The 59,398-nt window shown below is 48.7% G+C and overlaps 1 protein-coding gene across 1 annotated transcript; it reads left to right on the forward strand.

Moving 5' to 3' along the window:
* Window positions 1-26,184: 26,184 nt before the first annotated feature.
* On the forward strand, window positions 26,185-58,036 carry GAREM2 (GRB2 associated regulator of MAPK1 subtype 2). The gene is made up of 7 exons (XM_067470301.1): window positions 26,185-26,333; window positions 31,365-31,505; window positions 41,706-41,836; window positions 48,238-48,627; window positions 52,448-53,269; window positions 55,098-55,264; window positions 55,954-58,036. The coding sequence occupies exons 1-7, from the start codon at window positions 26,219-26,221 to the stop codon at window positions 56,771-56,773; spliced, it is 2,586 nt and encodes an 861-aa protein (XP_067326402.1). The 5' UTR covers window positions 26,185-26,218; the 3' UTR covers window positions 56,774-58,036.
* Window positions 58,037-59,398: the final 1,362 nt, after the last annotated feature.

The raw sequence follows: 59,398 nt of genomic DNA on the forward strand, positions 1-59,398 counted from the left end.
TCTTCTCCATTTCCAAGCTGAGGAGCCTGCATTGATTTACACACAGATGCACAGCAAATAATAGTAATAATAATAACATTTTATTTATATTCCGGCCTTCTCCCCGAAGGGACACAAAGCAGATTACAATATACAAACAAACACAGGCAAACATTCAATGCCTTATTACAAATGAAAATACAGTGAAACACAAAATTCGCAGTCAAAGGCAAAAGCTTCTCCTTTCATTTCCGGCTTTGGAGCCTGTGCTCTTCTCCATTTCCAAGCTGAGGAGCCTGCATTGATTTACACACAGATGCACAGCAAATAATAATAATAACACTATTTATATTCTGCCCTTCTCCCCGAGGGGTCTCAGAGCAGATTACTATATAAAATACAGTAAAATACATATACGCAGTCAAAGGCAAAGGCTTCTCCTTTCATTTCTGGCTCTGGGGTGGTGCTCATCTCTGTTTCTAAGTTGAGAAGCCTGCATTGATTGTAAGACTGTAGGTTTTGTATAGCAATATTAAATAACCACTCACAAGTTGGTTCTGCTTTGAAATGGATATATTGCTTGTATCTCTGCAGCAAAGAAAGACACTACGGACTTTTCCCCACCACCACTTCCTGCCCATCTCCCCCCTCTTCTCAGTTTCCTTATCGAGTTTCCAATACAAGAAAATTGAGGCAGCCAGGATGATTCAGTCAGGATGTCACGGAGGGAATTTGTGATGTCTTCGTGCCGTCACAAATTGACTCCTGACATTGATTTGCATAAGATGCACAGCAAATAATAGAATTATTATTAATAATAATAATAATATTAATTAATAGTAACACTCTATTTATATTCTGCCCTTCCTCCCAAGGGGACTCATAGTGGATTAAAACATATAAACAAACACAGGCAAACGTTCAGTGCCTTGTTATAAATGAGAATGCAGTGAAACATATATATGCAGACAAAGGCAAAGGCTTCTCCTTTCATTTCCGGCTCCTGGAGGCAGTGCTCATCCCTGGCTCTGGGAGAGGTGCTCTTCTCCATTTCCAAGCTGAGGAGCCTGCACTCATTTACACAGAGATGCACAGCAAATAATAGTAATAATAGTATAGTAATGCTCTTATTTATATTCCACCCTTCTCCCCGAGAGGACTCAGAGCAAATTACAACATATAAACAAACACAGGCAAACATTCAATGCCTTATTACAAATGAGAATACAGGGAAACACAGATACACAGGCAAAGGCTTCTCCTTTCATTTCCGGCTCTGGAGGCAGTGCTCCTCTCTGGCTCTGGGGGAGGTGCTCTTCTCCACTTCTACGCTGAGGAGTCTGCATTGATTTACACACAGATGCATAGCAAATAATAGTAATAAGAGTACCACTTTATTTATAATCCGCCCTTCTCCCCGAGGGGACTCGGAGCAGATTACAATGTATAATCTCAGGCAAACATCCAGTGCCTTATTACAAATGAGAATACAGTGAAACACAATTAGACCAAGGCTTCTCCTTTCATTACCTGCTCTGGAGGTGGTGCTCATCTCCAGCTCTGGGGGAGGCGTTGTTCTCCATTTTCAAGACAAGGAGCCTGTGTTGTTACAGACACCTCATGGTCATGTGGCCGACAAGATTGCTTGAAGTGTCTCTGCTTTTTCCTGACAAAGAGGTACCTATGTATCTACTCACATTTACATGTTTTCGAACTGCTAGGTTGGCAAGAGCTAGGGATAACATCGGGAGCTCACCCTCCTGCAGATTCAAACTGCTAACCTTCAAGTCAGCAGTTCAGCAGCACATGGGTATAACTCATTGCACCACCCTGGCCCCTTATAGCAAAAGGCCAACCAAAATGGATGTTCCCTTATCCTTTTAGCTACACAGGTAGAAACCAAGTTGGGAAGTGTTCTAATTGCTCCTGGAATCCCTCAGGAGGATGAGGAATTCTGCGAGCTGTCCTCTATAGAAGTAACTTTTCCAAGTTCTGGACAAGAAGAGTTGTCCCATCATCCTGCAATCGGCTTGTGTGTTCGATAGTTCCCCCCTTGTCACCAGGGCCAACCGATGCCATCTGTCTGCTTGCTGTTGGATGAAAGGGAACAAAGGCTCCCCTCATTTTCCCTTCTTCCATTCCTTCTAGTGCATGGACACTGTAGAAATAAGGTCCTTTGGCACAGTAGGGCCCTGGGATTTTTAGTTGGGCAAGGTCTTAATAATAGTAACACTATTTATATTCCGGCCTTCTCCCCGAGGGGACTCAGCAGATTACAATGTATAAACAAACACAGGCAAACATTCAATGCCTTATTACAAATGAGAATACAGTGACACACAAAATACACAGGCAAAGGCTTCTCCTTTCATTTCCGGCTCGAGGCAGTGCTTATCTCTGGCTTTGGGGGAGGCGCTCTTCCCCATTTCCAAGCCAAGGGGGCTGCGTCACCCATAGCCACCCGGTCATGTGACAGGCATGACTGCGTGGAGCATCTTTTTGCCTTTTCCTGCCGAAGCAGTACCTATTGATCTACTCACATTTGCATGTTTTCAAAGTGCTAAGTTGGCAGGAACTGAGGCTGACAACGGGAGTTCACCCTGTCCTGCAGATTTGGATTGCCAACCTTCAGGTAAGCAGTTTAGCAGCATAAAGATTTAACCCATTGTGCCATCAGCCCCTTAAACAGTGCTGGGCCTCACCAAACTGCAACTCCCAGGGTTCCACAGCAAGGAGCCATGGCCATTAACATGACATCAAGCAGCATCCGTTTTCTCCATTGCAAGGACTCTTGCAGGGAAGCCTTGGTGAAGTGTTGTATTGGGATGGTGCAAGGCCAAGGTTCCAACCCCTCCTCAGCCATGGAAACTCTGCTGTTGGGGTGGGGTCTCTGCTTTGGAAGAAGGCAGGAGGGAGAAAATGTTCATGGGAGGGTGGTCTCCATGACACACGGGCTGGTTGGGACCTAGGACTCTGGGAGACCAGGATTCGAGTCCCTGCTGTTCTCTGTTTCCACACATATACACAGACAAAGGCAAAGGCTTCTCCTTTCATTTCCGGCTTCTTGAGGCAGTGCTCATCCCTGGGCATCTCTGGGGGAGGCGCTCTTCTCCATTTCCAAGCTGAGGAGCCTGCGTTGATTTACACACAGATGCACAGCAAATAATAGTAATAATAGTAACACTCTATTTATCTTTCTCCCCGAGGGGACTCAGAGCGGATTACAATATATAGACAAAGACAGGCAAATATTCAGTGTCTTGTTACAAATGAGAATACAGTGAAACACATCTACGCAGACAAAGGCAAAGGCTTCTTTCATTTCCAGCTTCTGGAGGCAATGCTCATCCCTGGCTCTGGGAGAGGTGCTCTTCTCCATTTTCAAGCCGAGGAGCCTGCATTGATTTACACATAGATACACAGCAAAAATAGTAATAATAGTAACACTCTATTTGTATTCCACCCTTCTCCCCAAGAGGACTCAGGGCAGATTACAACATATAAACAAACACTGGTAAATATTCAATGCCTTATTACAAATGAGAATACATCATCCAAGATCTAATCCTAGAAGAATAAGCTGACCTGGCCTGCATTACAGAGACCTGGCTGGACGAGGGGGGAGGGGTGAATCTCTCCCAACTCTGTCCGCCAGGTTATTCTGTGCAGCACCAACCAAGACCTGGAGGGCGGGGAGGCGGAGTCGCGGTGGTCTATAAGGATTTTATCCCCTTGATCAGGTGCCCCATCCCACAGTCATCTTCCTTTGAGTGTATTGACATTAGGATTGGTGACCGGGACAGGATAGGGATTCTGTTAGTGTACCGACCACCCCGCTGCACAGCAGTCTCTTACCTGAGCTAGCAGGGGTGGTCTCGGACATGGCTTTGAACTCCCAATGGCTTTTAGTCCTGGGAGATTTCAATGTCCATGCCGAGGCTCCCCCAACAGGTGTGGCTCAGAACTTTATGGCCGCCATCGCAACCATGGGCCTGTCCCAATTAGTATCTGGTCCCACCCATAGTGCCGGGCACACATTGGACTTGGTTTTTTGTCAGGGATGGGATGAAGGTGACAGGGTGGAGGAGCTGACCATCGCTCCATTAACATGGACTGATCACCACCTGATCATGTTTAGACTAACTGTGCCTCTTACCCTCCGCAAGGGTGGTGGACCCATTAGAATGGTCCGCCCCAAGAGACTTATGGATCCAAATGGTTTCTTGATGGCTCTTGGAGAGTTTCCCACCTCCTTGGCTAGTGATTCTGTCGACGCTCTGGTCTCTCGCTGGGACAGTGAGATGACTAGGACAATTGATATAATTGCTCCGGAGGGCCCCCTCTCGAGCAACAGAGCTAAACCGGCTCCTTGGTTCACCAGAGCGTTGACAGAATCACTAGCCAAGGAGGTGGTTCACTGAGGAGCTGGCGGCGATGAAGCGAGAGAAGAGGAGGCTAGAGTGTGTATGGTGTCAGGAGCCTACCAAATTAACCCAAACATGTCTGAATACCTTTCTAAGGTGCTACGGCATGGCAACACATCTACGCAGACAAAGGCAAAGGCTTCTCCTTTCATTTCCGGCTTCTGGAGGCAGTGCTCATCCCTGGCTCTGGCGGGGGCGGGCGCTCATTTCCAAACTGAGGAGCCTCACCAAAGGCCCAGGAGAGGGGCAACTTGACCAGCACCCTTTTGCCTCTATGGAGAACTCAGTTGAGGTCCTGCATTGGGTGGAAGTCTTTGGCAACACATCCCTGTGTTGCAAGAGGAGTCTCTGGACCAAAGTTGGCACCTGGAGGCATCTTCATGACCTTACACGAAGGTGGCTTGGACACTCGGTTGCAGGTCTGAATCCTCCCTTCTTTCTGATTGTGGGAAACTCTAGGGGCTGAAGCAGAGGGGTTCATTCATTTATTTATTTATTTCCCGCATTTCTACCCCGCCTTTCTCAACCCCCGAGGGGGGACTCAGGGCAGCTTACAAAAGGCACAATTCGATGCCAACATAAACATAACAATGGATAAAACAAGTAAACAGCAATTATAACAATTAAGACAGTCAGTCCATACATTAAAATCAATAAAAACAATCTAATGCTCCGCGTTCGCCATCTCAGAGTCCGTAAATTCATTCCACATTGTCAAGTACTCTCGATTCTGGTCATCATTTTCCTTATCTAACCGCCAGATTGCACGAAAGCCTGGTCCCATAACCATGTTTTTAATTTCCTTCTGACAGAGAGGAGGGATGTCGATGACCTAATTTCCCTGGGGAGTGAATTCCACAGATGAGGGGCCACCACCGAGAAGGCCCTGCTCCTCGTCCCCACCAATCTCGCTTGTGCTAGAGGTGGGGTTGAGAGCAGGGCCTCCTCAGAAGATCTCAAACTCAGAGGTAGGACGTAGAGGGAGATGTTGTCCCTCCCCATGCTTAGTCCTACCACCCTCCTGATAGGAACCACTGACCCTATTGACCTCAGTCATAGAATCATAGAATCCAAGAGTTGGAAGAGACCTCATGGGCCATCCAGTCCAACCCCCTGCCAAGAAGCAGGAATATTGCATTCAAATCACCCCTGACAAATGGCCATCCAGCCTCTGTTGAAAAGCTTCCAAAGAAGGAGCCTCCACCACACTCTGGGGCAGAGAGTTCCACTGCTGAACGGTTCTCACAGTCAGGAAGTTCTTCCTAATGTTCAGATGGAATCTCCTCTCTTGTAGTTTGAAGCCATTGTTCCATTGCGTCCTAGTCTCCAAGGAAGCAGAAAACAAGCTTGCTCCCTCCTCCTCCCTGTGGCTTCCTCTCACATATTGATACATGGCTATCATATCTCCTCTCAGCCTTCTCTTCTTCAGGCTAAACATGCCCAGTTCCCTAAGCCACTCCTCATAGGGCTTGTTTTCCAGACCCTTGATCATTTTAGTCGCCCTCCTCTGGACACATTCCGGCTTGTCAATATCTCTCTTGAATTGTGGTGCCCAGAATTGGACACAATATTCCAGGTGTGGTCTAACCAAAGCAGAATAGAGGGGTAGCATTACTTCCTTAGACACTATGCTCCTCTTGATGCCTGAGGCCAAAATCCCATTGGCTTTTTTTGCCGCCACATCACATTGTTGGCTCATGTTTAACTTGTTGTCCACGAGGACTCCAAGATCTTTTTCACACGTACTGCTCTTGAGCCAGGCATTGTCCCCCATTCTGTATCTTTGCTTTTCATTTTTTCTGCCAAAGTGGAGTATCTTGCATTTGTCACTGTTGAACTTCATTTTGTTAGTTTTGGCCCATCTCTCTAATCTGTCAAGATCGTTTTGAATTCTGCTCCTGTCCTCTGGACTATTGGCTCTCCCTCCCAATTTGGTGTCATCTGCAAACTTGATGATCATGCCTTCTAGCCCTTCATCTAAGTCATTAATAAAGATGTTGAACAGTCCCCTGTTCTTTCGCTTCGACTGGACCTTCCCTTTGGTTCACAGCCAGGGATTGGGAACGTGTCTCCTCTGGATGCTGGGATTGCAGCTCCTATCATTCCAAGCCAACATCACTGCTGATGGGAAGCAGCCCGGCAACATCTGGGGGTTGCCCTGTCCCTTCCTGTGCTTCAGAATATCCTTTTGGGGTAACTTTGGAGCCCGCTGCCTCCACCCAAAGCAGTACCTGGTCACTGCTAGAGCTCAGCCTCCGAAATAAGTGCCGGACAATGAGGGTCAATGTCCAGCATGTGAATGGGCCTCCTGTCCGCTGAGCACCAGTTCCGCCAGTGCAATGGGCCATTGTTCTCCGAGCAGCAGCCCTAATGTGGCTTCAGGCAGAGGCTCTGGGAGAGGCTGTCTTTGGAAACGGGACATTTAGGAACCCACCCATGGAAAATCTCTTTTCTGGGTGCAGATGGCCACTTTTTAAAAGTGATTTTTATTCAAGGAGAAAGACATAATTGCACAAGTTTTGGGGTGCATTTTCTAAGTTCAAAGAACTTAGAAAATGCACCCCAAAAGTTGTGACAAAGAAAATACCTGGCTGTGGCTCACAAATGGAACTCTGAAAAAGGAGACGAAGGAGGGCCTGATCCTGGCAGTCCAAGAACAAGCCATTCGAACCAAGGCCATCCAAGCCAGAATTGAAAAGTCGACCACAGATCCCAAGTGTAGACTCTGCAAGGAAGCAGGCGATGGATCACATCCTGAGCTGCTGCAAGAAGATTACGCGGACAGACTACAAGCAGAGGCACAACACCAATATAATAAAATGCAATAATAATAATAATAATAATAATAATAATAATAATAGAAAAGTCGATGACAAATCCCAAGTGTAGATTCTGCAAGGAAGCAGATGAAACAATAGATCCCATCCTCAGCTGCTGCAAGAAGATCGCGCAGACAGACTATAAGCAGAGGCACAACACCAATATAATAAAATGCGATAATAATAATAATAATAATAATAATAGAAAAGTCGGTGAAAAATCCAAAGTGTAGACTCTGCAAGGAAGCAGATGAAAGAATAGATCCCATCCTCAGCTGCTGCAAGAAGATCGCGCAGGCAGACTCCAAGCAGAGGCACAACACCAATATAATAAAATGCAATAATAATAATAATAATAATAGAAAAGTCGATGACAAATCCGAAGTGTAGACTCTGCAAGGAAGCAGATGAAACAATAGATCCCATCCTCAGCTGCTGCCAGAAGGCAGACAGACTCCAAGCAGAGGCACAACATCCTTGCCCAGATGATTCATTGGAACTTGTGCCATAAGCATCATCTGCCTGCGACAAAGAATTGGTGGGATCACAAGCCTGAAAAGGTTACAGAAAATGAACACGTCAAACTCCTCTGGGACTTCCGAATTCAGACAGACAGAGTTTTGGAGCACAAGACTCCTCACCTCACCATTGTGCTAAAAAACAAAGTGTAGATCGTCGATGTCACAATCCCAGGTGACAGCAGGATTGAAGAGAAACAACTGGAAAAGCTGGCACGATATGAGGATTTAAAGATTGAACTGCAAAGACTCTGCAACAAGCCAGTCAAGGGGGTCCCAGTGGTGATCGGCACACTGGGTGCAATGCCTAAAGACCTTGACCTGCACTTAAACACAATTAGCGCAGACTGAGCCACCACCAGTCAGCTTCAAAAGGCCACTCTACTCGGATCTGCATGCATTATTCGCCGATACATCACACAGTCCTAGACACTTGGGACTGTTGCATCCAATGCAACAGTCAGCAGAATGATCTTGTCTGTTGTGGACTCATCTTGTTGTGTTTATAATAATAATAATAATAATAATAATAATAATAATAATAATAATGGGTTGTTGCAGGTTTTTCCAGGCTATATGGCCATGTTTGGGAGGCAATTTTTCTCCTGACGTTTTGCCTGCATCTATGGCAAGCATCCTCAGAGGTAGTGAGGTCTGTTGGAAGTAGGAAAAAGGGTTTATATATCTGTGGAAAGACCAGGGTGGGACAAAGGACTCTTGTCTGCTGGAGCTAGGTGGGAAAGTTTCAACTGACCACCTTGATTAGCATTTAATGGCTTGGAAGTGCCTCAAATCACTCTCAACATAGAATCATAGAATCAAAGAGTTGGAAGAGACCTCCTGGGCCATCATCCAGTCCAACCCCATTCTGCCAAGAAGCAGGAATATTGCATTCAAATCACCCCTGACAAATGGCCATCCAGCCTCTGCTTAAAAGCTTCCAAAGAAGGAGCCTCCACCACACTCCGGGGCAGAGAGTTCCACTGCTGAACGGCTCTCACAGTCAGGAAGTTCTTCCTCATGTTCAGATGGAATCTCCTCTCTTGTAGTTTGAAGCCATTGTTCCGTTGCGTCCTAGTCTCCAGGGAAGCAGAAAACAAGCTTGCTCCCTCCTCCTCCCTGTGGCTTCCTCTCACATATTTATACATGGCTATCATATCTCCTCTCAGCCTTCTCTTCTTCAGGCTAAACATGCCCAGTTCCCTAAGCCGCTCCTCATAGGGCTTGTTCTCCAGACCCTTGATCATTTTAGCCACCCTCCGCTGGACACATTCCACCTTGTCGATATCTCTCTTGAATTGTGGTGCCCAGAATTGGACACAATATTCCAGATGTGGTCTAACCAAAGCAGAATAGAGGGGTAGCATTACTTCCCTAGATCTAGACACTATGTTCCTATTGATGCAGGCCAAAATCCCATTGGCTCTTTTTGCCGCCACCTCACATTGAGGACTCCAAGATCTTTTTCACACGTACTGCTCTCGAGCCAGGCGTCACCCATTCTGTATCTTTGCATTTCATTTTTTCTGCCAAAGTGGAGTATCTTGCATTTGTCACTGTTGAACTTCATTTTGGCCCATCTCTCTTGTGCCACAAATACCATCTGCCTGCGACAAAGAACGGATAGGATCACAAGCTGGAAAAAAATTATGGAAAATGAACACGTCAAGCTACTCTGGGATTTCTGAATTCAGACCGACAGCGTTTTGGAGCACAAGACTCCTGACCTCGCAATCGTGTAAAAAAACAAAGTATGGATCGTCGATGTCACAATCCCAGGTGACAGCAGGATTGAAGAGAAACAACTGGAAAAGCTGACACGATATGAGAATTTAAAGATGGAATTGCAAAGACTCTGGCACAAGCCAGTCAAGGGGGTCCCAGTGGTGATGGGCACACTGGGTGCAGTGCTTCAAGACCTTGGCTTGCACTCAAACACAATCGGCGCTGACAAAATTACCATCTGCCAGCTGCAATAACTGGGATCTGCACACATTATTTGCCGATACATCACACAGTCATAGACACTTGGGAAGGGTCCGACATGGGACACAATACAAAAGTCAGCTGAGTGACCTTGTTTGCTGTGGACCCATCTTGTTGTGTTTCAAATTATTATTATTATTATTATTATTATTATTATTATTATTATTATTATTATTCAGGGTGACCTTGTCTGCTTTGGACTCATCTTGTTGTGTTTCAAATAATAATAATAATAATAATAATAATAATAATAATAATAATAATGTATTGTCGAAGGCTTTCGTGGCCAGAAGCACTGGGTTTTTTGGGCTATATGGCCATGGTCTAGAGGCATTCTCTCCTGACGTTTCGCCTGCATCTATAGCAAGCATCTTCAGAGGTAGTGAGGTCTGTTGGAACTAGGATAAATGGGTTTATATATCTGTGGAATGACCAGGGTGAGACAAAGAATTCTTGCCTGCTGGAGCTAGCCGCTTTGAGTTTCAACTGACCACCTTGATTAGCATTTGATTGCCTGGCCGTGCCTGGAGCAATCTTGTGTTGAGAGGTGATTAGATGTCCTTGTTTGTTTCCTCTCTGTTGTTGTGTTGTTCTAATTTTAGATTTTTTTTAAAAAAAAGAGGTTTTTTTAATACTGGTAGCCAGATTCACATCTAGCTCCAGCAGACAAGAGTCCTTTGTCCCACTCTGGTCTTTCCACAGATATATATAAACCCTTTTTCCTAGTTCCAACAGACCTCACTACCTCTGAGGATGCTTGCCATAGATGCAGGCGAAACATCAGGAGAGAATGCCTCTAGACCATAGCCATATCGCCCGAAAAAACCTACATCAACCCAATAATAATAATAATAATAATAATAATAATAATAATAATAATAAGGCCACCCCACTTCTCCTGTTCTTCTGTGAGCAAGACCTCAGCCGGACAGCAGAGGGCGCTGCTGCTCCACACTTAAAGGGCTTTCCTCCCAACTCATTTGGAGGAACCCAAGCCAAGGGTGATGCAGGTTGGAAGGAGCCCCAAAGGCCATCCAGTCCACCCCTCTTCTGCCAAACAGGGGAGGCACAAGCCAATCCTTCCCAGTGGATGGCCACCCAGCTTCTGCCCAAAAACATCCAAGGAAGAAAGGCAGCTCTTCCTCATATTATTCAAGTTGAGGTCAAATCTATGCAGGACCCATGGCTTCCCTATTGGTGCAGCCTAGAATGGCATTGGCCTTTTTAGCTGCTGCATCACACGGTTGCTTCATGTTCACCTTGCGGTCCACTAAGACTCCAAGATCCCTTCCCCTTGTTCTGGGGAAAAGGAAAGGGCCTGAGGCTGTGAGGAATGCTGGGAGTTGGAGTCCAAAACACCTGGAGTGAAGGCCAAAGTTTGCCCATCCCTGGGATAGATAGAGAGATAGAACCATAAGATCATAGTTGGAAGAGACCTCTTGGGCCCATCTAGCTCAACCCCCTTTATCCTGCCTTCATGCAGGAAAAGCACCATCAAAACACCCCCAACAGATGGCCATCCAGCCTCTGCTTCAAAGCCTCCAAGGAAGGATTTATTTAATGTGTTATTGATCCCAAGAAGGAAATAGATATAGAGTTGGAGGAGACCTAGACAGAACCATAGAATATTAGTTAGGGGAGACCTCCTGGGTCCATCTAGGCCAGCCTCCTTTATTCTGCCTTCATGCAGGAAAAGCACCAGCAAAGCCCCCCAGACAGATGGACGTTCAGCCCAACCCCTTTTATTATTCCTTTATGTACCATCAAAGCACCCCGGACAGATGGCCATCCAGCCTCTGCTTCAAATCCTCCAAGGAAGGAGATAGATATAGATAGATAGAGTCATCGGGTTCTAGAGTTGGGGGAGACCTAGACAGAACCATAGAATCTTAGTTAGGAGAGATCTCTTGAGGCCATCTAGTCCAACCCCTCCATTCAGCCTTCATGCAGGGAAAGCACCATCAAAGCACCCCCGACAGATAGCCATTCAGACTCTGCTTCAAAGCCTCCAAGGAAGGAGATAGATAGATATAGATAGAGTCATAGGATTCTAGAGTTGGAGGAGACCTAGACAGAACCATAGTGTTCTTAGTTGGAAGGGACCTCTTGAGCTCATCTAGTTCCGGTCGAGGTTGGCTTGATGCGCCTTCCTCTTGGCATGTTTCTCTCTTTTGCCCCCCATTCATGCCTCTTCAAATTCTACAGCACTGGTAACCACAGCTGACCTCCAGCAGGAGCGGTCAAGGGCCAGGGCTTCCCAGTTCTCAGTGTCTATGCCAGAGATTTTAAGGTTGGCTTTGAGCCCATCTTTCAATCTCTTTTCCTGCCCACCAACATTCTGCTTTCTATTCTTGAGTTTGGAATAGAGCAACTGCTTTCGGAGACAGTGGTCAGGCATCCGGACAACGTGGCCGGTCCAGCGGAGTTGATGGCGGAGGATGATCACTTCAGTGCTGGTGGTCTTTACTTCTTCCAGCACGCTGATGTTTGTCCACCTGTCTTCCCAAGAGATCTGCAGGATTTTCTGGAGGCAGCGCTGATGGAATCATTCCAGAAGTTGCATGTGACGTCTGTAGACAGTCCACGTTTCGCAGGCGTATTGCAGGGTTGGGAGGACAATGGCTTTGTAAACAAGTCTCTTGGTATCCCTACAGATGGCCCGGTCAAACACTCTCTGCTTTATTTGGAAGAATGCTGCACTCACAGAGCTCAGGCGATGTTGTATTTCAGTGTCCATGTTGACATCTGTAGACAGTCCGCGTTTCGCAGGCATAGAAGAGGGTTGGGAGGACAATAGCTTTATCAACAAGCCCCTTGGTCTCTCTATAGATGCCCCAGTCCTCAAACACTCTCTGTTTCATTCAGAAAAATACTGCACTCACAGAGCTCAGGCAGTGTTGTATTTCGATGTCGATGTTGATTTTGGTGGAGAGGGGGCTGCCAAGGGAGTGGAAATGGTACATATTTTCTAATGTGACACCATTAAGCTGTATCGCTGGCATTGGAGAGGGATTGGCTGGTGCCTTTTTGCTGGAAAAGTGATATTGAGCTAGAATTTAGGGGCTCTCACCCAGGAGAGAGGAGCCCTTAGACTCTTAGATCCGGTACTCTGGTGAGCGAAGAAGGAGAGAACCAAAGAGTTTTCTCTGATTTTTCCCAAGTAAATCTCACCAAAGTTGAAGAAAAGCTACCAAGTTGTATTTATTTCATCCAGCTTGAACAGATGTCAAACCGCGATAATTCGTCAGGAGAGACATACATGCAATACACTTTGGTACATTTTAATAGAAAAACAGAGCTGTCAAAGTTCAAATTTCCCGCCCCTCGCCCTCAGCCAGCATCTCCCTGATTGGCTGTTGTCATCAGCTGGAGGGGAGGTGCGGCTGGTGAAGCCGCACCTCAGCCAATCAGAGAACCAGCACCGCTTCAGGCTCCCAACCAATGGGAGTGGAGGAGGTGGTCCTTGGGAAGAACAATGAAACGAACGTCCAGATGATTGAATTAGGATGACTTAATGTGTCCAAATGGCCGGTGATAAATCTATGTATAGATTCCTCAAGCTGGTTGAGTTTCTTGAAAGGTTGAGATATGCAGATATGGCTGGCATGATTGCCCAGCCCTGGTACTTCCTTGTCACAGATATGAGTTCATTTGGTTATCGTATGTTTTTCTCAGTCCATGGGGAAATGACAAAAGGGAGGAAAGCTGGGACATCCTGGCTTCCTTTAAAAGCAGGATGTCTCTTTGTTGGGAGATGACCAGTTTACCAGGGGGCTCCCCCCCCCCCAAGCGGTCCTGCTCCGAGACTCGAGGGGGCCAGGTTATTTGTCATGCAATCAGTCTTTGTTTAAAACCTTGAATCAATAAGGATAGGCCTTGGGAAATGGGCTACCCAAGGCTAATGCCATGCTGGAGTCACGAAAAGGTGGCTTCCCATATTTCATATACAGACATACACACAGGGGTCAGGGAGATGCATAAGGAATAATGAAGCATAAGGGGATTTCATATACACCCATCCCACCCACCAGAGTCCAGAAGAATAAGTTCATAAGCACGAAATCATACCATCCCTTAATCATGAGAAGGGAGTCCACAAGAACCTAGTGATTCCAGCCATGAAAGCCTTCGACAATACGGAGTCCATAGGGATTGGGGAAAAGTTCCATAAAGTTTTCAAAAGTCCTTGAAAGTTTGTAAAATCCAGAAAAGGCAAGCGGGAAAAGGTGTCCCAGTGTCCACAGAGTCCTTATGGCCGTCCACCAACGCTGAAGATCGAGATCCATGGAGAGAACTACAGATCCCTCTACACCAGTGTTTCTCAACCTGGGGGTCGGGACCCCTGGGGGGGTCGCGATGGGGTGTCGGAGGGGTTGCCAAAGACCATCAGGATACACAGTATTTTCTGCTGGTCATGGGAGTTCTGTGTGGGAAGTCTGGCCCAATTCTATTGTTGGTGGGGTTCAGAATGCTCTTTGGTAGTAGGTGAACTATAAATCCCAGCAACTACAACTGCCAAATGTCAAGATTCTATTTCCCCCAAATTCCACCAGTGTTTACATTTGGGCATATTGAGAATTCGTGCCAAGTTTGGTCCAGATCCATCATTGTTTGAGTCCACAGTGCTCTCTGGGTGTAGGTGAATTACAACTCCCAAAACTCAAGTTCAATGCCCACCGAATCCTACCAGTATTTTCTCTTGGTCATGGGAGTTCAGTGTGCCAAGTTTGATTCAATTCCATTGTTGGTGGAGTTCAGAATGATCTTTGATTGTAGGTGAACTATAAATCCCAGCACTTACAACTCCCAAATGGCAAGGTCTATTTCCCCCAAACTCCCAACAGTGGTCACATTTGGGCATATTGAATATTCGTGCCAAGTTTAGTCCAGATCTATCAATGTTGGAGTCCACAGTGCTTTCTGGAGATAGGTGAACTACAACTCCCAAACTCAAAGCCAATGCTCACCTAACCCTTTCATTATGTTTTGCTGGTCATGGGCATTCTGTGTGCCGAGTTTGAGTCAATTCCATCTCTGGTGGAGTTCAGAATTTGATTGTAGGTGAACTATAAATCCCAGCAACTACAACTCCCAAGGTCCAGAGAATGAAAATACATCCTGCCTATCAGATAATTACATGACAATTCATAACAGTAGCAAAATTCCAGTTATGAAGTAGCAACGAAAATATCTTTAGGGTTGGGGGTCACCACAACACGAAAAACTGTATTAAGGGGTTGTGGCGTTAGGAAGGTTGAGAAACACTGCTCTACACCAAGAACCAAAGCGGCCCGCCGACATCTTAGGGATCCCATGGGTTGACCGTGACAGTTTCCCAGGATCAGCAGGCTCGTGGACATCCACGATTTTAGTGTGATGACTGACCATTGTAGTTATTGATTGTAATTGCTGTTTTAATGTTTTACTGTAATATGTATTATGATGATTTATTGATTGTATGTGATATTATGGTTGGAAACTGGTCTGAGTCCCTCAAGAGAGGTGAGAAGGCCGGTAGACAAAACTTTTAAATAAATAATTAATTAATAAGTAAAATGGTGGCAACGAGGCAACGTCTTTGGAAAAACAGCTGGACTCCAGGTTGGGGTTTCAGAGGTAAAAAAAGGTTATTCCTGGGGCAGAAGGGGCAACAGAGCGAAACCGAGATAGCCATTAGTCTTAGAATTCTCCCAGGAGAAGAATGACACCATTTTCGAAGCGATCCGTTGACTCGCGGATACGGGGGCCCGAGGGCTTTCCATATCCGCGGTTTAAGGATTTCCGTATCCGCGGTTTGGCCTCCCCGGGATGCGAAAATCGCATTCCAGGAGAGCCAGCAGCCATCTGCAGCCCAGGAGAAGAAAGGTTTATTGAGAGAGAAGTTTTGAGGCAGTAAAGGACACAAAGTAACACAATGGAGAGGGAAAAAGTTACAATTAATTGATACTTTTATTGGGGGGATTAGTTACAATGTTAGGAAGGGGGAAAAGCAAAGAAGTAGAAGTAGGCTTCTGAGTTGCAGCTGCTGCTGTGCCCACGTTCATTCGATTGGTCCAATGGAGAACTGAGGAACTCCCTGCTGCGGGTCAGATCAACTTGAAGGCAGGGATTTCCGTGTTCGGCCTCAATAAGAGCACTGTGGTTTTCTCGACGTTCAATGAGAGGCCGAGCTTCTCGTCTGCTTCTGAGAAGGTGTTTAGAGTTGTCTTCTTCTGAATGCGCACAGACGACGTTGTCATCAGCATATTGGAGTTCTATAACAGATGTTGTAAACTTCAAAAAAAGCACCATGAAAGCCCCCTGGACAGATGGACATCCAGCCTGTGTCTTGCTGATGCCTCCCTTCCACACTTTCATGCCCCCTCCCCCTTCTCCTTCAAGGGGGTCCCTCCCTTGAGCATCCCCAGGTGAGCCCCCTCCCTCCCTCCTTCCTTCCCTCCCTCCCTCCTGAGCCAGGTCCTTATTAGTTTCCTGAAAGTCAGGAGGGAGGGAGCAGATCTAATCTCTAGTGGGAGTTCCAAAGCCGGGGAGCCACCACCGAGAAGGCCCTGTCCCTCGTCCCCACTGCACGTTATTGCGAAGGTGGTGGGACCGAGAGGAGGGCCCCTCCGAAAGATCTTAATAAGCGGGGCAAAGGAGAACTGAGGAACTCCCTGCTGCAGGTCAGATCAACTTGAAGGCAGGGAGTTCTGAGTTCGGCCTCAATAAGAGCACTTTGTTTTTCTCGATGTTCAATGAGAGGCTGAGCTTGTCGTATGCTTCTACGAAGGTGTTTAGAGTTGTCTTCTTCTGAATGCGCACAGACGACGTTGTCATCAGCATATTGGAGTTCTATAACAAATGTTGTAAACTTCAAAAAAAAGATCATCTGGACAGATGGACATCCAGCCTGTGTCTTGCTTATGCCTCCCTTTCACACTTTCATGCCTCCTCCTCCCCCTTCTCCTTCAAGGGGGTCCCTCCCTTGAGCATCCCCAAGTGAGCCCCCTCCTCCCTACCAGTATTAAAAAATCTCTAGTGGGAGGGAGTTCCAAAGCCGGGGAGCCACCACCGAGAAGGCCCTGTCCCTCGTCCCCATCGAACGTGATTGCGAAGGTGGTGGGACCGAGAGCAGGGCCCCTCCGAAAGATCTTAATAAGCGGGGCAATGGAGAACTGAGGAACTCCCTGCTGCGGGTCAGATCAACTTGAAGGCAGTGAGTTCCGTGTTCGGCCGCAATAAGAGCACTTCGCTTTTCTCGACGTTCAGTGAGAGGCTGAGCTTCTCGTCTGCTTCTGAGAAGGTGTTTAGAGTTGTCTTCTTCTGAATGCGCACAGACGACGTTGTCATCAGCATATTGGAGTTCTATAACAAATGTTGTAAACTTCAAAAAAAGCACCATGAAAGCCCCCTGGACAGATGGACATCCAGCCTGTGTCTTCCTTATGCCCCTCTTTCACACTTTCATGCCCCCTCCCCCCTTCTCCTTCAAGGGGGTCCCACCCTTGAGCATCCCCAGGTGAGCCCCCTCCTCCCTACCAGTATTAAAAAACTCTAAAATTACAACAGCAAAACAGCAGAGAGGAAACAACCAGGCACATCTTAACACCTATCAACAAAAGATTTTCCCAAGCTCAGCCAGGCCTTCAAATGCTAATGAAGGTGGTCAGTTGAAACATTCACACCTAGCTCCAGCAGAGAAGAGCTCTTTGTCCCACCCTGGTCATCATTCCACAGATATATAAACACTTTTTCCTAGTTCCAACAGACCTCACTACCTCTGAGGATGCTTGCCATAGATGCAGGCGAAACGTCAGGAGAGAATGCCTCTAGAACATGGCCCTATAGCCCGAAGAAAACCACAAGAACCTAAATAAATGGAGAACTGAGGAACTCCCTGCTGCAGGTCAGATCAACTTGAAGGCAGGGAGTTCCTCCTCAATAAGAGCACTTTGGTTTTCTCAATGTTCAATGAGAGGCCGAGCTTCTCGTCTGCTTCTGCGGAGGTGTTGAGAGTTGTCTTCTTCTGAATGCGCACAGACGACGTTGTCGTCAGCATATTGGAGTTCTATAACAAATGTTGTAAACTTCAAAAAAAAAGCTCATCTGGACAGATGGACATCCAGCCTGTGTCTTACTCATACCTCCCTTTCACACTTTCATGCCCCCTCCCCCTTCTCCTTCAAGGGGGTCCCTCCCTTGAGCATTCCCAGGTGAGCCCCCTCCTCCCTACCAGTATTAAAAAACTCTAAAATTACAACAGCAAAACAGCAGAGAGGAAACAACCAGGCACATCTTAACACCTATCAACAAAAGATTCCCCCAGGCTCAGCCAGGCCTTCAAATGCTAATAAAGGTGGTCAGTTGAAACATTCACACCTGGCTCCAGCAGGGAAGAGCTCTTTGCCCCACCCCAGCCATTCCACAGATATATAAACCCATTTTCCTAGTTCCAACAGACCTCACTACCTCTGAGGATGCTTGCCATAGATGCAGGCGAAACGTCAGGAGAGAATGCCTCTAGAACATGGCTCTATAGCCCGAAAAAACCCACAAGAACCTATTATGTTTTTATTAACTTGTGTGTGATATCATGGTTGGAAACTGGTCTGAGTCCCTCAAGAGAGGTGAGAAGGCCGGGATACAAAACTTATAAATAAATAAATGGAGAACTGAGGAACTCCCTGCTGCAGGTCAGATCAACTTGAAGGCAGGGAGTTCCGTGTTCGGCCTCAATAAGAGCACTTTGGTTTTCTCGACGTTCAATGAGAGGCCGAGCTTCTCGTCTGCTTCCGCGAAGGTGTTTAGAGTTGTCTTCTTCTGAATGCGCACAGACGACGTTGTCATCAGCATATTGGAGTTCTATAACAAATGCTGTAAACTTCAAAAAAAAGCTCATCTGGACAGATGGACATCCAGCCTGTGTCTTACTCATACCTCTCTTTCACACTTAAATGCCCCCTCCTCCCCCTTCTCCTTCAAGGGGGTCCCTCCCTTGAGCATCCCCAGGTGAGCCCCCTCCCTCCCTCCCTCCCTCCCTCCTGAGCCAGGTCTTTATTAGTTTCCTGAAAGTCAGGAGGGAGGGAGTTCCAAAGCCAGGGAGCCACCACCTAGAAGGCCCTCTCCCTCGTCCCCACCGAACGTGATTGCGAAGGTAGTGGGACCGAGAGCAGGGCCCCTCCGAAAGATCTTAATAAGCGGGGCAATGGAGAACTGAGGAACTCCCTGCTGTGGGTCAGATCAACTTGAGGGCAGGGAGTTCCGTGTTCGGCCTCAATAAGAGCACTTTGCTTTTCTCGACGTTCAATGAGAGGCCGAGCTTGTCGTCTGCTTCTGCGAAGGTGTTGAGAGTTGTCTTCTTCTGAATGCGCACAGACGACGTTGTCATCAGCATATTGGAGTTCTATAACAAATGTTGTAAACTTCAAAAAAAGGCACCATCAAAGCTCCCTGGACAGATGGACATCCAGCCTGTGTCTTGCTTATGCCTCCCTTTTCACACTTTCATGCCCCCTCCCCTTCTCCTTCAAGGGGGTCCCTCCCTTGAGCATTCCCCGGTGAGCCCCCTCCTCCCTACCAGTATTAAAAAACTCTAAAATTACAACAGCAAAACAGCAGAGAGTAAACAACCAGACACATCTTAACACCTCTCAACAAAAGATTTTCCCAGGCTCAGCCAGGCCTTCAAATGCTAATGAAGGTGGTCAGTTGAAACATTCCCACCTAGCTCCAGCAGAGAAGAGCTCTTTGCCCCACCCCAGCCATTCCACAGATATATAAACCCATTGTCCTAATTCAACAGACCTCACTACCTCTGAGGATGCTTGCCATAGATGCAGGCGAAACGTCAGGACAAAATGCCTCTAGAACATGGCCCTATAGCCCGAAAAAACCCACAAGAACCTATTATGTTTTTATTAACTTGTGTGTGATATCATGGTTGGAAACTGGTCTGAGTCCCTCAAGAGAGGTGAGAAGGCCGGGATACAAAACTTATAAATAAATAAATGGAGAACTGAGGAACTCCCTGCTGCAGGTCAGATCAACTTGAGGGCAGGGAGTTCCGTGTTCGGCCTCAATAAGAGCACTTTGCTTTTCTCCACGTTCAATGAGAGGCCGAGCTTCTCGTCTGCTTCTGCGAAAGTGTTTAGAGTTGTCTTCTTCTGAATGCGCACAGACGACGTTGTCATCAGCATATTGGAGTTCTATAAGAAATGTTGTAAACTTCAAAAAAAAGCTCATCTGGACAGATGGACATCCAGCCTGTGTCTTGCTTATGCCTCCCTTCCACACTTTCATGCCCCCTCCCCCTTCTCCTTCAAGGGGGTCCCTCCCTTGAGCATCCCCAGGTGAGCCCCCTCCCTCCCTCCCTCCCTCCCTCCCTCCTGAGCCAGGTCTTTATTAGTTTCCTGAAAGTCAGGAGGGAGGGAGTTCCAAAGCCAGGGAGCCACCACCGAGAAGGCACTGTCCCTCGTCCCCACCGAACGTGATTGTGAAGGTGATGGGACCGAGAGCAGCCCCCCCCCCAGATGATCTTAATAAGCGGGGCAATGGAGAACTGAGGAACTCCCTGCTGCAGGTCAGATCAACTTGAAGGCAGAGAGTTCCTCCTCAATAAGAGCACTTTGGTTTTCTCAATGTTCAATGAGAGGCCGAGCTTCTCGTCTGCTTCTGAGAAGGTGTTTAGAGTTGTCTTCTTCTGAATGTGCACAGACGACGTTGTCATCAGCATATTGGAGTTCTATAACAAATGTTGTAAACTTCAAAAAAAAGCTCATCTGGACAGATGGACATCCAGCCTGTGTCTTGCTTATGCCCCTCTTTCACACTTTCATGCCCCTCCTCCCCCTTCTCCTTCAAGGGGGTCCCTCCCTTGAGCATCCCCAAGTGAGCCCCCTCCTCCCTACCAGTATTAAAAAACTCTAAAATTACAACAGCAAAACAGCAGAGAGGAAACAACCAGGCACATCTTAACACCTATCAACAAAAGATTTTCCTAGGCTCAGCCAGGCCTTCAAATGCTAATGAAGGTGGTCAGTTGAAACATTCACACCTAGCTCCAGCAGAGAAGAGCTCTTTGCCCCACCCTGGTCATCATTCTACAGATATATAAACACTTTTTCCTAGTTCCAACAGACCTCACTACCTCTGAGGATGCTTGCCATAGATGCAGGCGAAACGTCAGGAGAGAATGCCTCTAGAACATGGCCATATAGCCCGAAAAAACCCACAAGAACCTAAATAAATGGAGAACTGAGGAACTCCCTGCTGCGGGTCAGATCAACTTGAAGGCAGGGAGTTCCGTGTTCGGCCTCAATAAGAGCACTTTGGTTTTCTCGACGTTCAATGAGAGGCCGAGCTTCTCGTCTGCTTCTGCGAAGGTGTATAGAGTTGTCTTCTTCTGAATGCGCACAGACGACGTTGTCATCGGCATATTGGAGATCTATAACAAATGCTGTAAACTTCAAAAAAAAGCTCATCTGGACAGATGGACATCCAGCCTGTGTCTTGCTTATGCCTCCCTTCCACACTTTCATGCCTCCTCCCCCTTCTCCTTCAAGGGGGTCCCTCCCTTGAGCATCCCCAGGTGAGCCCCCTCCTCCCTACCAGTATTAAAAAACTCTAAAATTACAACAGCAAAACAGCAGAGAGGAAACAACCAGGCACATCTTAACACCTTTCAACAGGGGATTTTCCCAGGCTCAGCCAGGCCTTCAAATGCTAATGAAGGTGGTCAGTTGAAACATTCCCACCCAGCTCCAGCAGAGAAGAGCTCTTTGTCCCACCCTGGTCATTCCACAGATATACAAACCCATTGTCCTAGTTCCAACAGACCTCACTACCTGTGAGGATGCTTGGCATAGATGCAGGCGAAACGTCAGGAGAGAATGCCTCTAGACCATGGCCATATAGCCCGAAAAAACCCACAAGAACCTATTATGTTTTTATTAACTTGTGTGTGATATCATGGTTAGAAACCGGTCTGAGTCCCTCAAGAGAGGTGAGAAGGCTGGTATATAAAACTTTTAAATAAATAAATGGAGAACTGAGGAACTCCCTGCTGCGGTTCAGATCAACTTGAAGGCAGGGAGTTCCGTGTTCGGCCTCAATAAGAGCACCTTGGTTTTCTCGACGTTCAATGAGAGGCCGAGCTTGTCGTCTGCTTCTGCGAAGGTGTTTAGAGTTGTCTTCTTCTGAATGCGCACAGACGACGTTGTCATCAGCATATTGGAGTTCTATAACAAATGTTGTAAACTTCAAAAAAAAGCTCATCTGGACAGATGGACATCCAGCCTGTGTCTTGCTCATGCCCCTCTTTCACACTTTCATGCCCCCTCCCCCTTCTCCTTCAAGGGGGTCCCTCCCTTGAGCATCCCCAGGTGAGCCCCCTCCCTCCTTCCCTCCCTCCCTCCTGAGCCAGGTCTTTATTAGTTTCCTGAAAGTCAGGAGGGAGGGAGCAGATCTAATCTCTAGTGGGAGGGAGTTCCAAAGCTGGGGAGCCACCACCTAGAAGGCCCTGTCATCGTCCCCACTGAACGTGATTGCGAAGGTAGTGGGACCGAGAGCAGGGCCCCCCCCAGAAGATCTTAATAAGCGGGGCAATGGAGAACTGAGGAACTCCCTGCTGCGGGTCAGATCAGCTTGAGGGCAGGGAGTTCCATGTTCGGCCTCAGTAAGAGCACTTTGCTTTTCTCGATGTTCAATGAGAGGCCGAGCTTCTCGTCTGCTTCTGCGAAGGTGTTTAGAGTTGTCTTCTTCTGAATGCGCACAGACGACGTTGTCATCAGCATATTGGAGTTCTATAACAAATGTTGTAAACTTCAAAAAAAAAGCTCATCTGGACAGATGGACATCCAGCCTGTGTCTTGCTTATGCCCCTCTTTCACACTTTCATGCCCCCTCCCCTTCTCCTTCAAGGGGGTCCCTCCCTCGAGCATCCCCAGGTGAGCCCCCTCCTCCCTACCAGTATTAGAAAAACTCTAAAATTACAACAGCAAAACCGCAGAGAGGAAACAACCAGGCACATCTTAAAACCTCTCAACAAAAGATTTTCCCAGGCTCAGGCAGGCCTTCAAATGCTAATGAAGGTGGTCAGTTGAAACATTCACACCTAGCTCCAGCAGGGAAGAGCTCTTTGCCCCACCCCAGCCATTCCACAGATATATAAACTCAATTTTCCTAGTTCCAACAGACCTCACTACCTCTGAGGATGCTTGCCATAGATGCAGGCGAAACGTCAGGAGAAAATGCCTCTAGAACATGGCCATATAGCCCGAAAAAACCCACAAGAACCTAAATAAATGGAGAACTGAGGAACTCCCTGCTGCAGGTCAGATCAACTTGAAGGCAGGGAGTTCCGTGTTCGGCCTCAATAAGAGCACTTTGCTTTTCTCGACGTTCAATGAGAGGCCGAGCTTCTCGTCTGCTTCTGCGAAGGTGTTGAGAGTTGTCTTCTTCTGAATGCGCACAGACGACGTTGTCATCAGCATATTGGAGTTCTATAACAAATGTTGTAAACTTCAAAAAAAAGCTCATCTGGACAGATGGACATCCAGCCTGTGTCTTGCTTATGCCCCTCTTTCACACTTTCATGCCCCCTCCCCCTTCTCCTTCAAGGGGGTCCCTCCCTTGAGCATTCCCAGGTGAGCCCACTCCTCCCTACCAGTATTAAAAAAACTCTAAAATTACAACAGCAAAACAGCAGAGAGGAAACAACCAGGCACAGATTAACACCTATCAACAAAAGATTTTCCCAGGCTCAGCCAGGCCTTCAAATGCTAATGAAGGTGGTCAGTTGAAACATTCCCACCTAGCTCCAGCAGAGAGGAGCTCTTTGCCCACCCCAGTCATTCCACAGATATATAAACCCATTGTCCTAATTCCAACAGACCTCACTACCTCTGAGGATGCTTGCCATAGATGCAGGCGAAACGTCAGGAGAAAATGCCTCTAGAACATGGCCCTATAGCCCGAAAAAACCCACAAGAACCTAAATAAATGGAGAACTGAGGAACTCCCTGCTGCAGGTCAGATCAACTTGAAGGCAGGGAGTTCTGTGTTTGGCCTCAATGAGAGCACTTTGGTTTTCTCAATGTTCAATGAGAGGCTGAGCTTGTCGTCTGCTTCTGCGGAGATGTTTAGAGTTGCCTTCTTCTGAATGCGCACAGACGACATTGTCGTCAGCATATTGGAGTTCTATAACAAATGTTGTAAACTTAAAAAAAAGGCACCATCAAAGCTCCCTGGACAGATGGACATCCAGCCTGTGTCTTGCTTATGCCTCCCTTTCACACTTTCATGCCCCCTCCTCCCCCTTCTCCTTCAAGGGGGTCCCTCCCTTGAGCATCCCCAGGTGAGCCCCCTCCCTCCTTCCTTCCCTCCCTCCCTCCTGAGCCAGGTCTTTATTAGTTTCCTGAAAGTCAGGAGGGAGGGAGCAGATCTAATTTCTAGTGGGAGGGAGTTCCAAAGCCGGGGAGCCACCACCGAGAAGGCCCTGTCCCTCGTCCCCACCAACCGTGATTGCGAAGGTGGTGGGACCGAGAGCAGGGCCCCTCCGAAAGATATTAATAAGCGGGGCAATGGAGAACTGAGGAACTCCCTGCTGCGGGTCAGATCAACTTGAAGGCAGGGAGTTCCGTGTTCGGCCTCAATAACAGCACTGTGGTTTTCTCGACGTTCAATGAGAGGCCGAGCTTCTCATCTGCTTCTGCGAAGGTGTTTAGAGTTGTCTTCTTCTGAATGCGCACAGACAACGTTGTCATCAGTATATTGGAGTTCTATAACAAATGCTGTAAACTTCAAAAAAAAGCTCATCTGGACAGATGGACATCCAGCCTGTGTCTTGCTTATGACCCTCTTTCACACTTTCATGCCCCCTCCTCCCCCTTCTCCTTCAAGGGGGTCCCTCCCTTGAGCATCCCTAGGTGAGCCCCCTCCTCCCTACCAGTATTAAAAAAACTCTAAAATTACAACAGCAAAACAGCAGAGAGGAAACAACCAGGCACATCTTAACACCTCTCAACAAAAGATTTTCCCAGGCTCAGCCAGGCCTTCAAATGCTAATGAAGGTGGTCAGTTGAAACATTCACACCTAGCTCCAGCAGACAAGAGTCCTTTGTCTCACCCTGGTCATTCCAGATATATAAACTCTTTTTCCTAGTTCCAACAGACCTCACTACCTCTGAGGATGCTTGCCATAGATGCAGGCGAAACGTCAGGAGAAAATGCCTCTAGAACATGGCCATATAGCCCGAAGAAAACCACAAGAACCTAAATAAATGGAGAACTGAGGAACTCCCTGCTGCAGGTCAGATCAACTTGAGGGCAGGGAGTTCCGTGTTCAGCCTCAATAAGAGCACTGTGATTTTTATCAATGTTCAATGAGAGGCTGAGCTTGTCCTATGCTTCTGCGAAGGTGTTTAGATTTCTCTTCTTCTGAATGCGCACAGACGACGCTGTCATCAGCATATTGGAGTTCTATAACATTGGTTTACACCATTAAAAAAGGCATCATCCAAGCCCCAGAGCATTGTGGTTTTCTCGATGTTCATTGAGAGCCCGAGCTTCTCGTTTGCTTCTGCGAAGGTGTTTAGAGATGTCTTCTTCTGAATGCGCACAGACGACGCTGTCATCAGCATATTGGAGTTCTATAACATTGGTTTACACCATTAAAAAAGGCATCATCCAAGCCCCAGAGCATTGTGGTTTTCTCGATGTTCATTGAGAGCCCGAGCTTCTCGTTTGCTTCTGCGAAGGTGTTTAGAGATGTCTTCTTCTGAATGCGCACAGACGACGCTGTCATCAGCATATTGGAGTTCTATAACATTGGTTTACACCATTAAAAAAGGCATCATCCAAGCCCCAGAGCATTGTGGTTTTCTCGATGTTCATTGAGAGCCCGAGCTTCTTGTCTGCTTCTGCAAAGGTGTTTAGAGTTGTCTTCTTCTGAATGCGCACAGACGACGCTGTCATCAGCATATTGGAGTTCTATAACATTGGTTTACACCATTAAAAAAGGCATCATCCAAGCCCCAGAGCACTGTGGTTTTCTCAATGTTCAATGAGAGCCCGAGCTTCTCGTTTGCTTCTGCGAAGGTGTTTAGAGATGTCTTCTTCTGAATGCGCACAGACGACGTTGTCGTCAGCATATTGGAGTTCTATAACAAATGCTGTAAACTTCAAAAAAAGGCTCATCTGGACAGATGGACATCCAGCCTGTGTCTTGCTTATGCCTCTCTTTCACACTTTCATGCCCCCTCCCCTTCTCCTTCAAGGGGGTCCCTCCCTTGAGCATCCCCAGGTGAGCCCCCTCCCTCTTTCCATCCTCCCCTCCCTCCCTCCCTCCTTTCCACAAGCCCCGCCCCTGGTGGCGTGGGGATTCCCTCCTGGGCGGAAGTGCACGCGTGGGGCGCGGGGGGGGGGTGCTCCTCCCCCTCCTCCCTCCTCCCCCCTCCCCTCCCTCCTCCCCTCCCTCCCTCCTTCTTCCCCTTCTTTGGGGGTCTTCCCTTGGAGGATGGAGCGGGTCTGGTGGGCTCTCTCCCGCCTCCCGTGGAGCCCCGGCCCCCCCTTGCCTTTGGACCGCATCGTGGCCGGACTCCCCCTCCCCACTTTGGTCCGACCCGCCCCCGGTGAGACTCATCATTTTCTTGGGGGGGGGTCTCTTTGGGGGTCTCTCTCTCTCTCTTTGGGACACTTCTCTCAAGTGGGTGGGTGTGGGTGTGTGTCTCGCCCCCCCCTTTGAGCCTCCCTCCCTTCCATCCCTCTTTGTATCTCTTTAAATTGGGGAGGGGGCTTCGTGCGGCTTTTAGAGCCAAACTTGGGGGGGGGGTCTTTCCTTCTTGTTGTTTAAAGCCTTTTTTGGGGAGGGGGAGTTTTTATTATTGGGGAGGTTTGGATGAGTCGGGGTCCCTCCTGAGCTCCATGCCCCCCCTCCACTCTTTCTTTGCCCCCCCCCTCCTCTTGGCTCAATGCCCAGCATGGGGCGCCCCCCCCCACCACCACTTTTGGGAAAGAAGGGATGCTCAGGCTCGCTTGGCATCCTAATTTGGGGGCAAGGGAAGTCGGGGGGGGGGGGTGCTGCCAACCAGTTATCATCTTCATCATCATCATCATCATCATCATCATCATCATCATCATCATCATCATCCTCCTCTCTGGAGACCCCTGCCCTTCCCTCTCGGAATCATAGAATAATCATAATAGAGTTGGAGGAGACCTCTTGAGCCCATCTAGTCCAACCCCCTTCTGCCTTCATGCAGGAAAAACACAATCAAAGCAGCCCCGACAGCTGGCCAAACATCATCTCCTCCTCCTCCTCCTCCTCCTCCTCCTCTTCCTCCCCTTTCCTCCTCCTCTTCTTATCTGGAGACTCCTATCCTTCCAACCAAACATCATCATCATCATCATCATCATCATCATCATCATCATCATATTCTCTAGAGACCCCTTTCCTTCCAACCAAACATCATCATCATCATCTCTGGAGACCCTAACCCTTCCAACCAAACATCTCTTCCTCCTCCTCCTCCTCCTCCTCCTCCTCCTCCTCCTCCTCCTCCTCCTCTTCTTATCAGGAGACTCCTATCCTTCCAACCAAACATCATCATCATCATCATCATCATCATCATCATCCTCTCTGGAGACTCCTGTCCTTCCAACCAAACATCATCCCCCCTCCTCCTTCTCTACAGAGCCCTTTCCTTCCAATGAAACATCATCATCATCATTTCTGGAGACCCTAACCCTTCCAACCAAACATCTCCTCCTCCTCCTCCTCCTCTTCTTATCAGGAGACTCCTATCCTTCCAACCAAACATCATCATCATTATCATCATCCTCTCTGGAGACTCCTGTCCTTCCAACCAAACATCATCCCCCCTCCTCCTTCTCTAGGGACCCCTTTCCTTCCAACCAAACATCATCATCATCTCTGGAGACCCTAACCCTTCCAACCAAACATCTCCTCCACCTCCTCCTCCTCCTCTGGAGACTTTCCTTCCAACCAAACCATCATCATCATCAGCAACATCATCTCTGGAGTCTCCTGTCCTTCCAACCAAACATCATCCCCCCCCTCCTCCTCCTCCTCTTCCTCCTCCTCTGGAGACCCCTGTCCTTCCAGTCAAACATCATCATCATCATCATCATCATCATCATCATCACTACTATCATCTCTGGAGACTCCTTATAACCAAACATCATCCTCTTCCTCCTCCTCCTCCTTCTCTGGAGACTCCTGTCCTTCCAACCAAACATCTTCTCCTCCTCCTTCTCTGGAGACCCCTGTCCTTCCAGTCAAACATCATCATCATCATCATCATCATCATCATCATCATCATCATCACTACTATCATCTCTGGAGACTCCTTATAACCAAACATCATCCTCTTCCTCCTCCTCCTCCTTCTCTGGAGACTCCTGTCCTTCCAACCAAACATCTTCTCCTCCTCCTTCTCTGGAGACCCCTGTCCTTCCAGTCAAACATCATCATCATCATCATCATCATCATCATCATCATCATCATCACTACTATCATCTCTGGAGACTCCTTATAACCAAACATCCTCCTCCTCCTCCTCCTCCTCTGGAGACTCCTGTCCTTCCAACCAAACATCTTCTTCTCCTCCTTCTCTGGAGACCCCTGTCCTTCCAGTCAATCATCATCATCATCATCATCATCATCATCATCATCATCATCACTACTATCATCTCTGGAGACTCCTTATAACCAAACATCCTCCTCCTCCTCCTCCTCCTCCTCCTCCTTCTCTGGAGACTCCTGTCCAACCAAACATCTTCTTCTCCTCCTTCTCTGGAGACCCCTGTCCTTCCAGTCAAACATCATCATCATCATCTCTGGAGACCCTAACCCTTCCAACCAAACATCTCCTCCTCTTCCTCCTCCTCTGGAGACTCTGTCCTTCCAACCAAACCATCATCAGCATCAGCATCATCATCTCTAGTGTCTCCTGTCTTTCCAACCAAACATCATCCCCCTCCTGCTCCTCCTCCTCCTCCTCCTTCTCTGGAGACTCCTGTCCTTCCAACCAAACATCTTCTCTCCCTTCTCTGGAGACCCCTATCCTTCCAGTCAAACATCATCAACATCATCATCATCACTATCATCTCTGGAGACTCCTTATAACCAAACATCATCCTCTTCCTCCTCCTTCTCCTTCTTTGGAAACTCCTGTCCTTCCAACCAAACATCATCATCATCATCATATCTGGAGTCTCCTATCTTTCCAACCAAACATCATCCCCCCCCTCCTCCTCCTCCTCCTTTTGAAGACCCCTGTCCTTCCAACCAAACATCATCTTCTCCTTCTCTGGAGACCCCTGTCCTTTCAGTCAAACATCATCATCTTCATCATCATTATCATCATTATCATCTCTGGAGACTCCTGTCCTTATAACCATACATCATCCCCCTCCTCCTCCTCTTCCTCCTCCTCTTCCTCCTCCTCCTCCTCCTCTTCATCTTCTCTGGAGATCCCTGTCCTTCCAACTAAACATCCCTTCCTCCTCCTCCTCCTCCTCCTCCTCCTCCACCTCCTCCACCACCACCACCACCACCACCACCTCTGGAGACGTCCTTCCAATCAAACATTTCCTTCTTCTCCTCCTTCTCTGGAGACCGCTGTCCTTCCAGTCAAGCAGCATCATCATCATCATCATCTCTGGAGACTCCTGTCCTTATAACCAAACATCCTCCTCCTCTTCCTCCTCCTCCTCTTCATCTTCTTTGGAGACCCCTGTCCTTCCAGTCAAACATCATCATCATTGGTCTGGCAGAAGGAGGTTGGACTGGATGGCCCTTGGAGGTCCCTTTTGTCTCTATGGTTCTGTATTTAAAAGATGCCCAAGGCCTGTGATTAGGAAGGCCTCCCTCAATGTTGGTGGCCAAGGAAGCAGAGACCCAACAGCAAAGGCAGAGATATGCCCAGTCTCTTCTCTCTCTGGCCTGCCTCCCTCCCTTGTTTCTTTCCTTGTTTCCTCCATTCTTTCTTTCCTGCCTTCCTTCCTTCTTTCTATCTTTACTTCCTTCTTGGTTTCCCTCCTTCCATCTTCCTTCCTTCCTTTTCTCCCTTCCTCCCTTTCCTTTCTTCCTTCTTTCCTTCTTTCCTTCCTTCTTAATTTCCTTCCTCCCTCCCTTCTTTCCTCCCACCCTCCCCCATTTCCTTCCTTCCCCTTCCCTCCCTTTTCCTTCCTTCCTTTCCTTCCATCCTTCTTGCCCACCTTCCTTCCTTCCTTCTTCCCTTCTTTCCTACCTCCCTTTTCCTTCCTTCCTTCCTTTCTTCGTTCCTTCCTTCTTCCCTTCTTCCTTCTTCTCTTCTTTCCTCTCACACTTACTTTTCCTTTCTTCTCTCCTTCTTTCCTTCCTTCTTCCTCTCCTCTTTCACTTTTCCTTCCTTCTCTCTCTGCTTTCTTCCTTCTTGGTTTCCTTCCTTCCTTCCTCCTTTCTTTCCTCCATCCCTTCCTCATCTTTTCTTTCTTCTTTCTCTCCTTTCTTTCTTTATGTCCTTCCTTCCCTCCTTCTTGTCTTTCTTCTTTCCTTCCTTCCTTCTCCCCTTCCTTCCTTCCCTCCTTCCCTCCTTCTCTCCTCCCTCCCTCCCTCCCTTCCTCCCTTCCTCCTTTCTTTCCTCCATCCCTTATTCACTCTTCTTCTTTCTCTTCTTTCTTTCTTTCTTTCTTTCTTTCTTTCTTTCCTTCCTTCCCTCCTTGTCTTTCTTCTTTCCTTCTTTCTTTCCTTCCTTCTCCCCTTTCTCCCTCCCTCCCTCCCTCCCTCCCTCCCTCCCTTCCTTCCTTCCTTCCCTCCTTCCTTCCTTCTCTCCTTCCTCCCTCCCTCCCTTCCTTCCTTCCTTCCTTCCTTCCTTCCTTCCCTCCTTCCTTCCTTCTCCCCTTCCTTTCTTCCCTCCTTCTCTCCTCCCTCCCTCCCTTCCTTCCTCCCTCCCTCCTTTCTTTCCTCCATTCCTTCCTCATCTTTTCTTTCTTCTTTCTCTCCTTTCTTTCTTTATTTCCTTCCTTCCCTCCTTTTTGTCTTCCTTCCTTCCTTCCTTCCTTTCCTCCTCCCTTCCTTCCTTCTCTCCTTCCTTTCCTCCCTCCCTTCCTCATCTTTCCTCCCTTCCTTCTTTCCTTCCTTCCTTCCTTCCTTCCTTCCTCCCTCCTTCCCTCCCTCCCTCCTTCAGCGCTGGCCTTGGGACTCCTGGGCTGGCCGGCTGCCCGCTTGGCCCAGATTCTCCCTCAATGGATCCGCTCTTCCAGGCCGCCTTTTGGGGCCTCCATCCCTGGCCACTGAGCACGAACAAAGGGCCGTTGCCGGGGAAACCGGTCCCTCTTGGCAACCAGCTGGACGGAGGAGAAGCCGAGGATGGAGGGATGGACGGAGGGATGGATGGACAGATGGAGGGGTGGCTTCCCCTGGGAAATGTTGGGTCCATCTAGACCAGGCATGGGCCAACTTGGGCCCTCCCTCCAGGTGTTCTGGACTACAACTCCCACTATTCCTAACAGCCGATAGGCTGTTAGGAATGGTGGGAGTTGTAGTCCAGAACACCTGGAGGGAGGGCCCAAGTTGGCCCATGCCTGGACTAGATGACCTTTGGGGGTCCCTTCCCTGCTGCTAATGCCTGTCCTTCCACTTCCTCTCCCGCTTTCAGGCGAGTGCGTGGAGGGCCTGGGTGACCAGGAAGCGCTGCTGCTCCACTCCTGCCGCCAGTGGACTACCGTCACCGCCCACAGCCTGGAGGAGGGACACTACGTGGTGGGGCCCAAGATCGACATCCCCCTCCAGTTCCCAGGTAGGTAGGGCACCCCAAGGACATCCAGCCCAGCCCTTCTTGGCCCAACCACGGTATCCCGTTCAACCCGTGTTTACATCACTTCCAGAGACTGAAGCCTAGAGTGGCAAGGGGCACCCAAAGGCCATCTAGTCCAACCCCCTTCTGCTGTGAAGGAAAGCACACACACCGGCATTGCAGTGCTGGATCCCGCAAGGAAGAGGAGGCTCCTTCCATTTCCTTTTATTTCCTTCAACATTTCCTTCCTTCCTTCCTTCCTCCCTCCCTCCCTCCCTCCCTCCCTTCCTTCCTTCCTTCCTTCCCTCCCTCCCTTCCTCCCTCCTTCCTTTCCTTCCATACTTCCCTTCCTTCTTTCCTCTTTCCCTCCCCCTTTCTAAATTCCTTCATTTCTTTTCTCCCTCCTTCCATTTCCTTTTATTTCCTTCAACATTTTCTTCCTTCCTTCCTTCCTCCCTCCCTCCCTCCCTCCCTCCCTCCCTTCCTTCCTTCCTTCCCTCCCTCCCTCCTTCCTTTCCTTCCATACTTCCCTTCCTTCTTTCCTCTTTCCCTCCCCCTTTCTTTCTAAATTCCTTCATTTCTTTCCTCCTTCCTTGCATTTCCTTTTATTTCCCTCCACATTTTCCTCCTTCCATCCTTCCTTCCTTCCTTCCCTCCTTCCTTTCCTTCCATACTTCCCTTCCTTCTTTCCTCTTTCCCTCCCTTCCTCTTTCTCTTTCTTTCTTTCTTTCTTTCTTTCTTTCTTGCTTGCTTGCTTGCTTGCTTGCTTGCTTGCTTTCTCCTTCCTTCAGTTCTTTCCTCACTCCTATTTCCTTTTATTTCCCTCCACATTTTCCTCCCTCCCTCCCTCCCTCCCTCCTTCCCTCCTTTCCTTCCACACTTCCTTCTTTTCTCTTTCCCTCCTTCCTTCCTTCCTTCCTTCTTTCTTTCTTTCTTTCTTTCTTTCTCCTTCCTTCATTTCTTTCCTCACTCCTTCCATTTCCTTTTATTTCCTTTCAAATTTTCCTCCCTCCCATCTTCCTTCTTTCCCTCCCTTCTTTCCTTCTACACTTCCCTTCCTTCTTTCCTTTTTCCCTCCCTCTTTCTTTCTCCTTTCTTCATTTATTTCCTTCCTCCTTGCATTTCCTTTTATTTCCTTCCACATTTCCTTCCTTCCTTCCCTCCTTCCTTTCCTTCCATACTTTGCTTCCTTCTTTCCTGTTTCTCTCCCTTTCTTTCTTTCTTTCTTTCTTTCTTTCTTTCACCTTCCTTCACTTCTTTCCTCACTCCTTCTATTTCCTTTTATTTCCTTCCATATTTTCCTCCCTCCCCTCCTTCCTTCCTTCCCTCCCTCCCTCCCTCCCTCCCTCCTTCCCTCCTTTCCTTCCACACTTCCTTCTTTTCTCTTTCCCTCCTTCCTTCCTTCTTTCTTTCTTTCTTTCTTTCTTTCTTTCTTTCTTTCTTTCTCCTTCCTTCATTTCTTTCCTCACTCCTTCCATTTCCTTTTATTTCCTTTCAAATTTTCCTCCCTCCCATCTTCCTTCTTTCCCTCCCTTCTTTCCTTCTACACTTCCCTTCCTTCTTTCCTTTTTCCCTCCCTCTTTCTTTCTCCTTTCTTCATTTATTTCCTTCCTCCTTGCATTTCCTTTTATTTCCTTCCACATTTCCTTCCTTCCTTCCCTCCTTCCTTTCCTTCCATACTTTGCTTCCTTCTTTCCTGTTTCTCTCCCTTTCTTTCTTTCTTTCTTTCTTTCTTTCTTTCTTTCTTTCTTTCACCTTCCTTCACTTCTTTCCTCACTCCTTCTATTTCCTTTTATTTCCTTCCATATTTTCCTCCCTCCCCTCCTTCCTTCCTTCCCTCCCTCCCTCCCTCCTTCCCTTCCACACTTCCCTTCCTTCTTCATTCTTTCCCTCTTTCTTTCTCATTCCTTCATTTCCTTTCATTTCCTTTTACTTCCATATTTTCCTCCCTCCCTTCCTTCCACGCTTTGCTTCATCCCTTCCCTTCTTTAGCTTCTCTTCCTTCCTGTCCTTCTTTTCCCTTTCCTTTCCTTCTCTTCTTTTCCCTCTTTTTCTTTCTTGTTCCTCACTTCCCTTCTTTAGTTCTCTTCCCTCCCTTCCCCCTTTTCCCTTTCTTTTCCTCTTTCCCTCCCTCTTACTTTCTCCGCCCTCCCTCTCCTTCTTTTCCCTCCTTTCCTTCCCTCCCTACTTTCATTTTCTCCCTCCTTTTCCTTTTCTCTCCTTCCACATTTCCCTCCCTCCCTCCTATCCCTCCAGTTTGCTTCCTTCCCCTCTTTTCCCTCTCTACCCCTCCTTTTCCTTTCTTCCAATTTTCCTTCCTCTCTCTATTCCCATCTCCCTCCCTCCTTTCCTTCCACACTTCCCTTCCTTCTTTTCTCTTTTCTTCCCTTTCTTTCTCCTTCTCCTTTCACTGCTTTAGCTTCCTTTTTCTTCTCTCCTCCTTCTTTCCCTCCTTGCCTCTATCTTTCTCATTCCTTCCTTCCCTTCCTTTCCTTTCTCCTTCCCTCCCTCCTTTCCTTCCACACTTTCCTTCCTTCTTTCCTCTATCTTTCTCATTTCTTCCTTCCCTTTGTTTCCTTTCTCCTTCCCTCCCTCCTTTCCTTCCACACTTTCCTTCCTTCTTTCCTCTTTCCCTCCTTCTTTCTCTTTCCTTCATTTCTTTCATCCCTCCTTCCATTTCCTTTTATTCCCTTCCACATTTTCCTCCCTCCCTCCTTCCCTTCCACACTTTGCTTCCTCACTTCCCTTCTTTAGTTTCTCTTTCCTCCCTTCCTCCTTTTCCCTTTCTTTCCCTCTTTCCCTTTTTCTTTCTCCTCCTTCCCTCTCCTCCTTTTCCCTCCTTTCCTTCCCTCCCTACTTTCATTTCCTCCTTCCCTCTTTTTCCTTTTCTTTCCTTCCAAAGATATTCAACAGCGAAACATGCTTCCGCCTGGGCGTCTGCGTGTTTTGAATAAAGGGCAGAATGACCATCTGTCAGGACAGATTGTGTGGTGTCCTGGCCGAAGGGGGTTGGACTGGATGGCCTTTGAGGGCCCTCCCTCCCAACTCTAGGATTCTGTGCTCTTGAGGGGCTCGGTTCTCATATTCAACGGTCTGTTCCTTCTGCCCGGAGTAGGGCCGTCCCGCCTCGCAGGGCTGTTGTGCCGGATTTGAGGGCATCCGACTCGGCTAATGGCGCGGAAGAGAAGCAAAGCGAAGCTGGGAAAAGGCGGGGAGGGCCGTGAGCGTAGCGATTTGTGGACAGATGGCGGAAGGGGGCCTTGGGAATTAATAGGGCCGGCTGGCTGAGATCATCCCTGGCCCTTAATGAGCCCGTTAAGTGCTTCCTAACGATGTGCGAGCGATGAATAAATAATAATGGGAGAAGGAAAAGGGGGGGCGCTTTGGGGGGAGCAGATGGAGGGCCGAGGTGTGTTAACTGCCCCTCCGTTCGATCAGATCCTTATGGGGAGCCTTGGAAAACTTCAACTCCCATGATGCAATAAGACCCTTGTGGGAAGGGAAGGCTAGAAGCCTTGGAAAACTACAACTCCCATGGAATGAAAAGGCTAGAAGCCTTGGCTTGGAAACTACAACTCCCATGATGCAATAAGACCCTTATGGGAAGGGGAAGCCTTGGTAAACTACAACTCCCATGATGCAATAAGACCCTTACGGGAAGGAAAGGCTAGAAGCCTTGGAAAACTACAACTCCCATGATGCAATAAGACTCTTATGGGAAGGGAAGGGTAGAAGCCTTGGAAAACTACAGCTCCCATGATGCAATAAGACCCTTACGGGAAGGGTAGAAGCCTTGGAAAACTACAACTCCCATGCTGCAATAAGACCCTTATGGGAAGGGAAGGCTAGCAGCCTTGGAAAACTACAACTCCCATGATGCAATAAGACTCTTATGGGAAGGGAAGGCTACAAAGCCTCGGAAAACTACAACTCCCATGATACAATAAGACCCTTACGGGAAGGGAAGGCTAGAAGCCTTGGAAATCTACAACTCCCATGATGCAATAAGACCCTTACGGGAAGGAAAGGCTAGAAGCCTTGGAAAACTACAGCTCCCATGATGCAATGACCCTTGTGGGAAGGGAAGGCTAGAAGCCTTGGAAAACTACAACTCCCATGATGCAATAAGACCCTTATGGGAAGGGAAGGCTAGAAGTCTTGGAAAACTACAGCTCCCGTGATGCAATAAGACCCTTATGGGAAGGGAAGGCTAGAAGCCTTGGAAAACTACAGCTCCCATGATGCAATAAGACACTTACGGGAAGGGAAGGCTAGAAGTCTTGGAAAACTACAGCTCCCGTGATGCAATAAGACCCTTATGGGAAGGGAAGGCTAGAAGCCTTGGAAAACTGCAACTCCCATGATGCAATAAGACCCTTATGGGAAGGGAAGGCTAGAAGCCTTGGAAAACTGCAACTCCCATGATGCAATAAGACTCTTATGGGAAGGGAAGGGTCAAAGCCTTGGAAAACTACAACTCCCATGATGCAATTAGTCCTTATGGGAAGAGAAGGCTACGAAGCCTTGGAAAACTACAGCTCCCATGATGCAATAAGACCCTTACGGGAAGGGAAGGGTAGAAGCCTTGGAAAACTACAACTCCCATGATGCAATAAGACCCTTATGGAAAGGGAAGGGTCAAAGCCTTGGAAAACTACAACTCCCATGATGCAATAAGACTCTTATGGGAAGGGAAGGGTAGAAGCCTTGGAAAACTACAAATCTCGTGATGCAATAAGACTCTTATGGGAAGGGAAGGCTAGAAGCCTTGGAAAACTACAACTCCCATGATGCAATAAACTCTTACAGGAAGGGAAAGCTAGAAGCCTTGGAAAACTACAACTCCCATGATACAATAAGACCCTTACGGGAAGGGAAGGCTACGAAGCCTTGGAAAACTACAGCTCCCAAGATGCAACAAGACCCTTATGGGAAGGGAAGGCTAGAAGTCTTGGAAAACTACAACTCCCATGATCCTTACGGGAAGGGAAGGCTAGAAGCCTTGGAAAACTACAGCTCCCATGATCCTTACGGGAAGGGAAGGCTAGAAGCCTTGGAAAACTACAGCTCCCATTATCCTTATGGGAAGGGAAGGCTAGAAGCCTTGGAAAACTACAGCTCCCATGATCCTTACGGGAAGGGAAGGCTAGAAGCCTTGGAAAACTACAGCTCCCATGATCCTTACGGGAAGGGAAGGCTAGAAGCCTTGGAAAACTACAGCTCCCATGATCCTTACGGGAAGGGAAGGCTAGAAGCCTTGGAAAACTACAGCTCCCATTATCCTTATGGGAAGGGAAGGCTAGAAGCCTTGGAAAACTACAGCTCTCATGATGCAATAAGACCCTTACGGGAAGGGTAAAAGGCTTGGAAAACTACAACTCCCGTGATGCACTAGACTCTTACAGGAAGGGAAGGCTAGAAGCCTTGGAAAACTACAACTCCCATGATGCAATTAGTCCTTATGGGAAGAGAAGGCTAGTAGCCTTAGAAAACTACAACTCCCATGATGCAATAAGACTCAGCTTTGGAATCCCAAGGATGTCCTTGCCTTCCCCTCTGAGGCTGAGAGTGTGTGACCTCTGTAGTGTGTTTCCGTGCCTGGAAAAGGTTTAGAACTCGGATCTCAGCATTGAAACCCAAAGCCTTCTCTGGGCGCATCTACACTGTGGAATGAATGCGGTTTGGTTCCACTTCAAGGCTGTGGGATCCTGAGACTTGGGAGTTTGGAGAGGCAGAACAGTCTCGCACTTGTGCAATGACACAAACTGCATTCATTCCACCGTGTGGATGCACCCAGAGTTGTGTCAATAACATCTCACTGGGATTCCTTAGCATCGATTAAGGCACCTGAAGTGGTGCTGATGTGCATTAGTTCTCTAGTGTAGATGCACCCTGATGCAACCATGTGGGTTGGGTCCATAACATCTCACCGGGATTCCTTAGCATCGATTAAGGCACCTGAAGTGGTGCTGATGTGCATTAGTTCTCCAGTGTAGATGCACCCTGATGCAACCGTGTGGGATCCTGTGCAGAGTTTGAGCCACAGGTTGGGGACCCGTGCTCTGCAAAAAGCCTCCATCCCATAAACTCGCAATTTCCCCTTTCTGGAAAGTGTTTCTCCCCCCAATTCCCTGATTTTTCCCTCGCAGGTCTGGTCCCTTTTGTGTGCCTCGAAACGCAGGAGGAATGCAAAGCCTGCCGAGGCGGCCAATGGGACCGGGGGCTTGGAAGGGGGGCAAGCGAGGGGGTGCCATGGCTACCGGGCTACTCCTTGTGGCCCCTTTGTCCCCCTGGGGAGGCCAATCCCCTCCCCTCCTCCTCCTTCTTCCCAGAAAAAAATGCAAAGAGAGGTCCCAGCTGCTTCCAGGATTATTTTTTATTGGGTGTGTGTGTGTGTGTGCAATGCCAAGGCTTCGTTATGCCCCGCTTCCCTTTTGTCACCCGTTTTTTGGCATCACCGCCTGCCTGCCTCCCTCGCTCTCGCTCTCGCTCTTTCCCTGTTTGTCCTCTTTTGTCTGCAAAGAGGTTGCCCAGCAAAAGTGGGGCAGACCTGGGGGGCTGTTTGCAGAAGGAGGCTCTCGCAGATGGGGTTGGATGGAGGGGGGGGGCACTGCGGGGAAGGAGAGGCCCTTGGAAAGGGGGCTGGGGAGGCCTTATGGGGTCTGGCTCGAGACAAGGCTCCCTAGACTCCGAACAACAACAACAACAACAACAACAAGCTACTACTACTATTACTACTAATGTGGTCATACAGATGGTGACTCTCCTCTGTGTTTGGAGAAGGAGGTCCTCACAACTGGGGGGCCATGATGATGATGATGATGATGGTGGTGGTGGGGCTGGGGCTGGGGCGGCCTTATGGGGTCTGGCTTGAGCCAAGTTTCCCTAGATTCCAAACAATAACAACAACAAGCTACGACTACTATTACTACTAATGTCCAACAACAACAAGCTACTACTACTATTATTACTAATGTCCAACAACAACAACAAGCTACTACTACTACTATTACTAATGTCCAACAACAACAAGCTACTACTACTACTATTACTACTAATGTCCAACAACAACAAGCTACTACTACTATTATTACTAATGTCCAACAACAACAACAAGCTACTACTACTAATATTACTAATGTCGAACAACAACAACAACAAGTTACTACTACTATTATTACTAATGTCCAACAACAACAAGCTACTACTACTATTGCTACTAATGTCCAACAACAACAACAAGCTACTACTACTATTACTACTAATGTGGTCATACAGATGGTGACTCTCCTCTGTGTTTGGAGAAGGAGGTTCTCACAACTGCGGGGCATTGGAGGGAAGGAAGGATCCCGAGTCCTGGCTTGAGCCGTGATGATGATGATGGTGGTGATGGTGGGGCTGAGGCAGCCTTATGGGGTCTGGCTTGAGCCAAGGCTCCCTAGACTCCAAACAACAACAACAACAACAAACTACTACTATTACTACTAATGTCCAACAACAACAACAAAAAGCTACTACTACTATTACTACTAATGTGGTCATATGGATGGTGACTCTCCTCTGTGTTTGGAGAAGGAGGTCCACACAACTGGGGGGCCATGATGATGATGATGATGATGATGGTGGTGGTGGTGGCGGTGGTGGTGCTGAGGCGGCCTTATGGGGTCTGGCTTGAGCCAAGGCTCCCTAGACTCCAAACAACAGCAACAACAACAACAAACTACTACTATTACTACTAATGTCCAACAACAACAACAACAAGCTACTAATACTATTACTACTAATGTGGTCATATGGATGGTGACTCTCCTCTGTGTTTGGAGAAGGAGGTCCTCACAACTGGGGGGGGGGGGGGGCATTGGAGGGAAGGAAGGGTCCCAAGTCCTGGCTTGAGCCATGATGATGATGGTGGTGGTGGTGGTGGTGGTGTTGAGGCGGCCTTATGGGGGTCTGGCTTGTGCCAAGGCTCCCTAGACTCCAACAACAACAACAAGCTACTACTACTATAAAGTCTACTACTATTACTACTAATGTGGTCATATGGATGGTGACTCTCCCCTGTGTTTGGAGATGGAGGTCCTCACAGCTGGAGGGGCATTGGAGGGAAGGAAGGGTCCCGAGTCCTGGCTTGAGCCATGGTGGTGATGGTTTTGGTGGTGATGATGTTATTTGGGGATCTGTCATCCTGGAAGCAGCTGGGACCCTTCTTTGCTTTTCCCTGGGAAAGAGGAGGAAGGGACTGGACTGGGAAATGGCCAGTGGGATTGGTCATAACAGCAACAACAAGAAGCTACTACTACTACTATTACTATTTATGCCCACAAGAAGGGGGCAACTGTGGTCCTAGGGATGGTGACTCTCCTCATAGCTGGGATTGAGCTGGGGGGGGGGGGCATTGGAGGGAAGGAAGGGTCCCGAGTCCTGGCTTAAGCCATGATGATGATGATGATGATGGTGGTGGTGGTGGTGGTGGTGATGATGATGTTATTTGGGGGTCTGTCATCCTGGAAGCAGCTGGAACCCTTCCTTGCTTTTCCCTGGGGAAAAGGAGGAAGGGACTGGACTGGGAAATGGCCAGAGGGATTGGCCATAATAGGAACAACAAGCTATGACTACTATTACTACTAATGTCCACAAGAAGGGGACAACTGCGGCCATATGGATGGTGACTGTGTTCAGAGAAGGTCCTCATAGCTGGAATTGAGGTTGGGGGGGGGGGGGTTTGGAGGGAAGGAAGGGTCCTGAATCCTGGCTTAAGCCATGATGATGATGATGATGATGGTGGTGGTGGTGGTGGTGGTGTGGTGATGATGTTACTTGGGGGTCTGTCATCCTGGAAGCAGCTGGGACCCTTCTTTGCTTTCCCCTGGGGAAAAGGAGGAAGGGACTGGACTGGGAAATGGCCAGAGGGATTGGCCATAACAGGAACAACAACAACAAGCTACGACTACTATTACTACTAATGTCCACAAGAAGGGGACAACTGTGGTCATATGGATGGTGACTCTCCTCATAGCTGGGATTGAGCTGGGGTGGGGGGGAGGCATTGGAGGGAAAGAAGGGTCCCGAGTCCTGTCTTGAGCCATTATGATGTTGGGGTTCAATCACATGTGTAAAGAGCATAGAGGACTCAACACACAGCCCAGTGTTCAGAGTGAGAGTAGCTGAAGAGCTATGACGACCTAGTCTGAACAATGGCTTCAAACTACAAGAGAGGAGATTCCGCCTGAACATGAGGAAGAACTTCCTGACTGTGAGAGCCGTTCAGCAGCGGAACTCTCTGCCCCGGAGGGAGTGTGGTGGAGGCTCCTTCTTTGGAGGCTTTGAAGCAGGGGCTGGATGGCCATCTGTCAGGGGTGCTTTGAATGCAATATTCCTGCTTCTTGGCAGAATGGGGTTGGACTGCATGATGGCCCAGGAGGTCTCTTCCAACTCTTGGATTCTAGGATTCTATGACCCTCTGGGAGCGTCCAGACAAGAAAGCCATATTCCAGGAACAGACTGAATATGAATATAAGTAGGGGGTCCTGGCACTTGGAAATGGTCAAGTGTCCTGCTGGGGGGTCTGGCTTGACCCAAGCCCTCCCAGACCCCAAATGCCCAGGGCAAGGGGACTTCAGGATCACTCTCCTTGGAGTTTAGCCTGAAGGTTGAAGGACCTCAGCCTGATTTGGGACCTTCCCTGGACATTCAGAAGATCATGTAGTCCAAGCTCGTTCGGTTGAGAGTCCAACGCCCCTCCCCTGGCTGGCCAGATTGAGACTGACCCCCATCCCCCTTAAATAAGCATCCCCTCAATTTGCCTGTCCTTCTCGCTCCCCTTTTCCTGAGTGGTCATTGGGGATGCCGTGGAGCCGGACACATCGATCTGGCACTGACCCCTTGGAGGTCACCGCAGGCGGCTTTTGTGGGTGTTTTAACTGTGTTGTACCGTGGCTTGAGCCATGAGAAGAGTCCAACAAACAAACCAACAATAACAACAGTAGCATCATCATCATCATCATCATCATTATTATTATTTTGAACCACGTATGGTCATTGCCCTGTTTCTGGACGTTTTAGCCCCCGACCTCCCTTTGCCCTTGCTTCCTGGACTTCCCTGGGTGGTCTCGCCTTGCTTGTGTCCTTTCTTTGCTGGTCCAGTGGGCCCATATCTGAATGACTGACCACTCCATTGTGTCCTGTCTTCCGACCCCTTTCCAGGGAAGTTCAAGCTGCTGGACCAGGACCGGGACGTGCGAGAGCCCGTGCAGTTCTTCAGCAGCGTGGAGGAAGTGGCCGGCACCTTCCCTGACCGCGTCTTCGTCCTGGAGGCCATCACCTTCAGCGTCAAGGTGAGCCATACCTGCACATGTGTCCTGGGGGTGGACGGTGGACCCTGGGATTTGTAGTTTGGTGGGAGGACTGATGGCCAGCTTGGGCCCTCCACCAAATGCTTTGGACTTCAACTCTCACAATTCCTAACAGCCTACCAGCTCTTAGGAGTGGGAGTTGAAGTCCAAAACACCTGGAGGGCGGGGCCAAGTTGGCTCGTGCCTGCCTTAGGCTCCTACTACTAAGGAGGCTGTTCAGGTAGTAGGAGCTTGGCTGCTGTGACGGTCTGGATGAGGGCAAACAAATTGAAACTGAATCCAGACAAGACAGAGGTACTCCTGGTCAGTCGAAAGGCCGAACAGGGTATAGGGTTACAGCCTGTGTTGGATGGGGCCGCACTCCCCCTGAAGACGCAGCTTCGCAGCTTGGGTGTGACCCTGGACTCATCGCTGAGCCTGGAACCTCAGGTTTCGGCAGTGACCAGGGGAGCATTTGCACAACTAAAACTAGTGCGCCAGCTGCGCCCATACCTTGGGAAGCCTGACTTGGCCACGGTAGTCCATGCTCTGGTTACATCCTGTTTAGACTACTGCAACACTCTCTACGTGGGGTTGCCTCTGAAGACTGCTCGGAAGCTTCAAATGGTCCAGCGGCACTCAGGGAGCATACCACTCCTCTGTTGCGCCAGCTCCACTGGCTGCCAATTTGCTACCGGGCACAATTCAAAGTGCTGGCCTTAGCCTTTAAAGAAACAAGAATGTATGTATGTGTATTTTATAAGACTCTCAAGAAAATAATATAAATCAGGATAATATGTTCTCTAATGGAGTAAATTGTCTAGACTTTATAGCATTTAACAGTAATGTTATCAGCACATTATAAGTAAATGTAGGTAATCTTATCAACATAGAGTAATGAATAGTAGACTAGAGATAATAAAGTCCATCCTTTCCTGGAGTCAGATTTCAGTGCAGGAATTCAACAGTCTCTGTCTTTATCCTCAAAAGAATTCTTCTTTTCGCAACACAGTCTTAAGGAGTACTTCTTATGCAGCAGAGTCTTCCTTAGGAGTTCTATAACGAGCAATGAGTCATCCCTAGGCTACCTCTTAAGTAGAACTACATTTCACAAGAAACAAGTGTATTCAATTTTATCATTTAGTCCTTGTGAAATGTAGTTCTACTTAAGAGGTAGCCTAGGTATGACTCATTGCTCGTTATAGAACTCCTCCAGAACAGAGCCTGTACTATTGAAGAGAGTGTAAAGAGAGTGTAAGTAGAGTAGCGTGTTTCTTTACTGTTATTATAGAATGTTTCACTAGAAATGTGAATTGGGGAGTTTCATGTATCTATTGTGTATGTTATTTTTACTCCTTTATTTAGTGCATTATATATATGTGATAACATCCTGAAGAAGATAATTTTTCGAAACAAGGAGAACATACCGGGAGACCTTGTAGAAATTGTGTTACCTAAGGAAGACTCTGCTGCTAAGATAACCTACATTTACTTATAATGTGCTGATAACATTACTGTTAAATGCTATAAATGCTATAAAGTCTAGATAATTTACTCCATTAGAGAACATATTATCCTGATTTATATTATTTTCTTGAGAGTCTTATAAAATACACATACATACATTCTTGTTTCTATGTTACTATAGATATTTGTGCATTGTTTGCTTAGCCTTTAAAGCCCTAAACGGTTCTGGCCCGACCTACCTGTCCGAACGCGTCTCCTCCTATGAACCAGTTAGGACATTAAGATTGTCTGGGGAGGTCCTGCTCTCAGTCCTGCCAGCTTCACAAGCACGCATGGTGGGGACGAGAGACAGGGCCTTCTCAGTAGTGGCCCCTCGGCTGTGGAACGCCCTTCCTGCAGATATTAGATCGGCCCCCTCCTTGCTGGCGCTCCGGAGGAAAGTGAAGACCTGGCTGTTGAAACAGGCATTCGACTAAGTAGTGTGATTGATTGACTGACTATCGGAACACAGAATATCGGATGAGTTTGGATTCTGATTTCATTGATGAGACCTGATGGATTTGTTATATTGATGTAGTGATGTATGGATATTGATGTTTAATTATTTGTGGTGCTATGGCTTTTAAATGCTTAATGATTTTTGTATTGTGTATACCTAAATTGTTGTAAACCTCTCTGAGTCGCCCAAGGGCTGAGAAGAGCGGTATACAAATCAAGTAAGTAAGTAAATAAGTAAACAAATAAATAAATTGGATAGCTGTGACCATCGCAATGGCCTCAAAGTGTACAATTCTCTGCTAGAGAGTTCTTCCAGGGGACTGGGTTAGAACTCTCTTCCCACCAAACTACAAAGCCCAGGGTCCCATAAAACGGAGCCAAGGCCATTTACGAGGGTCTCTGGGTGGCCCTGGAAGAGACCCTGAAAGTGGCTGACCATCCCCATCTGCTCGGGGCAGATTCTCTCCTCCCTCCCTCCCTTTGTCAATGCTGGCAGTGTGAATATCCTTCCTTCCTTCCTTCCTTTCCCTTTCCCTCTCCCTCTCTCCCTTCCTTCCTATCAATTCTGTGAATACCTTCCTCCCTCCCTCCCTCCCTCCCTCCCTCCCTCCCTCCCTCCCTCCCTTTCCCTCTCTCCCTTCCTTCCTTCCTTCCTTCCTTCCTTCCTTCCTTCCTTCCTTCCTTCCTTCCTATCAATTCTGTGAATACCTTCCTTCCTTCCTTCCTTCCTTCCTTCCTTCCTTCCTTCCTTCCTCCCTCCCTCCCTCCCTCCCTCCCTCCCTCCCTCCCTCCCTCCCTCCCTCCCTTTCCCTCTCTCCCTTCCTTCCTTCCTTCCTTCCTTCCTTCCTATCAATTCTGTGACCTTCCTTCCTTCCTTCCTTCCTTCCTTCCTTCCTCCCTCCCTCCCTCCCTCCCTCCCTCCCTCCCTCCCTTTCCCTCTCCCTCTCCCTCCCTCTCTCCCTTCCTTCCTATCAATTCTGTGAATACCTTCCTTCCTTCCTTCCTTCCTTCCTTCCTTCCTTCCTTCCTTCCTTCCTACCTCCCTTTCCCTCTCCCTCTCTCCCTTCCTTCCTATCAATTCTGTGAATACCTTCCTTCCTTCCTTCCTTCCTTCCTTCCTTCCTTCCTTCCTCCCTCCCTCCCTCCCTCCCTCCCTTTCCCTCTCTCCCTTCCTTCCTTCCTTCCTTCCTTCCTTCCTATCAATTCTGTGAATACCTTCCTTCCTTCCTTCCTTCCTCTCCCTCTCCCTCTCCCTCTCCCTCTCTCCCTTCCTTCCTATCAATTCTGTGAATACCTTCCTTCCTTCCTTCCTTCCTTCCCTCCCTCCCTCCCTCCCTCCCTCCCTCCCTCCCTCCCTCCCTCCCTCCCTCCTTCCTTCCTTCCTTCCTTCCTTCCTTCCTTCCTTCCTTCCTTCTCCATCCATCCATCCATCCATCCATAATTCTAGCATTGTGATTTTGAATTTGATCTTGTTTCAAGTTGTTTATCTTTTTTATTGTCAAAAGGCTTTCATGGCTGGAATCACTGGGTTGTTGTAGGTTTTTTCGGGCTATAGTGCCATGTTCTAGAGGCATTCTCTCCTGACGTTTCACCTACATCTATGGCAAGCATCCTCAGAGGTAGTGAGGTCTGTTTATATAAGGGTTTATATATCTGTGGAATGACCAGGGTGGGGCAAAGGGCTCTTGTCTGTTGGAGCTAGGTGTGAATGTTTCAACTGACCACCTTGATTAGCAGTGCCTGGAGCAATCTTTTGTTGAGAGGTGATTAGATGCCCTTGTTTGTTTCCTCTCTGCTGTTTTGCTGTTGTAATTTTAGAGGTTTTTTTAATACTGGTAGCCAGATTTTGTTCATTTTCTGTGTTCTCCAATAATCTGCTGTGTCCAGGTTGGTTCCTCAGGTGCTCTGCTATGGCTGACTTCTCTGGTTGAAGGAGTCTGCAGTGCCTTTCATGTTCCTTGATTCTTGTGTTGAGCAATGCTGCGTTTGGTGGTCCCTATGTAGACTTCTTGTCCACAGCTGCATGGGACACAATGGTAGACTCCTGCAGAGGTGAGAAGATCCCTCTTGTCCTTTGCTGAATGTAGCATTGGTTGGATTTTCTTGGTGGGTCTGGAGATAGTTTGTATGTTGTGTTTCCTCATCAGCTTCCCTCTGCTGTCAGTGGTTCCCTTGACGTATGGCAAGAACCCTTTTCCTCTGGGTGGATCTTGGTCTTGACTCTCGTGGCTTCTTCTCGGTGGTCTTGCAGCTCTTCTGATGTCTGAGGTGGAGTCTCCCTTGGCCTGTAGAGCCCAGTTGAGGTGGTTCAGTCCATCTTGGAGGAGGTGGGCTTCACAGATTCTTTTTGCACGGTCTGCCAAGGCTTTGATGGTGCTTCTTTTTTGACTTGGGTGATGGTTGGAGTTTTGATGTAGATCTCTATCTGTGTGTGTGGGTTTTCTGTAGACGGTGTGACTCAATTGTTGATCTGGTTTGTGGAAGACTAGGACATCTAGAAAACGCAGTGCTTATCTTTTCTTTTTCTCCTTTAACATTCTTTTTAGTTGTTCCTGCTCACTTGTGATTCCGAAGCTGTCTGCGCATGCGCAGGAAATACCACATGTGCAATTTCACAGGGACCATGATGGAGAAAATAATTATTATTCATTCCATGCCCCCCTTTCAATTAACTAATATCCCATATAGGAGGGGTTTGCCCATACTATTTCAAGACATATATAAAACCAAAATGTTGTTATAGCTCCGCAAGCGTCAAGAGGATTTTTTTTTTAAGTTCAGAGGACGAGCATGATGATGTATAAATATGTGAGAGGAAGCCACAGAGAGGAGGGAGCAAGCTTGTTTTCTGCTTCCCTGGAGTGAGACTAGGACGCAATGGAGGAATGGCTTCAAACTACAAGAGAGGAGATTCCATCTGAACATGAGGAAGAACTTCCTGACTGTGAGAGCCGTTCAGCAGTGGAACTCTCTGCCCCGGAGTGTGGTGGAGGCTCCTTCTTTGGAAGCTTTTAAGCAGAGGCTGGATGGCCATCTGTCAGGGGTGCTTTGAATGCAATATTCCTGCTTCTTGGCAGAATGGGGTTGGACTGGATGATTGCCCAGGAGGTCTCTTCCAACTCTTTGATTCTATGATTCTATGATAGGTTTCAAGGTGAGGTATCTGTGAGTGATCAGGGAGAACTGCAACTAGATGGGGCCAATGTTTTGGATTCCTGTTCTTGTTCAGGGGAAAGTGAAAGTTCCAGTTCCCTGGAGAAAACACCTTGGGCCGATGAGGAGGTTTCCAGGGAGAGTCGATTAGACCCGAGAACACAGAGAGTGGAATCCAGGCAAACTAGATATTCCCAGAGAATCCGAGCTAAGACCCTGAAGGCCAGGTGCATCAGGCATGATTTCATGGGTGTCTCAGGGCCCTTCCACACAGCCCTTTATCCCAGAATATCATGGCAGAAAATCCCACATTATCTGAGTGTGGACTCAGATAACCCAGTTCAAAGCAGATATTGTGGGTTATTCTGCCTTAATATTCTGGGATAGAGGTCTGTGAGGAAGTGCCCTTAGAGGAGACAATGTTGCTTTTAGAAGATAGTTTATTTATTTAATTAATTAGTTATTTACTTTGCTTCTATACCGCTGTTCTCAGCCCGGGGGCGACTCACAGCGGTGTACAACATAGGAGCAACAAAATTCAAGACACAGTATAAAAACAATTCACAATCCAGCATTATACAAAAACATCATCATTACTACAAAAACCATTCAGCGCCGTCTCATCATCCAAACCACAATCCAATATCATTTTCCGTTGTTCCGTTCCTATAGTCATTACCAATCATTGCACTTCTTGTTCGAACTCCTTCTTGAACAACCAAGTCTTTAATTTCCTGCGGAATATCATCAGGGAAGGAGCCAGTCTGATGTCTACGGGAAGGGTGTTCCACAGCCGAGGAGCCACCACCGAGAAGGCCCTGTCTCTCGTCCCCGCCAGCCGTGCTTGTGAAGCAGGCGGGATCGAGAGCAGGGCCTCCCCGGAAGATCTCAAAGTCCTGGTGGTTCTTCTGTTTCTGCTCTCAAGTTCTTGTCCAAATATTCTCAAGTTTCCTGTGTTTGCTGATGCCCGTGTTTCCTTAGAGTTTACCTTGGAAAAGATTCCATCTGAACATGAGGAAGAACTTCCTGACTGTGAGAGCCGTTCAGCAGTGGAACTCTCTGCCCCGGAGTGTGGTGGAGGCTCCTTCTTTGGAAGCTTTTAAGCAAAGGCTGGATGGCCATCTGTCAGGGGTGATTTGAATGCAATATTCCTGCTTCTTGGCAGAATGGGGTTGGACTGGATGAGGGCCCAGGAGGTCTCTTCCAACTCTTTGATTCTAGGATTCTATGATTCTGATGGTGGTGGTCCCCTTTCACCTTCTCCTTCCCTCCTTCCCTCCCTGCAGGTGGTCTCAGGTGAGTTCAGCGAGGATAGCGAGGTCTACAACTTCTCCCTCCACGCCGGGGACGAGCTGACGCTCATGGGCCAAGCGGAGATCCTGTGTGCCAAAGCCCCCAAGGAGAAGTCCCGTCTGAACACCTTGCTACGGAAGTTGGGCAAAGCCGGAGTGGGCGGTGGTGGCATCATCAGCGGTGGAAGTGGCCCAACCGAGGGGGTCAGCAGCACCGGGCTCAAAGCCCTGAAGGGCAAGATGCCCTGCCTGATCTGCATGAACCACCGGACCAACGAGAGCCTCAGCCTGCCCTTCCAATGCAAGGGGCGCTTCAGCACCCGCTCGCCTCAAGAGCTGCAGATGCAGGAAGGGGAGCACACAGTGCGCAGCATCATTGAGAAGGTAGGGTGGGTCATACCTGTGAAACGAGTCTGAGAGACTGAACAGGAGCCGGGAGTGTGATGCCGCAGCGGAAATAGGCCAATGTGATTCTAGGCTGCATCCAGAGGGGTTGAACAGCCGTGGTCATGACTCCGCTTCTTTGCATGTCCCATGAGTTCCACATCACCACCTATTTAGCCCACAGTAGCTGTGTGACCACATGTCCATTAGAACTGTATTTTCCAACCAGTTATTCACAATGAGGTTACAGTCAATGCATTCCTATCTAAAAGTGCATTCTCTACCTAACGGAAACTTCCATTAGCATGGGACTGGGTTGGAGATCGCTATCCGATGATCCTAAATCAGGATGGACCAACTTTGGCTCACCCTCCAGGTGTTTTGGACTTCTTTGCATGTCCCATGAGTTCCACATCACCACCTATTTAGCCCACAGTAGCTGTGTGACCACATGTCCATTAGAACTGTATTTTCCAACCAGTTATTCACAATGGGGTTACAGTCAATGCATTCCTATCTAAAAGTGCATTCTCTACCTAACGGAAACTTCCACTAGCATGGGACTGGGTTGGAGATCGCTATCTGATGATCCTAAATCAGGATGGACCAACTTTGGCCCACCCTCCAGGTGTTTTGGACTTCAACTCCTACAATTCCTAACAGCCTACCTGTTGTTAGGAATTGTGGGAGTTGAAGTCCAAAACACCTGGGGGTGCGAAGTTGGCCCATGTCTAAACTTGGACTATATGACCTTTTGGTGCCCCTTCAAACTTACAATTCTATTACTAAAGCTTGTAGGATGGCCTTTGAATGATTGAGAATGGGCATTAGAGTTTCCCTTCCAACTGCTTCAAGGTTTCCTTCTCTCAAGGTCTTTAAGTAGAAGCTTGATGGCCATCAGTTGGGAGGGCTTGGCTTGTGTGTTTCTCATGGGATTGGACTGGATGACGTTTTCAGGCTGTCTAGCCATCAGTCAGTCGTGAGGGCTTGTAGATCTCTCCTGGAGTCAGACTGGATGGCCTCTGGGATCCCTCTCCAATTGTAGTGGAACACTTAGAGTCCAGTACAGCCTCCTTCTCTGTCAGTTGGGAGGACTTGAGTATTCCTCATGGGGTAAGACTGAATGGTCTTTGGGGCTCCACTCCAACTAGCTCATTCCATGGTCCTCTGTCCCTAGATGATGGCCTTTGGATGATTGAGAATAGGCTTGACCCGATTGCCTTTGGGGTTCCCTCTCAACTTTAGTGGAACATAAACCATCAACTGGACTCTCCTTTGGGGGGTCTTTAAAGAGATGCTGAATGGCCATCAGTCAGGAGGGCTATAATAATGTATTCCTTATGGGGTTGGACTGGATGGCCTCTGGGGCTGCCCTCCAACTCCAGTGGAATACTAACTTCCCTGGTGTCCAGTGCAATCCCCTTTTCTGATGGATGGCCATCAGTAAGTAGGGCTTGGATTGGTATTCCTTGTGGCGTCAGACCAGATGGCCTCTAGGGCTCCCTTCCAATTCTAGCGGAGCCTCCTTCTCTGATATCCATCGGCTGTCGGTTGGGAGGGCTTTGATCATATATTCCTCATGGGATGGGACTGGATGGCCTTTGGGGCTCCCCTCCAATCCCATTGGAACACTAGAGTCCAGTGGAGTCTCTTCTGATGGATGGCTGTCAATCACAAGAACTTTTTAAACATTTAAATATAGCCTTTTCTGTTGAATTGGTTAGGAAAGTTGTAAATGAATGACCGGTGTTTTTCCAGCGAAGACATCTTGATTCCATCAGTTCCCGGACAGATGTTGACTTTCCTTCCTTAAGCGATAATTGGTTTTCCTTCTCAAGGAGCCTTGTTTGAATTCCTGAAGTAATGTTGGTTTGTATTCTAAAATGTAAGGAGCCACTTAAAAGAGACATTGTCTTTAGTAATGTAAACATGTTGTTTTCCACCACAGAGTGAATCCTGTCTCTGGTCATGTTAGCAGTAGGGCTGGGCGGTTTCGTTTCGTAATTTCGTAATTCGTTAAAAATTCGTTATTTTTTTTATAACGAAGCGATTTTGAACCATTCAGGAGCATCTGAATGGTTCAAAATCGCTTCGTTATCAAAAAAAATAACGAATTTTTAACGAATTACGAAATTACGAAACGAAACCGCCCAGCCCTACTGCTAACATGACCAGAGACAGGATTCACTCTGTGGTGGAAAACAACATGTTTACATTACTAAAGACAATGTAATTGCTTCGTATTCGTTTCGTATTCGTTTCGAAATCGTTTCGTTATTATTTCCGCATGTCTGGGGCAAGTTTTACAGCTGTTGTTTGTTTAATTAGTGAAAAAAAATTATAAATATCACACCAACAGTCAACAACAGAGGGAGAGGGAAGCTTCAGAAGTTCCCCCTGTCCCATTTGGAGGGTTTTTTAGCGTATTGTGCGGTCGCGTCCGCCATTAACGAATCGATTCGTATTCGTTTCGAAATCGTTTCGTAATTGTTTCGTAATTTACGAAATTTCGTAAATATCGGACTTTTTTAAAGAAAAATTTCAGAATTCATTTAAATATCGAAACGCAAAAAACCCCAAAAAACGAATCGAGTTTAGAAACAATTTTTTCCGTGGTTGCCCAGCCCTAGTTAGCAGTTCTCATCAGCAACTTTTAATTACAGTCCATGAATTACCTCCTTCTTGTAGTTTTCCAGGCTTCAATCTTAGGATGGCATCAGTAGACTAGATAGAGTCCCAACCACACATCTATCTATCTATCTATGTATATAATAAAAGTCAAAACTTGTATGCGGAGGACAAAAGTGTGGCGGGAGGAGTATGTGCCAGCGTTTTGATTGGCTGCTGCAGTGGTGCTATTTGCATATGGTCTCTGATTGGCCAGCTTCAATAGGAGTCCCTGGTGGAAAAAAGAGTTCATGGCAGAAACGGGGACATGAGAAGGAAATTTGCATATGGTCTCTGATTGGCCAGCCTCAATTCCAAGATTCTGAGATGACAAAGAGAGGAAAGGAAAAGGCCAGAGGGGGCGGAGTCAGACAATTACCAATACAGACCAGACTTGGCACACAGAGCCTGCAAGACCAACTCGACATCCTACTGCAGTTTGGAGGAGGATGAACCATGGATGATGGGACTTGTAGTACCATCACTCACATTCTGAGACCGTTGTTAATCTCATCCAATGACTGATCAGGACCAAACTTGGCACATAGACCTCTCATGACCCACTTTACGCCTGGTGTGGTTTGGCGGGGGATGGACCATGGATTATGGGACTTGCAGTACCTTTGCTCAATTCTTGAGACACTGCAACCCTCATCCAATTACCGATAAAGACCAAACTTGGCACACTGAGTCTCCATGACCCACTCTACATCCTGGTGCGACTTGGAGGAGGATGCACCATGGATGATGGGACTTGCAATACCTTAACTCACTTTCTGAGACTGCTGTGACCCTCATCCAATGACTGATCAAGACCAAACTTAGCACACAGAGCCCCCATGACCCTCTCTCCATCCTGGTGCAGTTTGGAAGACGATGGACCACAGATGATGGGACTCACAGTACCTTCACTAACTTCCTGAGACCACTGCGAGCCATATAAATAACTGATAAAGACCAACCTTGATATACAATGCCTTTCTCAAATAACCCGGGCAGCGCCGGGTCCCCAAGCTAGTCTTTCATAAAACTCAATTCGAATCATACATCATATTTCATGACACTTGTGTGTTCCTCGAGGGGTGGGACTGGATGGCTTTTGGGTTCCCCTCCATCTCACTGACTCACTCCCTGCTCCTTTGTCCATCCGCAGGTGCGTCTCCCGGTGAATGTGACGGTGCCGAGCCGCCCGCCACGCAACCGCTACGACCTGCACTGCATCCGCGAGGGCCACTGCTACAAGCTGGTCAGCATCATCTCCAAGACGGTGGTGCTGGGCTGCGCAATGCGGGAGGCGGAGGTGTCGCCCTTCCACTTGCTGCTCTTGGCCGATGTACCACGCTTCCTGCTGCCGGAGGGGCTGGCGCTGCCGGGGGGACTACCGGACCCCCCACTGGAGAGGCTCCTGCGTGATTGTACGGCTTTGTGCCAGGAGCGTTTCGACCCTAACGAGTACTCCCGGGCTGTGCGTGAGGCCAAGCCGGACCTGTCCGAAGAGAGCGTTGCCAGTCCCCGGCGCCTGCGGCTATGCCTCCAGGGCCGCTCTGCCCGTGACCAGGTGGCCCACTCCTTCCAGCGACTCTCCCTTTGCCTCTACAGTGCCGGCACAATCACTGCTGCATCCTCCTCCTCCTGCTCGTCCTCCTCTGAGAGCTCTGGCCAAGACCCTGGCCCTCCGGCGGGAGGCGGAAGAGTTCCTCGGCGCCTGATCCTGCCACCCACCTTCCGCCCCCAGGAGCCCCCCGAGAGGGAGGAATATGTTGCCCCTGATTGGGCCCCACCCCCCCTACGTCCCCCCTACGAGCGGCCCTACGAGGAGCTCTGGTCTGGGCAGAACTACGCCGAGGCCCCCAGCGGAAGGCCAGCACTATGGGCAGAGGACCGGGCCCAGGCCGAGGGGGGCCGCGACCTCAAGGGCTTCACCGGACCCGCCTCCATGGACGCCCCGCCCCCTGTGCCCCCCAAGTCGGAGGCGGTGAGTGGGCCGTGGTGGGGCTTCAAAGGGGGGCAGGTGTGGATCCATTGACAGGGGGTGGAGGCATTATATTATTGAAGTGGCAGGTAGTTCCCCTGACCTGGGACAGATTGCCTTTTGAGACTATTATTATTACTATTGCTATTATTTCAGACACAGAGAGAAAACAAAACAAGGTTTAGAAATGGATTAATTGACAAGGGGTGGAATTATTATATTTTAAAGTTCCATGTAGTTCCTCTGACCCAGGACAGGTTGCCTTTTTAGATGGTTGTTTTTGTTGTTGTTTCAGACACAGGAGAGGACCAAAGCAGCTGAATTTAGCTTAAGGCAGGCATGGGCCAACTTGGCCCTCCCTCCAGGTGTCCCATGAGTTCAACATTACCACCTATTTAGCCCACAGTAGACATGTGACCACATGTCCATTAGAACTGTATTTTCCAACCAGTTATTCACAACGGGGTTACAGTCAATGCATTCCTATGGGGTTATAGTCAATGCATTCCTATCTAACAGTGCATTCTGTACCTAACAGACTTCCTCCAGTATGGGAGTCGATTGGAGATTGCTACCTGATAACCCTAAGTCAGGCATGGGCCAACTTCGGCCCTCCCTCCAGGTGCTTTGGACTTCTTTGCATGTCCCATGAGTTCCACATCACCACCTATTTAGCCCACAGTAGCTGTGTGACCACATGTCCATTAGAACTGTATTTTCCAACCAGTTATTCACAATGAGGTTACAGTCAATGCATTCCTATCTAACAGTGCATTCTGTACCTAACAGAGACTTCCTCCAGCATGGGAGTCGATTGGAGATTGCTACCTGATAACCCTAAGTCAGGCATGGGCCAACTTTGGCCCTCCCTCCAGGTGTTTTGGACTTCTTTGCATGTCCCATGAATTCCACATCACCACCTATTTAGCCCACAGTAGCTGTGTGACCACATGTCCATTAGAACTGTATTTTCCAACCAGTTATTCACAATGGGGTTCCAGTCAATGCATTCCTATCTAACAGTGCATTCTGTACCTAACAGAGACATCTTCCAGCATGGGAGTCGATTGGAGATTGCTATCTGATTACCCTAAGTCAGACATGGGCCAACTTCGGCCCTCCCTCCAGGTGTTTTGGACTTCTTTGCATGCCCCTTGAGTTCCACATCACCACCTATTTAGCCCACAGTAGCTGTGTGACCACATGTCCATTAGAACTGTATTTTCCAACCAGTTATTCACAATGGGGTTACAGTGAATGCATTCCTATCTAACAGTGCGTTCTGTACCTAACAGAGACTTCCTCCAGCATGGGAGTCGATTTGAGATTGCTACCTGATAACCCTAAGTCAGGCATGGGCCAACTTCGGCCCTCCCTCCAGGTGTTTTGGACTTCTTTGCATGTCTCATGAGTTCCACATCACCACCTATTTAGCCCATTAGATGTGTGACCACATGTCCATTAGAACTGTATTTTCCAACCAGTTATTCACAATGGGGTTCCAGTCAATGCATTCCTATCTAACAGTGCGTTCTGTACCTAATGGAGACTTCCTGCAGCATGGGAGTCGATTGGAGATTGCTACCTGATAATCCTAAGTCAGGCATGGACCAACTTTGGCCCTCCCTCCAGGTGTTTTGGACTTCAACTCTCACCATTCCTAACAGCCGGTAGGCTGTTAGGAATGGTGGGAGTTGAAGTCCAAAACACCTGGAGGGAGGACCAAAGTTGGCCCATGCCTGACTAGACCCTGTTCCTCCCTTGGAATGGCCTTGGCCTTGGTGGCTGCTGCATCACAACGAAGGTGCCCTGTCCTATCCTTGTTTTGCAGGTACGGGAGGAATGTCGGCTGCTTGTGGCTCCGCCGGTGCCGCCCAGAGGGTCCCTCGTGCCCCCTGGCTCCAGCCCCCCACCCTCGGCGCGCTTCCCCAAAGCCCAGGCCGGCCCTTTGCTTGCCTCCGGCCTCTCGTACTACTCTTCCGGCCTCCACGACGACGCGTGAGTAAGGGGCCGAGTGGGAGGAATTTTGTGCATGCTATGTTCAGGGGACCCCCGTGCCCTTGTAAAGTCCCTAGTAATTTTGGGGTGCAGCATGACCCATGCATCTCCAAGCTTGGACTCACATTACTGGAGCTGCTTTGGGTGTAAGACTGTAGGATCTATATAGCAATATTAAATAACCACTCACAAGCTGGCTTGCTTTGAAATGGATATATTGCTTGTATCTCTGCAGCAAAGAAAGACACTACGGAGTTTTCCCCACCACCACTTCCTTTTATACACTTTTCCTGCCCATCTCCCCCTCTTCTCAGTTTCCTTATTAGAACTGGTTGCTTCACAAGTTCCAGTGCAAGGTTTCCAGCGCCCTCGGCTGGCTTCAAAATGTCACACAGAGAGAATTGAGGCAACCAGGATGATTCGGTCAGGATGTCACGGAGGGAATTTGTGATGTCTTCATGCCATCAGAAATTGACTCCTGACATTGGGTGACTTTTGGAACAGCCCTTAGAAGACCCCTCCAGGTGTTTTGGACTTCAACTCGCACAATTCCTAACAGCCAGTAGTCCAAAATACCCGGAGGGCCCATGTTTGCCCGTGCCTGAGATAACGTTTCTTTCCTCCTCAACTGCATAACCAAAGGGTGAGATGTCCATCTTGGCTGACCGCATCTTCTCCCCTCTTTGCAGGCCTGTTCCCCGGAGCGGGAGCTGCTCCCCTTCCCCGGACGCTTACTCCCTCTACTGCTATCCCTGCACTTGGGGCGACTGCAAAGTCGGGGAGACCCCCAACCGGACGATGCTGTGCGGCCCCCCAGCTCAGCCCCGCTCCCCTCCGCCGGCAGTCCCCTCAGCAGCGTCCGTATCAGGCCCTTTGTGGCCGGACCCTTGGCCTTACAGTGACCCAGGACGGTCCACTCCATTGCTGGAGCCTACCCAGAGCTGCCAGAGCTGCCCCCTCCTCAAGGGGCCCCCTCCCCAGAAGCGCTTTGCCCCCTTTGGGGCCTTGAACCCCTTCTCCAGCCCGGCTTCTTCTTCCTCGTCCTCCGACTGGCCGGAGCCCCTGGAGTGGACCCGGCCCCCCTCCCCAGAGCCCTTTGAGCCCTTCGGGGGGACACCCTCCCCGCCGCCCCGTGCTGCCCCGGCCTTTGACCCCCCGCTGCCCGAGGCCACGGCCGCCTGGACACTGGGGTGTGAGGGGCCCGCGGGGCGGCTCTTCCTAACCGAGGTGCCCCCCACATCCGCCCGGCCCAGCGCCCGGCCCAACGGGGACGGCTCTCCCTGGCAGCCCCCCGGCGACCTCTCCTCCCTCTCGTTGGAGGGCGTCTCCCAGTGCCTGCGCTTCATCGGCCTCTCGGAGGAGCTGGCCGGACGCTTTGCCCGCGAGCGCATCGACGGCAGCATCTTCGTCCAGCTGACCGAGGAGATCCTTTCCGAAGACTTCCGGTTGACCAAGCTCCAGGTCAAGAAGGTCATGCAGTTCATCAAGGGCTGGCGGCCCAAGATTTAAGCGTGGATAAAGGTGGTCCGAAAAGCAGACCCTGGACATTGATTGGCCCAGAAAGATGAGAGGGACATCTTGACCTCAAACCCAATGAAAAGTTGGCACTTGGAGGGCAGAGCAGGGGGTCCTTGTTGGTGGGTTCTCACAGTGACCAATGGGCCGGGGGTCTTAGGAGTCAATGGGGGCATCTTCCTCCAGCATTTGGAGGAAGGAGGACCTTCTCTGAAGACTTCCGGCTGACCAAGTTCCAGGTCAAGGAGGTCATGCAGTTCATCAAGGGCTGGCGGCCCAAGATTTAAGCGTGGATAAGGGTGGTCCGAAAAGCAGACCCTGGACATTGATTGGCCCAGAAAGATGAGAGGGACATCTTGACCTCAAACCCAATGAAAAGTTGGCACTTGGAGGGCAGAGCAGGGGGTCCTTGTTGGTGGGTTCTCACAGTGGCCAATGGGCCGGGGGTCTTAGGAGTCAATGGGGGCATCTTCCTCCAGCATTTGGAGGAAGGAGGACCTTCTCTGAAGACTTCCGGCTGACCAAGCTCCAGGTCAAGGAGGTCATGCAGTTCATCAAGGGCTGGCGGCCCAAGATTTAAGCGTGGATACGGGTGGTCCGAAAAGCAGACCTTGGACATTGATTGGCCCAGAAAGATGAGAGGGACATCTTGACCTCAAACCCAATGAAAAGTTGGCACTTGGAGGGCAGAGCAGGGGGTCCTTGTTGGTGGGTTCTCATAGTGGCCAAAGGGCCGGGGGTCTTAGGAGTCAATGGGGGCATCTTCCTCCAGTATTTGGAGGAAGGAGGACCCTCTCCGAAGACTTCCGGCTGACCAAGCTCCAAGTCAAGGAGGTCATGCAGTTCATCAAGGGCTGGCGGCCCAAGATTTAAGCATGGAAGGGTGGTCCGTAAAGCAGACCCTGGACATTGATTGGCCCAGAAAGATGAGAGGGACATCTTGACCTCAAACCCAATGAAAAGTTAGCACTTGGAGGGCAGAGCAGGGGGTCCTTGTTGGTGGGTTCTCACAGTGGCCAAAGGGCCGGGGGGTCTTAGGAGGCAATGGGGAAGGGGCTGCAATGGGACATCTTCCTCCAGCATTTGGAGGAAGGAGGACCCTCTCTGAAGACTTGCGGCTGACCAAGCTCCAGGTTAGGAAGGTCATGCAGTTCATCAAGGGCTAGCGGTTCGAGATTTAAGCATGGACGGGTGGTCCGAAAAGTGGACCCTGGACATTGCCCCAGAAAGATGAGAGGGGCATCTTGACCCCAAATCCAATGACCCCAAATCCAATGAAAAGATGGCACTTGGTGGACGAACAGGGAGTCCTTGTGGGTGAATTCTCATGGTGGCCAAAGGGCTGGGGAGGGCGGTCTTAGGAGGCATTGGAGAAGGGCTTTCAATGGGGCTTCCCCTTCCTTCTCCAGCATTTGGAGGAAAGAGGATTCTCTCTGAAGACTTCCAACGGACCAAGCTGTAGGTCAAGGTCATGCAGTTCAACAAGGGCTGGTGACCCAGGATTGAAGCGTGGAAGGGTGGTCCGAAAAGTGGACCCTGGAAATCGGCCCAGAAAGTTAAGAGGGACATCTTGACCCCAAACCCAATGAAAAGATGGCACTTGGAGGGCAGACCTGGGGTCCTTGTTGGTGGGTTCTCATGGTGGCCAAAGGGCCAGGGATCTTAGGAGGCATTGGCTGCAACGGGGCTTCTTCTTCTTTCTCCAGCATTTGGAGGAAAGAGGACCCTCTCCAAAGATTTCCGACTGACTAAGCTCCAAGTCAAGAAGGTCATGCAGTTCATTAAGGGGTGGTAGGACAAGATTTAAGCATGGAGCAGGAAAGCAGAAGGAGTGGAGAGAGATCGGCCCTGGGCATCACCCTCTCCAAGGTAGAAGGATGTGGCTGTTGGAGTGAAGTAGGACACTTGACCATGGACCACCCTCCAAAAGATGGTCTTGGAAGACAGGCCAAAGGGATCTTGCCAGTGAGTGGACCATGGAGGGGCCCTGTGGGGGGTTTCCCGCATCCACTGCATTTGGCAGGAGATTCTTCTCCAAAGACCGGTGGCTGACCAGGTCAAGAAGGCCATGTGGTCCATCAAGAGATGGAGGCCGAAGGTCTAAATGGGCAGTGGTCCAAAAAGCGGAGGAGAGGTTGACTATGGGCATTGTTCAAAAAAGAGAAGAGGAGATCTTGACCCCAAACTCAATGAAAAGATGGCACTCTGAGGGCAGACCAGATGGTCCTTGTTGGTGGGTTCTCCTTTGGGTAGAGCTGGTGGTCAAAGGGATGGCCAGGAAGCCTTGGGAAGAGTTGGAGAATGGTCTACGGTGGGGTTTTCCCTTTCTCCAGCAACTAGAACAAAGAGGCAGGCTCAGAACTTCCCTCATCCCCATTGCCAGTCCTGTGGGGCCCTATTGGTGCCTCCACAGTTGGTGGTGAGATGGTACCACACAACCCAATACTAATCCCTTTTGTGTATTGATTGACACAGGGTGCCCCAAAGTAGAGGATGATGCCTGGGTTGCTTTTCACGGAATTGGGTGAAAGTGTTAGAAAATTATGTTAATTAATGGCATTGAGAAGATGAAGCTGAGAACAACAAAGTCCATGGTGTTGTTGTGTGGAAGACCTGTAT

The sequence above is a fragment of the Anolis sagrei genome, chromosome 1 (assembly GCF_037176765.1).
Source record: "Anolis sagrei isolate rAnoSag1 chromosome 1, rAnoSag1.mat, whole genome shotgun sequence".
Lineage (NCBI taxonomy): Eukaryota > Metazoa > Chordata > Lepidosauria > Squamata > Dactyloidae > Anolis > Anolis sagrei.

Coding starts and splice junctions, on each gene's coding strand:
- GAREM2 (XM_067470301.1), top strand. CDS start 26,219: ATGGAGCGGGTCTGGTGGGCTCTCTCCCGCCTCCCGTGGAGCCCCGGC. Junction 48,628..52,447: donor TGCGCAGCATCATTGAGAAG/GTAGGGTGGGTC, acceptor GTCCATCCGCAG/GTGCGTCTCCCGGTGAATGT. Junction 53,270..55,097: donor TGCCCCCCAAGTCGGAGGCG/GTGAGTGGGCCG, acceptor CTTGTTTTGCAG/GTACGGGAGGAATGTCGGCT.